The 72,089-nt window shown below is 35.8% G+C and overlaps 1 protein-coding gene, 1 long non-coding RNA gene and 1 pseudogene across 2 annotated transcripts; 2 read left to right on the top strand and 1 right to left on the bottom strand.

Moving 5' to 3' along the window:
• The first annotated feature begins 1,489 nt into the window (after window positions 1-1,489).
• LOC141844415 (uncharacterized) lies at window positions 1,490-33,142 on the top strand (annotated as a pseudogene).
• Window positions 33,143-50,020: 16,878 nt separating this feature from the next.
• LOC141843794 (uncharacterized) lies at window positions 50,021-51,874 on the bottom strand. The gene is made up of 3 exons (XR_012603070.1): window positions 51,823-51,874; window positions 51,428-51,504; window positions 50,021-50,435 (listed from the first exon to the last, which is right to left on the bottom strand). It is a non-coding gene; the product is annotated as an uncharacterized LOC141843794 (long non-coding RNA).
• A 4,468-nt stretch (window positions 51,875-56,342) lies between these two features.
• LOC141844289 (heavy metal-associated isoprenylated plant protein 3-like) lies at window positions 56,343-57,937 on the top strand. Its single transcript, XM_074732328.1, has 5 exons — window positions 56,343-56,413; window positions 56,501-56,648; window positions 56,830-57,056; window positions 57,143-57,230; window positions 57,354-57,937. The coding sequence occupies exons 1-5, from the start codon at window positions 56,405-56,407 to the stop codon at window positions 57,794-57,796; spliced, it is 915 nt and encodes a 304-aa protein (XP_074588429.1). The 5' UTR covers window positions 56,343-56,404; the 3' UTR covers window positions 57,797-57,937.
• The last annotated feature ends 14,152 nt before the right edge of the window (window positions 57,938-72,089 follow it).

Below are 72,089 nucleotides of genomic sequence, written 5' to 3' on the forward strand. Positions count from 1 at the left end.
GTTGATCTAGAAGTCTATCTGGAGCCTTCGAAGAGGAACTAACAACCTACAAAGTTCTAGTTTCCAACATCTCAGTGTAGTTAATTAAGTTATCGAACATACCTTCAATCTGATCAATTACATCTGCATAGATTTGATGTTGTTTCTTAAACTCTTCATTCTGTTAGTTTGAGTTGAGATTAAGTTCTCTAGCAAAGTTTCCAAGTTGAATTTTGATGCATGTTGGAATCCAAATAATGTGCTATAGTTTTTCTCCTCTTGATTGTTCTATGGCCAGGAGATGTTATTCACTTGTTCAATTCACAAAGGTGTAAAAATTATTGGACAAATATCGACTGCATGACCTATTGCACTATAAATCTTATAATAACTGTTAACAAAGTTCACAACATTATATTCATAAAACCTTTGAGTTAGAGCTTTCATTTTTATGCACTAGAGATTTGTTCAGTTGAAAAGGGAAAAAATAATAATAATAAATGAAAAAAAAGAAAGAAAAAGAAAGAGGAAAGAAATGAAAAAAAAAATCAAGAATAAATGTTATTGCAATCAGCCTCTAGAATTTTAATTTTTGACAATATATGTGTCTAGTCAAATTTGACCAATAGTAGATTCAAATAGGACCATATGTTTGAAAATGAGTAAAGTCTAATCAGATCAAGATTGATCAGATAATTAATAAAAAGAAGTCTCATCAGGTCAAGATTAATAGGATTTGTCACATGCTAGACATCCGATCATCATTGACCTGTCTATATTTTTTCTTACTAAACATTCAGTCATCCTTGATATGCTTAGACTTTTGCTATTCATCCTGTTAACCTTGATCCGACTAGACTTGAAGAACTTGATCTTTTAGATTAAATTTGACTAGATTTAGTAGATGGATAAATGTTATTGGTAAACCGATCAAGACTTATATAAAGAATCCTGAAAACGCTTGAAGGTTTGTGATTAGGGAAATGTTAGGAAGAGTATGAGATTCTTAGGACTTCCGGATCGATCGACGAATTTGTTTATTTGTCATTATAAGTTGTTATCATTTATTATATATTATACTGGTAAAATAATTAAATAATAATATTTTATAATTAAATTATATTTTTTAATCTTTTTTAAATATTTTATAATTAATTACATAGATGGTTTCTTATTTTATTTTTTCTTTTCCTTCTTTGAAACAAGGATACCGTAAAAGGTAAGTTATAAATTATAAATATAAATAATAATTAATGAATTAAGTTTTTTTTTAATAATTTAATAATTTAATATTTTTAATCGATTAATTTTGAATGCCCGGCTCAAGTGCCTTCCGACGCTTCACAAGTGCCACGAAACCAGATTTGATTGGTGCGACTGAACGAGAAGAATGATTCACAGCCAGTGGATACCTAATGAGTAGAGATGATAATATCGAAGAAAAACAGGGGATATTTCAGGGCTTGCGCAGTTACCATCGTCATCATCTTCTTTGGCACTTGTGGCGGCAATGGCATCAGCCACGACAATACTTTCTCCTCTTCCCTCTCTCTCGCCTCGCCGCCTCACTTTCACAACAAGACTCGTGGTTGCTGCAACCATGCCTCCCGAACGATGCTGCACGATTCGGGCGCGAGAATGCGCTTCTCGCCACACTATCTTTCTTGCAATCAACGTCGGTCATCCGCCCGTGCAAAGAAGAATCCTGGTTTGTCGCCAGCAGCGACGGAGCAGCCACCCTTCAATGTTCTGGTGGCCATCAAGTCCTTGCACAATGACATCATGATCGTGGACTCCTCAACTACGAGGTTTTTGACCCTCGATTCCACCAGTAGGTGCTTCTGCATGTTACTTTTGCCTCATGATCTATAGTTTGCTTGCAGAAGTACGCGTTTTGATGAAATGCGTCAATGTATTTTCTACTAATTAGGAAAAATCTCTCATTTGGTTTCCTTGTGTGGAAGCTCATCGCAACCCGTAACTCCAAAATTCCCCACTAGAATATGATAACTTGCTGCCTAACAGACACGAGAAAGCTCTGTAGTTACTTCCTTTTGCCAAACGATACGCCATGGTCGCTGTGCACGCACGACTTGCAACGGGAGGTTGCTAAGCGGTGCCTCTCGTTGCTAGAAAGGTAGAAGGATGCTGTGGCCGTGTTGATCACTACTTCAGAGGCGAAGGGCACAGATTGTCCCAGCATGAGAGGGCATTGCTCCAAACAATATATATTGCTGCCGGTCTGAGAATGGAGGAGGAAGATAACCTCTTGCTCGTTTTAAAATCACAAGAAGATCCTGCACCAGCAGAGTAAGAAAAAGATATAGAGGGGGAGGGAGGCTCATCGTGGACACCATCTTCTCTATGACTTCTGAAACACGGCTGATGGTATGTAAAAAGGATTCCAAATTGAATGAAGATTTTCAAGTCAAGAGCTCATTCAAAATCTCCCAATTGAGGAGGAGATCTATCACTTGAGCTTTCTTGAATCCGGGAGATCTCTGAATCAGTAAGCTTGATTCATGCTCCTAAATTCCAAAATTGTGACCATGTGGGAGGAAAATGGTGCTTGTTTGAGCGAGTGAGGGGAGACTACAGTCTTGTGCAAGAAAGGGAAGGTGAGGAATTAGAATAATATAGTCTAATTAATCCCAGTTATAATCTCACTGGTCCTGTTCACCTGAACCAACAATTGATACAAATTTAATTGTGTCAACCCCAACTCAAACTTGTTGAGGCCAAAACACACCAGTCAAATTCTCTCCATGTTACATTCTAAATTATGAAATTTATTGTATATTTTGATCAAAATTTAGATACAATATCAATTGATAATAAAGTGAGAGAAAATAGGCCAAAATTGTATCAACATGTTTAATGATGAGTGATAAATTCTACATTTGAATAATTAAATTTATTAGAATAAAAAAATGTAAGGCGTAAAAGGTGATCAAACAAATGCTAGTCAAGGTAATAAAAATTGTTTTGATAAATTTGAATATTAATAGTGATATTGTCTAGAGCTTCATGGAGGGACACAGAGTAACACAATTTGATGATGTTGATGATTCATTTGAATATTGTTGTTGTTTAGGAATGACAATGAATGTCAAATTCCTACTACACCTTAATGAAATTCTTGTAGTTAATGCTATAAACTAGTCAATTTATTAATCTCCAACACAAAACTTGGATATTTCTTTTTCTCATTATCACTATGACATATGTAATCTATCTATTGTTTTGTAGATAACATTCATAGTATGCTAAACAAGGAGCAACCATGGACTGGATCATACTGGGTATGGAGTGAATCAATTTTGTTATTTCATGACTACTTATTCTTTGAATTCTGATGTATGAGTGACTTTCAGTATGTACATTAAGGCTAGCGAGATTGAATTTTGAATAGTTATAGAATTAAACAATAGTTTGAATAAATAACATTACCATTCCTTGAAGTCATCATTCTACTCTGTTCACAGTTTCATCTATTATTCAAATGATAATATATGACCACCATTGCATTTGTAATGCTCAAGAATTGATTTGTGCTCTTATTTTTTTCTGAAGTTTGACCATTAGAAGTTTTTCAATGTGTTCTTGAATGTTTTGGGGATTGTTTGAGTGAGTGTAGGCTTTTTTTAGAATCTTTATTGTGGAAAGCATGCCCTTTGCTAAATTTATAATCATGGTATGCTCTTTGATAAGTGCTAAACTTTAGGTATGTTATATGGTAAAATGTCATAATTTATTCCTAAATAAATAAGGGAAACTTAGACAATCAACTTATCTATTATCTTAAATCTTTTAATATCCTCCTAAAATTAGGTTATATCACTTCCATCATCATTAAGTTGTGTCCTAATTGTTTTAGATTGATTACATAAATCCCATACCTTTATTAAGCTTTATGAAGGGACATATCAGTAAAACCATTCAAATCATTTATATTACATTAATTTTCTTTGAATTTTCTCAATGCCTTAAACCTTCTTCTCTATTTGATTCAACTCTTTTACCTAGAACCTAATCATTGCCTTTAAATCCGTCATTGCAAATCAACTTTTTTTTTCAATAATAATTGTTTTTATTAATAGACAGCAATACATCTATACTAGCTCCATGTTTTTTTTTGGGGAACATGTCTCCAATTAATCCTCATAAAGTGAAAGGTAGCTCTCTTAAATAGTCGATTAATTTATCGTTGTAACTTCAAGATATTAAAATTCTGATTAATATGATAATTAATGTAAATATATTGTTATAATCTTACTTGAAACTCAATGATGGGACAAGATATGTAGCAACTTTAAAAGTTAGGACAAACACAGCTTGAGGAGGATGATGATAATGATAATGATAATGATAGTGAACTATCATGTAATTATGTCTATTGATATTGCATTATTAATTGATGATGGTAATGACAATGAATTACTAACCATTTATTCCAAAAGCTTGAGGAGGAAAAAAAATCAATTTTATCTAATGGACCATCATACTTGTTCATGCGAGAGCAATGAGTTTGGAGCTTCCATGCTTCGACACACCTCATGCCCATTATGATTTGAGGTATTGACCTATTTTGACATAAGTAGAGTTCCTAGACTTCTAGCTTTGATACCATGTTAAAGTTGATTAGGTAACCATTTATCCAAAAATACTTTGGCTGTTAGGAAAGATATCAATTTTATCTAGTAGACAACCACACTTCCTCATATGGGACCAATAGGCACAGTGCCTTCTAACTTCAACACTTGCAAAGGAAGGATTGTTGAATCTGACTGAGGCTTTTCATGTCTACATCATGTTCATTTGACATTACACATTTTTAAGACTTAGTTGAGACAGAATTAAGTCTGATGAGAAGTTCTGAGATGAGACCTAACTTTCTCCACTGTTCAACTGCAATGAATTTCTATCTATTCATTAGAGTTATCAGCGAAATTTCACTTTCTTGGGTATGTGCATCATGACATGAAAACTGTCATTTTATCTCTTTAGAATTAATATTCTGTTTTAACACTTAAACTTGTTAATACTAGTTTTTTGAGACAAAATGTTTAGTTTCTTGTTTTTTGATTTGTTTTTTAGGATGAGTTTGCCAGTCTTCCTGCTATTGTTCCTGAAGGTCCAATTGCAATCTTAGGTTTGGTAATTCACTTGATCTTGAAGAGCCTCAGTTAGCAAAATGTCTCAGTACTCACAATTCACAGAATGTATTCTCCAGGGTGGTGGAACAGCTGCACATACGATGCTTAAAGCATGGCCAAACCTGCACCTTCAAGGTTGGGAGATTGATGAGATAGTAAGAAAATTTCTCAAGATTATTTTTTTCTTAATAAATATCCTTCCAGTTGAATGGTACCTGTGCCAAATTTATAGGGTGCATCCAGGTCCCAAGGGAATCAGCTTGTTTGGCTGTAATTTTGAGTTGCAGCATTTCAACTTTGTAACTTTGAAGGATCGACCACAAGAGAGGGAGGTGAATTGCTGCCCAACTAAAAAAAATTAAGTCTAGATATTTAAGCAAAAGCTTAAGATTTTGATGAGAACACTCAACCTAATCAAAATATCTATTTGCCAACTAAGATAAATCTAAGCAATTCTAATTCATATATAATGGATCAAAGCATCATTAATTAATTAACAACTGCTCATTATCGAGTGACCATCTTGGCTTAATGTGCCCCCTACACTACTCTTGATGTGTCACAAGCTACGTCAAATGATTTGGAGAGGTCAAGATGTCTAAGAATACGAGTCTTAGTCATCTGTTCCTTAATCTCCCTAAAGGCCATTGAGGCAAATTTAGTCTATTGAAACTCCCTTGTTTAGGCAATTTGTATAGGGAGCCATGATAGTGCTAAAGCTTAATAAAGTGACTTAGAATTCCTCAAAGCCATGAAAGCTTTGAGCCTCTTGAAGGGTTCACGACTTGGGTCAATCCCTAATCTTTTTTGGATCTATTGAAATGTCTTATGCAGAAATAATAAACCCAAAGGAAGAGAACCTGAGGTTGTAGAAAGAGAAGTTATTCATATTGACATTTTTTATCCTAAGGGTCTCTAAGACGAGGCAAATGTGCTCGAGGTGGTCATTGTGTGTTACGCTATAAATCAAAATGTCATTAAAATAGACCACTACGAATTTTCCTAAGAAAGGTTTTGGACGGCATGACACAAAATTTCAAAGCTTACATGAAACACATCAAAGTAGACTAGACTGTCACTTTATTCATGATCCCATAGTGTGTAAGATTAGTACCTTGTTCACTTCTTTACTAGAACAAACAATTGATATTTTTTAGTAAGCCAATTTTCACTAAGCTGTGCTCTAGAACTCGATTTGTTTCTTTGTAACAAGCTGAATATGATAGTCCAGCTTGAGGAGTGTTGGAGGAATAAGCTTTTTCAATATTCATAGTCTAAGACATTCCATGTCTGAATTTACCTATTTGTATATTTTACTGAGTTCTTAGGTAAATTTTTTTGATGGTTATATACAAAATGTCTATTATCTTTGAATAATATAATTAGAATTTCTCCTCTAGCTCATACTTTATTATTCATTCTTATATAATCCCAAATCTTTTCTTGAGCAAGCCAACTAATGCTTAAAACAATCAATACTATTTAAAAGAGTGTTAAAATCATGGTTTGGATATTCATTTTAGGTCAAAAGACAATTGAATCGTATCATTCTATTAAATTATGAAAATTCAATATTGATTAGCATGGGTAATCTTTCTTGTGCTACCTATATCGATTATGTCAATAAATATCATGTTGTGTTGTCACTTGACACATCTTGCCAACTTATAGTAAAAGCCAATATGAATTCAAGTATTTTTTTTATAAAGCTTGCTATTCGAAGAGAGAAATTATGGTGTACAAGATGAACATAAATTTACATTTCAAATTTCAAATTCTAACCCTTCTCAAAATTTGACCTCACAATACTCAAAGTTCATGAAGATACTCGTTATTAAGCTATATTCTAAGTAAACATAAGCCTTTTGTAGAACAACTATAAATTAAATTAAGCTAGCTAATCTTGTCTTTCATTTATAATCTGTCAAATTTTGCGAAGAACATTTGCAAAAATTGAGGATCATGACTTTTTTTATTTGAATCTTGGTGAGATTGACAAATATCATAGTTGTTAGGAGGTTTTGCTAATTTGGTAGGATAAACAAGAAAATGAAACCATAAAGGCTCAATGTTCAAATTTTTTTGAAACAACTTTCATGGGATATGGGGATTAATATTGTAGGCTCAAAGTGGATTAATCACAAGATAATTATGGGAATGTATAAATTGTACACGCAAAACAAAGGTCAGTATGGTCACACTAATGCTTGACCCATCTCCTGTGTTGATATAGTCTACATCAACTGAGAATTGTACCAAGACCAAGACTTTAACCTTGATTACTTGCGTAGGAAATTTTGGATGGTAAAAATCTGTCTAGTTCTTTACCAAAGGCAATGCCAAATAAGAGGAAGTTGACCATCATTAAAGCTTGGCAGTGCCTTCAATCCATCTGGTAAAAAAGACAAGGTTTATTGGCTCTTTCATATCAATTTTAGTAAGACTGGAACTGAGACAGAGCTTTTGTTGACCAAGATACTGTCATTACAATGTGACACCAGCTGTGATTGAGAAGTGGCAGTGACAGAAGTGCATAGTTTGCTATTCTTGCTTGCCAAGATTTTCCTTCGTTATTACCTGCTCTGGAACCTAGTTCTCCACTGAAGATTTCATTTTGCTCACCCTTTTGAATGTCAAGTTCAATATTATATCTTCCTCCACGCTCATTCATCAAATTCCAAGAAGGCCTATGCTCGCTCACTTATGAAAAGGCACAACTGTCACTGGTTGTCCAGCACTTTAGTTGATCATTAATATCATTTTTTATTTTTAAATTTCTTTTGGTTTATTAAATAAAGTTGTATTGTGTTTCAAAATAATGCATAACTTACAAATTTATTGGCAAATTAGTTTGCAATTGTTTTACATGCTGCTGATTATGTTTGACTATTAGCATTTTTAGTAAAATTGTTCTTGCTAAGTTTCCTTCTTTTATCAGTTGTGGTACATTAATACAAGATTGCTTTTTCCTCATTAAATTTCGTGTAAATGTTTTAGCATTTCTCTTGTTCACGTTTATGCCAGCTGATTGATATGGCAAGGGAATATTTTGGTCTATCTGATCTAGAGAAGTGCACATCAGCTGGTGGTTTTCTTTCGGTTCACATTGGTGATGCACTTTCTGAATCTGTGACAACCGGAGGTGGCTTTGCTGGTAATTACTTTTAATTTCCAAGCGCTTAAATTCTGTCCTGCAAAATTACTTTGAATTTCCTTCATGAAGATGCTTTTTCTTTTTATTCTGTTTACATTTTACAAATTTTGAAGTTAGGGAAATTAATATGCTCCAATGTAAAAATCCTAATTCTAAAACATCAATAAAGGGTAGCCTGGTGTATGAAGCCCCCGCTAATGTAGAATCCTGAAGAAGGATCTATTGTACGCAGCCTTACCAAGAGATTGTTTTCGAGACTTGAACCCGTGACCTCCGGGTCATACGGTAACAACTTTATTATTGCGTCAAGACTTTCTTCTAATCCTAAAACATCAATATGGAAATAAATCTATAACCCTTTATTTACTTCAAATGGTGGATGGAGGTAGGATGGATGATTGTTAGGGAAAAAAAAATCCACTATGGAAAGGAAAGGAAAATAAATAGGGAAAGAGAGGAATAGTTGAAAAGGAAAGGAAGAATTAGGGAAGGGGGAAAAAGCTTGGAAGGGGAAGAGGGGTGAATTATCCACGTTTTGTGACTGGCTAGGCCAAGGTTGCGACTCACAGCCAAGTTGAGGTTGCAACCCATGGCTAGGATAAGGCCACGGCTGAACGCTATGAGATTGCCACTCACAACCATGAAGCGGCGTGGTGGCGACTCATAGCCACGTAGCTTGGCCGTGAGTCACATGGCCACTTATAGCTGCAAGGCCACCATTTGTAGTTGTAAGGCAACCACTTGTGGCCATGAGGCCGCCACTCTTGTCTGTGAGGTTACCACGCACAGTCATAAGGTTGCTACACACAACTAGGCTGTGACTCTTGACTGTTAACTCAGTGAGCTTCTTGGTCTGGACTGATGAGGCATGGGGGATTTTTTTTCTTTGCTTAAAGGAAAGAAATATTCGTTTGACGTCCTTCAAGATAAATTTCCTTCAAAGTAAATAGAGTATTAGACTTAGTTTCTTATAGGGAAGGGAAATAACTAGGGAAACAAATGTGGTAGAAAAATTTGGAGGAAAGGAATAGGGAAGGATTTCCCTAGTTTATGATTCAATAAAAGGAAAAGATTTTGATTATTCGAAAGGAAAGAAAGAGGTTAAGAAAGGTTTAAATTTATAAAATTAATTGTTAAAAATATAAAAAAATATTGGTTTGCCCATTATGATGCACACTTCTATTTATTGCCAAGATCTGCCTAACAATAAGTGACAATCATCCATAGCTGTTACATCACACCAAACAACACTTTATATTTCAGATCAATAGAAAATGAAACAAGAGCTGTCTTAGATACTGATGCCTCACCACCCTTCTTAAGCTATGCCAATTTGTAAGGTTTAGGATGAATTTTAGCCTGAATATTTAATATCTACACAACTTTAGCTGACATAATTATTATCGGTAGATATTAGGTAATATATATTCTTTCCTTATATTAGGTATCTTTCCTTATTATAGTTTTCTTTATTGGAATCTTTCCTTAGAAAGATACCTAGTTTGTATATATAAATAGACCTCGTATGTAAGGGGAAGTGGAATAAGAATTATTATTTTGGATATTATGTTTAACATGGTATCAGAGCATTAGGTTTTCATTTTTTTTCTTTTCCTCCTTTTTCTTCTCTCCGGCGCTTCGTCCTTTAGCTCCACATCGCGTCTGTTGGCTTCGCATCGCATCCTTCGGCTTTTCCTCAGTCGCGATTTGGGAGCAGATCAAGCGACGCGATCACGCGTCGATAGGCGCTTCGTCCTCAACGCCCGCGACGCGATCACACGCAACCCCCTCGACCTTCAGCTTCGCCTCGATGAAGTCTTTCATCGGACACGATCACGCGCGTCCTCCCTTCGTTCGTTGGTGCGTTGTTCCTCGGACGCAATCACGCGCATCCACAGCTGCCGACGAAGTCTTTCCTCGGACGCGGTCATGTGTGTCCTCCCTCCGTTCATCGACGCTTCGTTCCTCAAACGCTATCATGGGTGTCGTTCCTCAGACGCGATCATGAGTACCCTCTCTCACGCTCATTGGCGCTTCGTTCCTCAGATGCGATCACGTGGGGCAGTGAAACCAGACCGTGGTTCAATAAGTTGGTCTGCTCCTTCCTATATTTCTTATTTCACTTATTTTAGAATAAAATCTTATGGCTGAAAATAAGGTTTCTATTATGACTGATATTGTGCCTGTGGTATTTAAAATCACGGATTACAAGTTAAATAGTTGAAACTATTTGGATTGGAATAAAACTGTTCTTTACCTACGAAGTATTGACAAAGATGGACATTTGACTGATGATCCTCCTCAAGATGGTTCAAAGTAGACATGGTTGAGAGAGGATGCTTGCTTGTTTCTTCAGATTCGAAATTGTATTAATAGTGAGGTAATTGGTTTGATTAATCACTGTGAATTTGTTAAAGAATTAATGGATTATCTAGAATTTCTATATTCTAGAAAAGAAAATATCTCTCGTATATATGAGGTGTGCAAAGCTTTTTACCATGTGAAAAAGCAAGATCAACCACTGATTAATTATTTTAGGGCATTCAAAAAGACATATGAGGAGCTTAATATGTTGCTGCCCTTTAGTCTTGATGTGAAGGTTCAACAACGCCAACAAGAGCAGATGACTATCATGAGCTTCCTCGCTGGCTTATCTCCAGACTTTGAATCCGCTAAATCACAAATTCTATCTGGCTCTGAGGCATCCTCCTTACAAGATGTATTTAGTCGTATTCTCCGTACAGAAAGTACTACCCCTGTTCCATTTAGTGGTGCTTTGGTAAATCGCAATACTAATTATGTGCCTAAAAAGTCAACTGTTTACAATGAAAACAAAGGAGGAGGCTCACAAGACATTGAAACTCGAATGTTGAATTCTAATGGTATTATCTGTAACTATTGTCGTAAGCCGGACCATACAAAGTTTGAGTGCAGAAAACTTCAGTATAAAAATCAGCAAAAACACTTAGCCTATATTGCATCCACTAATGATATCTCTGATAAATCAGTTCTTATCTCTGCGGATGAATTTGCCAAGTTCTCTCAATATCAAGAATCACTCAAATTTGCATCTTCCTTTATCACTGTTAGTGCTGATTCAGATAACCACAACACATGTCTTGTTTCTTCATCCTCCAAATGGATCATTGATTCTGGGGCCACAGATCATATGACAGGTAATTCTAATTTTTTTTTTACGTTTTCATTCAAATCTAACAATCCTATTGTTACTTTAGTTGATGGGTCTTCCTCTTATATTCGTGGATCTGGTACTATCAATCCTACTCCGTTGCTTTCTTTATCCTCTGTCTTACATTTACCTAATTTATCTTATAATTTGCTCTCTGTTAGTCAATTAACTCGTAATCTTAACTATTGCATTTCATTTTTTCCCGATCATTATTTGTTTCAGGATCTTTTGACGAAGAAAATTATTGGTGAAGGATATGAGTCTGGAGGCCTCTACATTCTTGACCCATTTGTCTCAAGATCCCTTGCTTGCTCGAGTGTAACTTCTCCTTTCGAGGCTCATTGTAGGTTAGGTCATCCATCTTTTCCTTTGCTCAAGAAGCTATGTTCACAGTATAGTAAGGTGTCTTCATTAGATTGTGAGTCATGTCAGTTTGCAAATCATCACCGTCTTAGTTCGAGTCCAAGAATAAAAAAATGTGCTATTATTCCTTTTGAGTTAGTTCATTCTGATATTTGGAGTTCCTGTCCTATTTTGTCTAAACCTGATTTTAGGTATTTTGTCACTTTTGTGGATGATCATTCTCGTGTTACCTGACTATATTTAATGAAAAATTGAATGAAAAATTGTTTTGAGTTATTTTCTCTATTTTGTGCATTTTATGCCGAGATTAAAATACAGTTCAATACATCCATCCGTACTTTACGAAGTGATAATGCCAAGGAATATACGTCTAGTCTATTTCAATTTTACATGAGTCAGAATGGTATGCTTCATGAAACTTCTTGTGTTGATACTCCATTCCAAAATGGTGTGGCTGAGCGGAAGAACAGACATCTTCTTGAGACTACACGGGCCCTTTTATTTCAAATGAATGTTTCCAAATCTTTTTAGGCAGATACAGTTTCTGCAGCATGTTTTCTTATTAATCGCATGCTATCATCTGTTCTTCATGGTGAGATCTCTTACCAAATTTTGTTTCCAAATAAGTCATTATTTCCTGTTAATTCTAGGATATTTGGTAGTACTTGTTTTGTTCGGGATGTTCGTCCACATGTCACTAAACTAGATCCCAAGTTTTGAAGTGTATCTTCCTTGGTTATTCTCGTCTTCAAAAAGGGTATAGGTGTTACTGTACTAGTATTAATAAATATTTTGTTTCGATTGATGTCACCTTCATGGAAGACACTTTATTTCCCATCCTCACTTAGCCCGACTTCTCAAAAGGAAGATGATTTATTGGTATATTCTATCACATCATCCGCACCTATCTTGGAACTGACTCTTGACAAGTCTCCTATTATTTAAGTTACTCCAGGCGTCAACCTCTTGATTTATGTCTTGCACCTACTACTTCGTCATCAGATCCACCTCCGAATGATGATTTTCCTATTGCGTTACATAAAGGTAAATGTCTGTGCATTTATCCTATTTCTTCTTCTGTTTCCTATAACGGCTTGTCGTCTTCTTTTTGCTCTTTTATTGCTTCACTTGATTCTATTTCTATTCCTAAAACTGTCCAAGAGCCCATATCTCATCCTGATTGGAAAGAGGCAATGATAGAGGAAATGAAATCTTTGGATGATAATGACACTTGGGACTTGGTTGATCTACCTTTAGGTAAACGGGCTATTAGATGCAAATGAGTATTCACAGTTAAAGTCAATCCGGATGGATTAGTTGCTAGACTAAAAGCCCGTCTTGTTGTTAAGGGCTATGCTCAGACATATGGTGTGGATTATTCTGATACTTTTTCTCCTGTTGCAAAGTTGACATCAGTTCGATTATTTATTTCACTAGTTGCTACTCATCATTGACCTTTACATCAACTTGATATCAAAAATGCTTTTCTTCATGGTGATCTTAAGGAGGAGGTGTATATGGAGCAACCTCCTAGTTTTGTTGCTCAGGGGGAGATAGGGCGAGTTTGTCGTCTTCGAAAATCTTTGTATGGTTTGAAACAGAACCCTCGTGCTTGGTTTGGAAAGTTTAGTCAAGTTGTTGAAAAATTTGGTATGGTGAAAAGCAAGTCTGATCATTTTGTATTCTACAAGTAGTTAGGAGTTGGTGTCAATTTGTTGGTTGTGTATGTGGATGATATTGTTATCACTGAAAGTGATACTATGGAGAATTTCATCTCTTAAATCTTTCATTTTTACTCAATTTCATACAAAAGACTTAGGAGTACTAAAGTATTTCTTAGGCGTTGAAGTTATAAGAAGCAAGAAAGGTATATTTCTATCTCAGAGAAAATATGTTCTCGACCTATTGAATGAGACGGGAAAATTAGGGGTAAAGCCTTGTAGTACTTCAATAACTCAAAATGCGCACCTCACAGAAGACGGAGAACTATTTGAAAATTCTGAGAGATATTGAAGGTTGGTTGGGAAGTTGAATTGTCTTACTGTGCCTCGTTCAGATATTGCATATTCGGTTAGTATTGTTAGTCAGTTTATGTCATCTCCAATAGTTAATCATTGGGCAGCGTTAGAGCAAATTTTATATTATTTGAAGGGAGCACCCGGACGAGGTATCATATATAAAAATCATCGGCACACTCATATTGAAGGTTTTTCAGATGCAGATTGGGCAGGTTCTAGAGTGGATAGAAGGCCTACTTCAGGTTCTTGTATTTTGTTGGAGGAAATTTGGTCTCATGGAAGAGTAAAAAGCAGAATGTTGTGTTACGATCCAGTGCAGAGTCAGAATATAGGGTTGTAACACAATCTGTATGTGAGATAATGTAGATATATCAGTTGTTGACTGAAGCAGGACTTAAAATTTTAGTACCAGCAAAATTGTGGTGTGATAATCAAGCCGCTATTTACATTGCATCAAATCCCGTGTTTCATGAGCGAACTAAGCATATTGAAATTGATTGTCATTTCATTCGTGAAAAAATTTAACAAGATTTGATCACTACAGGATACGTGAAAACTGTAGAGCAACTAGGAAATATCTTCACAAAAGCATTAAATGGGTTCGGGTTGATTATCTTTGTAACAAGTTGGACTTTATTAATATTTATGTTCAAACTTGAGGGGGAGTATTATCGGTAGATATTAGGTAATATATATTCTTTCCTTATATTAGGTATCTTTCCTTATTATAGTTTCCTTTGTTGGAATCTTTCCTTAGAAAGATACCTAGTTTGTATATATAAATAGACCTCGTATGTAAAGGGAAGTGGAATAAGAATTATTATTTTGGATATTATGTTTAACAATAATATTTTCATAACTTCTAGCATCGATCACAAAACAACATACCTTACCTAGAACGGTACATGTCGATTGAAAAATATTACTCCATAACTAATCATCGTCCTTTATCGATTTCGACATCAAACAGGAACGTTGAACCACCAATGTCGTTCCGACATCTCTTTCCAACAACACTTCTTTTATGGTCTCCTCATTATACACGAGGTCTCTTGTGAACTCTGCTACGCCTTCTTCACAATTACCATTCTCCATAAATAGTGTCTTTTTTCTTGTAGCCTTTTGACGCTCTAATTGCTTATGCCCAATCTCTCCACAACTTAAACACCTTATACGACCGTTGCTTTCTCTATTAAATTGATCAATACCTTTATTCATTCCCACTGGTATTACTACCAACAACCACATCGCTAGGCCCTCCACATAGCGTGTTCATAGGAAAAAATCCATTACTACGATATGTATGTTTTTCCATAATCAACGCTCTCTGATGTGCATCAGACACAAATAGAGTCAAACATATTCACAATATTCTGAATTTGATATTTTAAACCCCCAATATATTGTGTCACCAACTGGTCTTTAGTTTCTTTTATTTCATTCTTGACAATTAATTGAAAAAATTCAGTGGTATATTCATCCACTGATCAAGTACTTTTCTTAAGGTTCTACAATCTTTGATACACTAATCGTTGGAAATTGTACGATAAAAATGTTGCTTGCATATGTTTTTTCATCTTCTCCTAAGAGATAATTTTTGTCTTATCTGACCTGTTTTAGGTCAAATTCAGTTGTTGCCACCAAGCAGTCGCTTTTCTACACAATCTGGTTGCAATCAAAGGCACACGCATGTCTTTAGTCACCCTTTCAAAACCGAGAATTTCTTCAACCGAGGCTAGCCAGTCTAGACACTCCTCAGGTTGTAGGTTGCCATAAAACTCGGAAATATTAGTTCTCATACCTGTCTCCCAATGCCTACGATCCTCCTCTACTACTGCTCTGGACACTTGCAAAGAACCTCGTCATAAACGTCCTCACTGCCATCCGCCTCCACATTCGAGTTTACCTGGTGATGGTTGTTGCATTGGATCGGATTTCTCTATTTTAGTTCCCAACATCACCACCATCCTCTATGTTAGCTGGTTCATAACCCGTTCAAATCGTTCGTCAATCATCTCTCGAACCTGTTGCTCTGTATTACATTCGAAAGCGTTGTTAACGTGTGGCTGCTGTCTTCTTAGCGGCATGATTACACAAGATAAGTTCAACTCTCATAGCAACTGACGCAGTGTAAGCTATTGATCCTATTGATTCGACTACGTGTATCGAAAATAATTTTTTAAAACCTATTGATTCCGTAAAATACCAAGAAATAGGTAACCAAATTTGTCGTTTAGGAAAAGGAATGACGTGGCTGAATTATTATTGATAAAAAATTAAATAACAACTTAAATAGGTTTAAAGAGACTCAAAATCCTAACTTTGCAAAGACGAAAATAACCTCAAAATCCTAACTTGGTAAAAATTAATAAAAAAGTCTAAACTTTTTGAAAGTATCACTAACCTATTTAAATACAAACAGGGCTATACAACATATATAAACTTTAGTCATTTTTAAACTAGTCAAAGATTGAAATATCGAGCAATGTTGGTCGCCACGGGCAAAATTTACCATTTTACTCGTTGGATGACAACAAGGCTTCTTTGGCATGGCCACACATAATGTGAAATAGAGAGGGAGAGAAGAGAGACCTAAGGAGAGAAGAGAAGAGGAGGGACGAGTACTAGGTGAGCGATGACAAATATGGATGTGGAAAGAGAAGGCATAGAGAGACAAGTTAAAAATACGTAAACCTAATTAAGTATTGAATTGGACTTTACAACATATATAAACTTAATTCATTTTTAAACTAGTCAAAATAAATTCAAATTGAATCTTGTTTGAATTTACTTAACTGAATCATCATGCCTACTCAATGAGCTCCTATCACTAAACTGACCTACACTCGACGCTTAAAACTTAAAATATTAATTCAACTTAGGCTAATCAAAATCTAAAATATTTTAAAAATAATGTAAAATGTAAATAATTTAAATAAGATAAAATTAGTATCTACTATTAGTTAAGATTTACTATTTTTTTATTTAGTAACCTCAAGCTTTTTCTCCACTTTTGTATCTTCTCTTAGCTTCAGTTCAAGTAGTAAGGATTTGTTAGAATTCAACATAACACTTTAATTAAATAAAATTGATTTGATTAAGTTAAGAAAATAAGTTATATATTTATTTATTTTTAATTTACTTCATTTGGATATCATTAAAGATTCATAAGATTATAATAGATATTTTTAGAAAACTATATCCAATTCAATTTGAAGGTATAAAATTTTTTCAAGTTTGAATTTAATTTTATCAAAAAAATCTTGAATATGGAAATTTTAAATTTACATGAGTCAAATTTTAATTTTTTAGAAATTTCATACTTATAATATTAAATAAATTTGATTACCGTATTAAAAAATCTAATTTATGTACTATTTTTACATTCCAAAATTTGAAAATCTTATATCTATATTTTTTTATCCGCTCTAATAATTTTAGTTATATGAAAGAAATAAAACCAAATTGTAGAATTTTAAATTATTTTATTTCATTGAAAATTATAATTTTATCAACTTTTTAGTGAAGGTTTAGATGATTGACTTAACTTAGATAATTTGAGTCGGTCAAATGAGTATAGAAATTTAAATTTTTATCATAGAATTCAATTAGAAGTAGAACAAGCTTTAAATGAGAAGCAAAATAAAAAAGTAATTGGACCATAATCATATTATATTCTGATAAAGGTATGGAAGTATCCAGGGAAACAAAGTATTGAATGACTTATAAAGTTATTCAATCAGATATTGAAAACGGAAAAAATGTCTGATTAGTAGAGGATAAGTACTTTAGCTCCCGTATTTAAGAATAAATGAGACGTATAAAATTATGCAAACTATAGGGGTATTAAACTAATTAGTCATATCATGAAATTTTAGGAAAGAGTAATAAAAAAACTCAGAGATCATGGTAATCGAAAATCAATTTGGATCTATGCCGGAAAGGTTGACAATAAAAGCTATATATCTTCTTAGGTAACTAATTGAAAAGTATTGGCAACAGAAGTAAGACTTACACCTGGTATTCGTCGACTTAGAAAAAGTTATGATAGTGTTCCAAGGGAAATTATATAAAGAATTCTAGAAAAGAGAGGTGTTAGCGTACCGTATATTGAACTAATTAAAGATATGTATGAGGATGTAATTAAAAGAGTGAAGATTCCAAGCGGATTAACCTAAACATTTCCTTTAAAGATAGGGTTACATCAATGATCATCTCGATGCCCCTATCTTTTTATACCAATCATTGACGAACTCAATAGACACATCCAAGATACAATAGTAGTACATGCTTGCATATGATATTGTTTTGGTTGATGAAACACTTAAAGGAGTAAATGCTAAATTCGAATCTTAACGGAAAATGCTAGAAGTGAAAGATTTTAGGCTTAGTAGAGTAAAGATAAAATATATAGAATTTAAGTTTAGCGATGTTAGACATAATGAGATAATTGTTAAGTTAGGAGATGACGGGTTGTTTGTAATTGAGAGTTTTAAGTATTTAAGATCATTTTTGCAAAAGGATGGAGGATTATGAAAGAAGTCTTTCATAGAATACAAGCAAGATAATAGGATGATTGAAATGAAAGAGATCATCAGGTGTTTTTAATGATTGTAAAGTACCTCTAAGACTTAAAGAAAAATTTTACAAAATGACGGTTAAACCTGTTATGTTATATGGAGTTGAATGTTGGACTATGACTCGAGCACATGAGCAAAAAATGAGAGTTGCAGAGATGAAATATTAAGATGAATGTGCAAATATATGAGGATGAATAGGATAAGAAATGAGAATATTAAAGAGAAAGTCAAGATTGCATAGGGAAAACTCCGGAAGACACATTTAAGATGGTATGGATATGTACTTAGATTAATAATAAATGTTCTAGTTAGGCGATGTGAAACTATAACAAATGTGCACATCAAACGAGGAAGATAAAAAAGACTTGATTAACAACAATAAAATAAAGTAAAATTTATTTAAATATAAATAATAATATAATAGGGGATAAAATCCAATGACGTAGGAGGATCCATGTAGCTAATCCCATTTAGTGGAAAAGACTTAGTTGTTGTTGTTATTATTATTCAAAAATTGTGTTTAGGCTTTATCAAACAAAATACAAGCATTAAAGGGATATATAATGCTCAAATTTCTTATCAAATAGTCATGAATAAATTTTAAATACAATTGCATAAAACTATAAAAATATATGTTTATTTCAAATAAAATTACATCTTTAACCATAAAAGTCTTTCGTGTTTTTAAATTTAAAATTGCTCTAATGTTGCAAAATTCAAAAGCAAAATGTCATAGTTATAGAGAGGACCGAGAAATGTCTTTGGTTTTTTTGCTCATTTTAGTGTTTTGTTTGTAAAAATTGAGTAGATTACAAGTGTAAATAATTGTAAAATGAAAAAGTGTATAATTGACGAATAACTAAAACTAAAAAACAAAGTTAATTGGTTATAAACTTTTTTTACTCTTAAAAACTGAGTTGAGTTAACCAATCAAATAAACATGTATCAACAATCTAAATAATTACTAAATTAATGATTAATTATATAAAAAATTAATCAAAAGGTACAACTTATACTAACAATTAATCATCTCATTAAATATAATCCAATTAATTAAGAATCAAACCATATGACATGACATGATACAGTAGCTATTATATTGTTTCTTTTAAGACCAAAACTCTAGCAAGGTCTGAGATGCAAAGATAAACAAATATGAACCATCAGTATCATATTCTTAACAATAGGAAATAACCATTTAGGAAATGCTTAGACCATATTTTACGATCTTATATATATATATATAAAGTTTCAACTGTTTTCTAATACATTAATCTCCTAATATATCGTCCATATCTGATATTGTAGTGCATACCTCATTCAAATCTAACTGTAATGTATGCCTCACAAAAATGAGGTCACTCATATGTATTTGGTCCAGAATGCAACGAAGCTAATAATTTCATAAGTATTTCATTTTTATAATAAAAAATAAAAGTTTGACTTAAGTCATTCTGGAATGAATTACATGTTATTTAAATTAGTTGCTAAATCAACGAAAACTTAAATCTTGTGATTAAAACTAAGTCTTTATGTGGAATTTAATGGATTGATTCTGGAACACTCAAATCAATATTGCAACATAATGTGATAGTCATGATCAAACATAAATCTACATTAGTCTTGGTCATATTAAAGTTAGTTAAGTCCAAATGATGATAATTTGCCCAAATACCATATTCAGAACTATAGCAAGTGTACGCTTTTGCAACTTTTTAACTTGCATGTATTGCTTGTTAATAATTGTAATCCTATTGTTTCATGTTGCCATATAGGAATTATTGTGGATTTATTTTCTGGTGGAGAAATCCTTCCTCAGTTGAAGAAGGTTTGTGCTTCTTTTCTATGGAATGTTCCACTTCCATCTTTGCTTATATCTCTATTACTCAATACTTTCCATGTGAGCTTTTCTTTTGTGACTTATTTATGTGTTGCTTGATGGTGCATATCATACACCATAGTTCTACAACTCATCCCGTGCCAATATCAAACCCACATTGATGGGAGTCCATGCACTGGGATAATAAATTCTGGTAGCTTTGTGCATTAGGCCTACTTATTTTTCTTCGCGAGAAAATCTTTAGTTCTTTTTTTGTGCCCTGTATTTTATTACATTACATATTTTCTACATATTCAATGATCTACTTAATTCTATTGAGAAGGTATTTCAATTATATTACCAAGTCAGCATATTCTTGGTTTCTTGAAATGCTACGAAATTTAGTTCAATCATCTTCTACATGATTGTTTATTTGCTAAAATTAGCCTAATAAATCCTTCTAAAGATATGAAATAAAAGAAACACTTCCATAAAGAATCCGAAGAGAAGCAAATAAATGACGTTTGTCATTTATACTTATGCATGTATATAACAACAACAATCAAGCCTTTATCCTTACTAATTGAGATTGACTATATGCATTCTCCTATGTTATTGGGCTTGATCCCCTAGTCTATCCTTATTTATATTTAAATGAACTTATCATGTTTTATCGTTGCTAACTAAGTCTTTTTTGATCTTCTTCAATTAACGTGCATATTTGTCAAGATGTTTTCATTTATTATTTTATCCATCCTCATGTGTCTGCACATCTACCTTGTACATTTACTTTAACATCTTTATCTTTGTGACTCTCATCTTCTGCTCGTGTATGATTATATCTCAATGTTTAACTCACACCCACCTGTACTCATGCATGTACGGTGAAATAAATTTGCATGAAAAATTTTAAGAGAAGCAAATAAATAACCCTTGTCATTTATCCTCATGCATGCATGGTGAAGTAAATTTTGAACTATTATGTTTAGATTCACCAATAATAAATTTTTTTGGATTATTTGAATAAGATGATAGACTAAACACTCTAATATGCTGACATTTGTAGTGATAATGTTGTTTTAGAAGTCCATAAAATTGCAAATAGTAGCTATGACCAAGAAAAATATTGCCAACATGTTGGAATTAAAATTGTTGAAAATTGTTGCATGATAGTAAAAATGTTACATCCTATAACCGCTAAAACCTGTACTTTCACTAGTAATACATTACATCCAATGGTGTTGAAATGGACAATCTTTGATATATAATAGCTAATATTGCTGCAATGCCTTTGTAAATAGGTTACTTAAAGAAAATATTTGAAATAATCTCATATAATCATAGACATCTTAAAATTTTATAACCACTTACCTAATTACATATATATTCATAAACATGTAGTTTGTCATCATGATCAAGTTGCTAGGGTTGTCTATATGAATTGTATCTGACAATGAGCTCTATGCAAGGTTATATCACTAATAACAATCATAGCTTTTGCTCATAAACCCTTTATGCAAGGATTAGAATTGTATCCTCCTAACATCCCCACTTGGTAATTTTCTCATATCACTTTGTTGCTCTCCTCTACCACACCCTTGCTTGATCCCCTTCTTGAGGAGTGATGATGCTATATACTCTTCTTTGTTGAGTAGCTCTTCCCATGCATTATTGTGATGCATGACACCCTTTCCATCACCATCATCTCCAAGGAAACCTAGGAGATTGCACGCCGTAAGAATTCATGACAGGAGGCTTTCATGCAATGATTACGAAGATCTCAAGGGTCAACACCTTTGGAATTCCCTATCGCTCAGCAACTTGATTGATAGGAGGCTCACACCTATGCCTCCTATCACATCTCAACCTAGTCCATCGTTCCTCCACTGCCACTTGATCCTCCATGCATGTGCTATCGAACCTCTAACATCACAACCTAAAGCTAATTTTCTCATGTCACCTTGTTACTTTCCTCTACCACACCCTTATCCTTGCTTGATCCCCTTCCTGAGGAGCGATGAACTCTATACTCAAGTCACCTAAGAAAGTTGGCATGCAAGGTAGCTATAACCTTCCTATAGATCTAAATCACAAGATGTGGTTGAAGGTGAAATGATCATAGATAGAGAAATGTATTAGAAATTACTTGGTTAACTAATCTACCTATTTAGGGCACCTTTTGACATCTCTTATGTTGTAAATGTTGTGAGCTAGTTCATGCATAACTCTAATGCACTTTTTTAGGTAATATATAGGATATTTTTAGGAACTCCAAGGAAAGGAATTTTGTTCAAGAAGCATAGCTTGATTACACTTGAACTGTCTATTGCACCTTGATTGATAGTTACCTAGACGAAGCAAACCCAATAAGAATAATGTCTCATGAACCCACAACAAATTGAAGATAAAAACTAAGAAAAGTTTGAATTTAGCAAAGCATAAATTTAAGGTATAAAAGATAGAAGACACCACAACTTAAAAGATTTAGGTTGGTAAGTTAGATAAACGTTACAAGTATTGCCTCGATAAGTTCTAGTTTAATATAAAACACTATGCTTTTGTATTGAAAACAAACATTCGATATATGTGTGGTTGCCACCCCTCCCCCCTCTATTTATAACTATAAGGTGTCATGAAAATCCTAAAAGACATAAAATAAGCCCATTTAGAAGCCTAGATAGATTACTTAGCTAGTTTAGGTTTAAGCCATCAATAAATTTTTTTCCACTACATACAAATGAGACTTAACTTACTAATTAAGCTCATCTAAGACTTGAACTAGGTTAACTTCGCTACATGACTCTCTTGTCCAAATCTACTTCAAGTGCAACCTTAGTCTTGACATCTTCAATTAACCCATTAAGCGTTTCTTTTTTATGTTTTTAGCTCTAGCATTTGTAACTGGGTCGTCATTAAAGTGTAATGGGTCGTTAAAAAGTTCTAGAATTGGATGCTTCTTTCTTTCGATTGCCTCGTCTTGATACCCATCCTTAGCTTGCTCTCCATCTTTGTCTCTCCCCCTCTTCTCAAAAGGATTTGTCCTTAAATTTTCATCACCTATATTAAAGAGAGAAAGAACATTAAATGTAGTACTCACATTATACTCACTTAGCAAGTAAAGGTTGTAGGCATTATCATTTATTATAGTAATAGTTTGAAATAGTTCATCTCCTCGAGGATGCATCTTAGTATGACATTTATCTAGAAACCTATCCTTATATTCAATCCATGACTTTAAAGATCATTTTCTTTCATTCTTTGTTGGCTTATGTAGCATATTGTTCAATCCTCTTTTCCATTTACAACTATACTTTCTCATGAATTTGCCTCACTAACTCTACCTTTTTTATAGCATCTAAACTAGCATGCTCAGAGATAGGTAAAAGTAATAAATCCAAAAGAGTTAAAGGGTTGAACCTATATACTATTTCAAAAGGTGAAAAGTTAGTAGTAGAATGCACAAACCTATCATAAGCAAATTCGACATATGAAAAACAATCTTCTAAACCTTTCAAATATTTTGAATGAGATAAAGTTTGATTTACTATCTTGGTTTATTCATCAATTTGTCGATGGTAAGTTGTAGAAAATAAATGCTTTGAACTCAACTTACCCTATAATGTGTTCCAAAGGTAGCTCTGAACTTAGAATTATGGTTTGAAACTATGGTCTTCAACACTACATGAACTGCATAATCTCTCTAACGAATAAATCAACAATAAGGAATTTAGCATTGTTCGTTTGCCTTCGAGACAAAGCATCGACAATCTTATTTTTCATACCTCATGTATACTTGATCACATTAGGAAATTATTCAATGAATTCTATCCATTTTTCATGACATATGTTCAACTTACTTTGGTGGCCTTTCAAATGCTTCAAGGACTAATGATCAATGTGAATGACAAACTCATTGATTCCTAAATAATGTTGCCAAGTTTCCAAAGCCCTCACCAAAGTATATATCTTCTTGTCATAAGTTGGATATTTCAAAGCAACTCTGTTGAGCTTCTCACTAAAATAAGCAAGGAGTCGGTCTTCTTATATTAGCACAACTTCAATACCTATTCTTAAAGTAGCACACTCAACTTCAAAAGTTTTAGCAAAGTCTTGTTGACTAACACAAGTAATGGTGTAGAACTTAGCTTCTTTTTAAGTAAGGCAAAAGTTGAATCTAGTTCACTACCTTAATGAAACTTAACATTTTTTTTAATAACTTCAATCAAGGATGCAACTAATGTACTTAAGTTCTTAACAAATCTCTTATAGAAACTAGCCAATCTATGAAAGTTATATACCTTAGTTTTTTGGTATTGGTTATTCACGAATAACCTTATCCTTCTCTTCAATAACCTTGATTCCCTTAGCACAATATTACTAAGAACACAATCTAAGTAGTGTCAAAAAAACATTTCTGAAGGTTAGCATACAATATCTCATTTAACAAAACAAATGATTAAAATGCTCATTTAAGTTTTTGTTATAAATCAAGATATCATTAAAATATTCTACAATAATTTTCTCAATATAGGCATGAAAGATCTAGTTCATTAATCCCATGAAAATACTAGGTGTATTAGTTAAACCAAATGACATAACTAACCATTTATATTTGGTCTTGAAATCAATTTTCCATTCGTCTCTCCCACACATGCGAATTTGATGATAACCAAACTTCAAATCAATTTTAAAAAAATATAAGAACCATGTAATTCATCAAGCATATAAATTTTGTTGTAATCTTATTGACACTTGTGCAATCAACACACATTCTCCATGTTTTATCTTTCTTAGGCATTGCAAAATAGGAACTAACAAGGAATCAAACTTTCTTGAGCATACACTTTTTTTTATTAACTATTCAACCTACCTTTAGACCTCTTTTGTCTCCTTGAGAGTGCTCCTATTGGCTGACTGATTAGGAATTATTGATTTTGGATGAAATCAATCTGGTGCTCTATTTCCCTAAGTGATGACAATCCATTAAGAAACTCATCAAGAAATATATTAGTCAAATTCCTACAAAAAAGACTTAACAACACTAGAAAATTAGGGTTAAGATTCTTAACATTGAAATAAAACTTTTTTAAGATTGTTAACAACACTAAATAAGCTTCCTTTTGCAAAAGTATAAGCATTGGCTATAAAAAAGACTTAACAACACTAGAAAATTAGGGTTAAGATTCTTAACATTGAAATAAACCTTTTTTAAGATTGTTAACAACTCTAAATAAGCCTCCTTTTACAAAAGTATAAGCATTGACTATTGGAAATAAAAAACTTTCTTAATCTCTCTTCTTTTATATAAATGTTCCCTTTTGTCCTCTCTTGCTATTGAACTTTTTTCTTTTTCTTTTTATTGGTCTTCTCATCCTCACTCTTTCTTTTCTCACACTCCTTTTCTTTTCTCATTGTATTTTTACTTTTCTCTGACAATCATTTTTTCTCACTCTTTCCTTTTCAATCTTTTTTCTCTCACAATCATTTATTTTCCCACTCATTTTTAATCCTTAATCTTTATATACTGCCTAAGATTTAATGTTACAAGAGTTACAATCTTTTAATGCATCATTAAAGAATACTTCATTTTTGGATAAAGGTAAATTGTATTATAAATAAAGTGAGGATATACATTTTAGATGCCCAAATAATGAAAAACATGCATCTGAATCTTTCGAAACATCTTTTGTATGTTTGGGACATCAGCCTCATATTGACATTTATTTTACATTTGCCAAAGTAAGAAAATCATGCAAGTAATGGCCAAATGTCGAGGCTTGGTCAATGTGTGTTGCCTCGTATTCGGTGGAAAACTTTCAACATGCTCTTGGAGGTGCTTAACTCTTGATGTATGTGCAGCCAAGATATGACTTTATCCCAATGTATAATCCAAAGTTTAGTCCGTCTGTTGGCTAAGTTTTGCATTCCTCATATGGTATCCGATCTTTGGTGCGTAACCGCCCATGTGCAAGGAGCCATATTGTAAATTGATATTTCAACATGAGGTATGATCCATACAACTATTGACCACACCTTGATCTCGCTCCGCAGCATGAAAAATGCATTGATCGTTGTAGAACTAGGTTGTTGTTCAGAGGCAAACTAGATGGATAGTGTGGTCACCCCTTGTTGTGTTGTCCCTGCTTTGGCCTCGATAATGTCCTTGATTTGTAGTAGGCACTTGATGAGGGGTGAATCTAAGGTTTGCCTCTCTAATCCCATGAGTCGACACTTTTGAGGTATCGATGGTGGACTCATTTCACCCAAAGTGAGTCTTTTTCCATTGGACATTCCATAATGCTTTTCTAAGTAAAGTGGAGTTCCACGCACATGGATCACGAACTCCTTATCCTCCTTCCTCATTAGCTAGACACAGTGGCTCACAAAATTGGCGAATGCTTAGAAGGTCACACAAATGATCATATAACATATAATTTATGAATTGCGGCACATGGGATCGACAAGATTGAGAGCCAAAAGCATCCTACGCCTTGCAAGACAGTCTTCACCAATTCGAGTTCACTGGCATAGAACAATGTGTGCTTTGGCCATGATGTGGGTTTACGTAGTATAGCCTCGGTTAAGGCACCATAGTTACTCGTTTGTAGCTTTTCTATAGCAAGTGAGATGCTAAGGTAGCGAAAAAGGAACATACCCTGCTGAATTCTTATAATCTAAGTAGTTTGCTTGTTGTTCTTCCATTAACTCCTACAAGGAATATACTGGACTTACAAAGGTTCGGTTGCAACTCTACAGTGTCTCCAAACTCCGTGATACAGTCCGCAATCAAGGTAATCATGGACTCATCCACTTGGGCAAAAAGGTGGTCATTGGCGTATGCCAAATCCATGATATCGATGCTAGCACACATTGGGATGGAAGTGAAAAGATGGCCACATGGAAGCTGTTTTTAGGGACCTCGAGAAGACTTCCAAACATAGACAGAGTGAAACGGCGAGAGCAGGTCACCTTTATGGAGACCCTCCCCCCTTTGCGGAGACCCCTCAATGGGCTCGACGTCATTAGCACCTAAGATGATGCATTCTGATGCGGGTTGAATGACACGCAAAGGCGTGCCCCTAGAATACTGCATGTTCGATGAAAAGAGGTTTCGTTCTCTTTTTCCTAAAAATTGTATACTTATTGTATATTGAGCACTATGATGCAAATAAAAACTGAAATTTCTTCTCTCTATGCCTCAAAGGTACAAATAAGTCCTAAGGGAAAAAGAAATAACCAATACAACAACAATAATCATCAATGCTTATTCCACTAGGTGAGATCGACTATATGGATCATTCTACGTCATTGGGTTCTATCTCATATTATATCATCTATATTTAAATAAATTTTATTTTATTTTATTATTGCTAACTAAGTCTTTTTTTAATCTTCCTCGTTTGATGTACATGTTTGTTATAGTTTCACATTACCTAGCTGGAGCATTTATTGGCTATTAAGTACATATTTATACCTGTCTGCATATCCACCTTAACATGACTTATGTATTCGAGTCATAGCCCAACATTGAACTCCATATAACATAGCAAGTCTAACCGTTATTTTATATAATTTTTCTTTAAATTTTAGAGGTATTTTACGATTACATAGAACACTTGATGCACTTTTCTATTTTAACTATCCTACTTGTATTTTATGTAAAATATCTCTTTCAATCCCTTCATTCTTTGCAAAAATGATCCTAAATACTTAAAACTTTCAGTACAACTTGTCATTTTCTATCTTAATAATTATTTTATTACATCTAATATTGATAAACTTAAATTTTTATATATCCTATTTTTACTTTATTAATTTTAAAACCTTTCACTTCTAACGTTTTCTGTATAGATTCAAGTTTAACATTTACTCCTTCACATGTCTTATCTACTAAAATAATATCTGCAAACAACATGCATGCTTAGAGTTCACTCTTCTTATTATATCCTCATATATATCCTTAATTATTTCAGCATACGCTGTGCTAATACCTCTCATTTTTAGAATTCTTTATATAATTTTTCTTGGGACTTTATTATAAGTTTTTTTTTCTAGATCAACGAATACTGTGTAAATCTTGCTCCTGTTATAAATATTTTTCAATTAGTTGTCTAAGATGTATAACTTATATTGTTGATTTTATAGGCTTAAATCTAAATTGCTTTTTGATCATCGTTGTTTTCTTAGTCATTTTTCTATTACTTTTTTTTTCTAAAATTTCATGATATGAGTAATTAGTTTAATGCTTTTATAGTTTGTATAATTTTGTTCGTCTCATTTGTTCTTATATAATACAATGAAGTACTTATCTTCCATTGATTAGATATTTCTTTGTTTTTAATATTAGGTGGAATAATTTTATAAACCATTCAATAGCTTGTTCCCCTAGGCACTTTCATCTCTATCAGAATATCATCTGGTCTAATTACTTTTATATTTTTCATCCCATTTAAATTTTGTTCTAAATCTCAAGTTTGAATACTACGATAAAAATTTAAATTTTTATACTCCTTTGATTTACTTAAATTATCTAAGTTAAGTTAGTTACCTAAATTTTCATTAAAAAGTTAATGAAAATACCTCTTCCATCATTATTTTATTTCCTTATCATTCAATAATACCTTACTCATCTCTTGTGCATCTTATTTGGATAAGATCTCTTATCTTGTCCTCTCGTTTTAGTTATTCTATAAATCTCTTTACTCTTCTTTTATATCCAGTTGTCAATATAAATGTTAAAAAATTTTATTTTTGACTTCATTCACTACTTTCTTATCTTCTTTTTTTTACTACTGTATACTTTTTAAAGTTTTTCTCGTTCTTACAAGTATATAATATTTTATATACTATTCAATTTTCTTCACTTCTTCTCGCACTTTCTCATTTTACCATCAAGATCTTTACTCGATGCACATCCCTTTGACACATCGAATACACTCTTAGCTACATTTTCAATTTTAAGCAATCTTATTTTATATCACGTCCCGAGAGACGGCTGTCCGAAAAATTTCGACAGCATCTCCCTTGTAACAATTCACTTTCCCTAAATACATAGTAAGTCAAAGGCCCACACGACCATTTTACAATACAACATAGGTATAAAAATATTAAACTATAAGATAACGGGCCCACACGGCCATTTTACAATACAATATAGGTACTAAACTATAAGATAACGGGCCCACACGGCCATTTTACAATACCCACACGGCCACAAATCCACATATACATACATGCACCAACTATAGCAACCACCACTACAACCAATCCGCATACAACCACGAAAATGCCAAAACACAACGACAGTACTTACAACAAAATCAACGACAATCTCCACAAGTTTATGATACAGAAATTTTGCAACGGAATTAATCACACAAATATGAACAAAAGTTCAAACCACAGAATCACACACATTCCATAAACCACACATCGATAACAATCCGAACGATACAACCAAATACCAATCGAAAATCACACAAGAAACCAACGACTCCTGCTGCTGTGAGATGGGGGCAGTCCGACAGAACTCCAAGCTTAAAGTTACATCTTTATCTACTACCTGAGGAAACAGAAAACCCCAGAGTCTGGGTGATGAGTATAAAAATACACAGTAGGTACTAGAATGAAAGTGCACAACATAACAAGGTATCAAAGGAATATAAGCATGGATATCAAAAGGTATACAGTTTCAACATGATACTACAGGAGCAAGGTCAACATACAATATGATAATCATGTATGTCATGTCATACAAATGCAGCAATCATATAACAACAAGTGCATAATCATATAACAACAAGTACATCAGCTCTAAATGCAGTAAACAACTAACAACAAATCATCGGGCGGCGGCGTTGCTCCCCTGGTGGACCACCGAGAGGAGGAAGGCAGGGGCGCTGGACGTAGGGGACGGTGGTGGCGGAGACGCGGCAGGGGAAAGGGGACGAGGCGCGGTGACAGGGCAGAGCAGGGCCGAACAGGGAAAGAGGTGTGCGGCACGACTGGAGTGGTGATGTCGTCTAGGGTTCGCTCCCACCTTTATAGCCTTAACTCCGCGAGGTACTCGCTGGCAAACGCGGGCGCTGGTGATGCCGTCACCGAGGAAGTCTGGATTGCGAGATCCCCGCGGAGTCTGCGGGCGGACGTGGTCGCGAGCCGCGCGGAGCGGGGGAAGAAAAGTCGCGATGAGTTTTCTTACCAGGTGGGGCGGGTTAACGGGTTTAAACCATATCCACTAACCTATATTAAATTGGGCTTATGGGCTTCTTTAATTGGGCTAGTAAAATAGGGCTGATCAATTTGGCCGGTTTAATCCTCTTAATTGGGGCTAAGGGTTGATTTAATTTGGGCTGGTTAATTGAGTTTTAAATACAAACCCAACAATAATCCAAACCCAACAATAACCTAGCCCTAATTGGTTAATCTTAACCATACTTAATTAGAGATTATGGTTAGAATTAAACATCATTAATTTTTCTTTAATCCTTGTTAACCAATTAGAGTTAAATTATTTATAATTAACTCTAAAATTTCTCGTATCTAACATTTTATGTCGTATTTGAGTTGCCATATATTTCTCCTAATACTTGTACTCCTAACCTCTTCATAAATATATATTGTTTCCCATTCTTTAACTTATATCACTTATTTTAGGAGTCGTGCATATTTTTCTTTTATTGATATTATTTTTGAGGCGCATATCTAACACTACTAACCTGTGTTGGGTATTTAAATTTTTTCTAAGGATGATCTTACAATCTTTATAAATCTTTCCATCTTTTTTTCTTAATCATAAGAACTCAATTTGTGACTTATTATTCTCATTTTTGTATGTGACCAAATAGTTTTTTTTTTGAAAAATATATTAGCTAGCATAAGTTAATATGCTATCAAAAAATCCAATATAGTTTTCTCTTCATTTCTTCTTTCAAATTCATAAGCCTCATGTATCTTATCATATTCCTTATTATTCACTTTTATATGCACATTTATATCTCTTTATATTAAAATCATTTTGTTTGGGGGAATGTTTTATAATACCTCATCTAGGTCATCCTAAAACCTAGATTTGGTGTCTTCATCTAATTTTACTTGTAGTGTATATATGTTAATTACATTAATTATTTCTTTTACTATTATATTCTTGAGAACTATAATTCTATTCCCTTTCTAACTACCTTATTATTTTATTTTTTAATAAACTATCTACAATAATACATACTTTATTTCTTATTTTATTTTTTCTTGTATATTATAATTTAAAATTCGAGCTACCATTTTTGTGTTCTCTCCTACCCATTTTATTTCTTATGGACATAAAATATTAATTCTTCTCCTAATCATTGTATCTACTATCTTCATTGTTTTATCAGTAAACATTTTTATATTCTAATTTTCAAATCTTAGACAATTAATTTTTTTATAATATTTATATTTATCTAACTTATGATGTGAGAAATCTTACGTATTTAATACTATATCTAAGTTCCCATAGAGATGTAGCGGTCCTTGTCGAGACATTCTAGTCAGATCCTATAACATGTTCCTTCAGGTGTACAACCTAACTTAACACAAGAGTTTGATTGATCAATTCATTGAACATTTGTCTGAATTTAACGCTGCCTGACAACCTAACACAACCGTCATCCTTTTTTATCCGGGCTTGGGACCGACAACTACAGGTTTGAAAAAAAAAATCAATGCTAGTCTACAATCACATTGATTTTCAATAAAGAGACTTAAATGTGAACAGATGCCCTTATTTAAGTTGGAATTTATAAGAGTATCCAAGAATTCTTCAAGTATGAGCTAATAAACAAAGCTGAGAGGGTAGCATCAATGTTTTGAAACTAATTATGCCATTCTTTATCTTATTGCATGCAATCTTAGGTAATCTGGCATGCTTGTGGGTCCTTTTTGCATTGGCATCTGTTTCAACAATCTTTGCATCCAATGGCATGATGAATATAGAACACATTTTCTGCATTTTATTGCTATTTGTAGGCATATAAATTATGTGGCATATTACCTTTGTTAGCTTGGTCCACATCTGAACTGAATTTTTTTTCTTGGTTTTGTTTATTCTGTAAACATGGTTTTGTTGCCTTTTATTTGATGTGACGTATCACTTGCAGAGGCTATTCAGTTCTCATGCCATTTTTCTTGCGTGCAAAACAGGTTTCTACATGGTTAGACATTGAGAAGAAGTTGATGTCAAAGGGTCGCATCATGGTAAATTGTGGTGGAGCTTATGCTGAAGTATATGGAAGCGGAAAACAAACTGCGGATGCTACTGTTTTATCAACTGGTTCCTGGATTAAGAACTCTACTATTAAGGCACTTGGACAGGCATTCCCTGGAAAGGTATTGCTGCTGCTTCTTTGTACTTCATAACAATTTTCACAATCAATGCCACATCTATTTTGTGGATTAGTGATGGCTGATGGTATACAATTGCATTCAAGTTGGTATATTTCAGCCGACATTTCTGATTTGGAAGGTGTATTTCCTGGCAGCTAAGCTGGAAAAGAATGGAAGAGAAAGATAGCGATAACTATCTTGCTCTTACTGGTCCATTGCCAGATTTAGATGCCTGGTCTGCTGCTGTCCCTGCTGAATTGAGCATGAATGTGAAAGAATGGAGAATGTGTGAACTTTCTTCATGAAACTGGTTACCCTGCCGGTCTAATTCTTCAGTTGGAAATTGATTAATTTCACATTTGCATTACCCTACAACAAGAAAATGAATCTTGCACAGCCTGGTGCTGGCTCGAGGGGAGGTAAACCTACAAAGGCCATCTAGGCGCTATTTTTAGATAGTTCGCAAAAGCCAATCATATTAACATTCATGTAACTCTTTGAATTTTGTGAAATGACCAATGCAATCATTTTGCAGCCCTCATTAGAGGTTTGGAGTGGGTTCTGCTCGACAAGGCTCGAAAAGGGTTGAGCTGTGTTGTGTTGGGCCTTGACTGGTCCATTGGTCGAGATGATTGAGTTGGGTAGGATCAAAAAGTGCGTTAGAGAAGGGATGAATAGTATGCACTGCTTTTTCATTTATTTTTAAAAATTTATTTTATTTTATCAAAGATAGTAGCGGAGATAGATAAGAAAATAAAATACAATATGAATATAATTTTATTTTTATTTGGTTCACAGTCTCTAATATGTGATTGCTATTTCAAGATGTATGATTCTTAATTGCTTTGATTGATAATCTACTATTGATTTCCTTCTTAATTAAGAAAGAGATTCATCTTTAGGAATTTGGGGAGGGTAATATTTTACCATTTCTTTTAAAGAAAGCACGAAAGATGAATAATAATTGAAAAAATAAATATACTGTTAATAAGAAATCTAGAGTAGAATGTAGTCGTCAGCATAGTAGTTTGTTGCAGTGACATCGTTTCAAAATAGGACAAAGGTTGGAGCACTGGAAAGTTGATTATGAAGCCTCTGTCGAGACCTTTTATAGGACATGATCGGTTTACTGATTTCCTTGATTGGTATACTGATCATCTTAGAATTCACATCTAGTTTAAACTGATCGGCTCACATCTAGTTTAAACTGATCGGTGTACAAATCCCTTGGATTGATCTATCGATCCGACAATCCTTCAATAATCTGTTGCCACGTTAGCTGCTCGATACTAATTTCTTGCCACATCAGTAGGCCATTAATTATCGAGTGTCATGTCAGTCATCCCATCCATGTTAGATGTCACGTTAGCACACTGAACTACTCGGTTGCCAACTCAATATTCGGTATACCGAACCAGTTGATCGATCTACTGAATCGATCTATCAATCTGGTCGATCGGTCTATCGATCCTATAAAATCAATGTTAGCACAAAACCTTACAAGACAGTGTTAGCACAATAATATGAAGTTAAATGTATAAGTTTGACATTTTTTCGATCATTCGATCTCAACCTCGGAACTCACGTGAATCCCTTAGTTGGATCAACACCTAAGGATGTCCTTTGAGCGACGATGCACCCTTATCTATTCTTCCTTTCGAAAGAACCACTCTAGGAGCTTAGCTTGTCAAACCTTGATCCTCCAGACCCTGTTTGGGTTTCCTACTTAGCTTTTGATCACTCGATCCTCAATCCTTGTCTGACTTGATCTCCGATCTTCTTTGACCCTATCAAGCCCATTCCGCTTGGTGTCCTTGATCTGCTAAGACTTCTTTGTTGGGATCGTCCCGATGCAATGCGCATGTTTACACGTTTTGCAAACGTGCGTAGTGAAAATATACAAATAACACATACAAATATAGGAAATAACAGAGTACAAGGCATGATTGAAAATTAAAATTTTGTAGAATAGTAAATATTCTATGCATACTTTATTGATGACGTTGAGTGAAGTTGGCATCAAGCGAGCGGTCCTTGTCGGAGTTCCGCTTCTACTGATGATCCACACGAAACTCTCGTCTAGATGGCTTCCGAAGTCATGAGTTGCATCATAATCTTTTGTACTAGTCGATAATCAATAATAATCGATTTGAGAGAAAATCTAATTTTGGAAAACACGCGACAACATTTGTTGCGATTGTTTTCGGGATTTCTAACTATCATCGGCAATTGTATTCCTGGTGTAATTTTTGTGGTCAACCTTTGACTGCTAATTTGGAGCAAATGACTGAAACCTTTTCGGCGAAGATGGTATGATGGTCGTCAAACGACTGGGATTGATGGGTCGCATCTAGATAGCTCTTTACAAGAACCATCAACAGTGTTTCTTCTTCGGTATCTGCAACAGCCGGATGACCAACAATCGTCATACGACCAGCAATGATCAACAACAGCTAGACAATAAGATTCGACGGTCGGAAACAGTTTCGGCGTTGGATCTTCATCGGTGGCCAACGACAGCCCTTCACAAGAGTTCTGGCAGAACCGTTCAGTGATAGGTCTTCTTCTCCGGCTTTTGAACAAGGTGAACACTTCACCGATATCTCTTCTCTGGCGGCTACAGCCCATGGGAAGATCAGGCTGTTGGCGTCCAACATCCACTAGTACTTCCTTCTCCTCGACGGTCAGCAACACGAACTCAGCTACAAAAGGCGAGCTCGGGAGAAGCCGATGTGGGAGAGGAAGAACAGAGGTGGCGGATGTGCATGCCCTAGAGAAGTCGCGATCAAGGAAGAAGAGCCGGCGGCTCTCGCGATCACGTCGTCGGCTAGGAGCAGAAAATCGTGAATCTCTCTGTTCTGACCGAAATTGTGATTGGGAAACCTTTCAACTCGCACGGAAGAAACAAAAGTTGGTGGCGGTGATAAGTGACTATTTGATGGGATTAATTAGAGTTATTTTAGATTATTTAGATTATATTTTATATCATAAATTGGGTTTTAAGTTTATTTCTTTATCTTGGATGAAATTTATGTCTTCATTCTATTTCTTATTAATTTGAGGCAATTTATGGTATTAATTTGTTGCATTTAATTTTTTGTAGGAATTAGGACAAAGACAATAATATTAGGAGGCCCAATTTGGAGAAAAATTAACCCTGGTTTGAATCTGATTCAAATCAGATTCAATTTGGCTCAACTCGGTTCAAAATGGTTCAAATTAGGCCGGTTCGGTTCAATTCATCCGGTTCAGTGGAAATGGGTTCAGCTTGAGTTGATTCGGCCTGACTCAGCACAAGGTTTAAAAGGATCGCCGGTTCACATAGAGAAAGGGGGCTCGACAACGATTAGGTCACTGTAGCTTCTCATCGTGATTCCTCCTTCACCGAGCTTCGTTGCGATTCCTAGCCAAGTTCCCACCCATCCACCACCTTCTCCATCGCGCACCTTCTCCTCCTTCATTCTTCCTCTTCGATCAGCCACAGAGCAGCAACGGCTTGAGCCCGATCAACGATCGTTGACATAACCTTAGGAGCTTCGTCGATGTGATTCGAAGGCGAGAGTTTCTTTATCCCTATCATTGCGAGACGGTGGCTGAGTGGTTCTCTAGCTACCGGTGCACGACGGCCTCCAACACAGGGAAGCAGCCGTGAGTGGTTCTTCGACGACACCCTCTGTCGCTCTGCATTCACCGATTTCGAGCAGAAGTCGACCTTCGTCGACGTGGTTTGAATGCGGGGGAGATTTTTGTTTGGCGTCGATCATCCTTCATCCACCAGAAAAGCAAGGTAGGGATTCCATTTTCTTCTGGTTTTGATCTTCTATTCATGGACGGCAGGAGTCGGGGTAGAGAGGTGGAGCTCCAAATCTCAACACTCCGATCACTTCTCGCTGGATTAGTCTAGCTCCGGTGAGGTCTCGTTCTGTTGGCGTGAATTCCACCAAAGTCCAAGTTGCCCTGTGTTATGGGAATAACCAGTGGGACCCCTGATGTGACTTGAGTCCAATCCTGGTCCCTCCCACAAGTCCAATCAGCTACAACTACAGTCTCCTATACTCCAAAAGGAGTCGAATCACCCTTCCTTCTCTTTTATGACCGAATCGCCCATTCGGCCCCCTCGCTGCCGAATCGACCATTCGGCTCCTTCGTCACCGAATCGCCCATTCGGCCTCCTCGCCGCCGAATCGCCCATTCGGCCCCCTCGTCGAATTCATTTAGTCGCTGCCGAATCGCCCATTCAGCCCACCAAATTGCCCATTCAGCCCCCTTCGTCTCTGAATCGCCCATACGGTCCGCTCCATGACCGAATCGCCCTTTCGTCCTCTTGTCCTCCTTATTCCTCGGACTACACCCCCATTCGGCCGTAGCATCGAATGGGGGCATTCGACACCCAGACCATCGCTGAGACTCCCACCCTCGCTGTGCATACCTCTTATCAAGCTAAATCGAACCGAATAGACGAAGTGCCCTACAGTGCCTGGCATATCCCATCATGACTTCTGACAAGCCCACACCCCTATTAATTACCGCCATCTTCTGACATCTGCACAAACCATGACAAGATGGCCCATTTCGATGTGATAAGGAACCATTGTTCCGACACCTCATTAATGTGATGATGACGTGGGCCTTGACGGACGCTACAGTTTATTCATTCATTCATTCTAAACTTTTACCACATACGAAAACCACGAAACTTCGCAGCGGAAAACATAAACATAACCGGGTTGTGGTTGCATATGTGGTAATTAAACATATAACATGCATCTAATGTTTAGCTATTAAGTTGATAAAACCTCTTAACCACATTAAACAACATAAAGCTAGTTCACACATTTAGAACGCAAATATAAAATTCATAATTTATCCGGGACTCAGCCAAGTCACCATCACACACATCTTCATTAGCCTTTTCCTGCTACCTCCCTCGGTTTAGTGACTGCTAAATGGATCTGCAACATAAGAAAGTAAGACTATAAGCACGAATGCTTAGTAAGCTCCTTTCCTACTCACAAAACCAACTGTATCAATAAGCATAGCCTTGACATAAAACATGCATATCCATTAATATTTCTTAAAACATATAAACATATCATTTCATGACATAAGCATAGCATTTTCATGAGCATAACATTCACATGAATGTATAAATATACTTTCATCCTTAGCATTAAAATCATGATATACAAATGCTGGTAATGCCTTTTAAAAACGTATAATCATAATAGATCAATATAATCATCATTATCATTCTTTGGGATCCCTGGCTTGGTACCAATAGCGCGCTCCCTAATAGTCACTGGGGTAGCTAGCCGCCAGCCTAAGAGGGTCTTACCAGGCCCAACACCTTAGAATTGGTCACCTGGATTTCTTTAACGACAACCTTGGAAGTCGGGTACCAGCCATGCATTAAAGTAAAGTAATGATATACATGCTTTCTTTTTCATCTTCATCATGAATGTTCCTTTCATTATCATAACATCATGAACATTCACGCATTCTTCTCATTTCATTTCTATAGCATGTTATATCATATCATAACTTATCATATCATAACTTCGTTTTGTATTCTTACATGAGATACATCATACTAATTCGATCAAACCCTAACCTTTCTTTAAGGTGTTCGAACCTTCGTAAAACCATGGTATCTCATTCCATTTCATTTGATATCATATTTTCCAGGTATATCTTTGACGTGAGATTGACATAAGATAATCCTTGATATCATAACATCATGGTCAACGTTATTCGACTCCTACTTCACTTAACCCTAACCTCTATTAAGGCCTAAGTTCATAGGGTTATAATCTTCTTAGGGTTCTTTGGTTCTTAACCCTAACAATAATCTTCGTTATCATTGGTTTAACATAACATTTAAACCCTAATCTAAGTCTGGTTAACCTTGTAAACTTCCAACATAAGGTGGTTTACTCCTATGAAACCTAAACCAAAGTCTTAATCGATCAGAGGACCCATTAGGCCTTCTTTGAATCGATCAACCGATCGATTATACTCCATTATCGTGTTTTTCCACAGAAGGTTCGGTAATCGATCAAGGGATCGATTACACTCCTTCTTAATCGATCAGAGGATCGATTACGGTTCGTAAAAGAATTCTCAGAAGCTTGGTAATCGATCAGGCGATCGATTACCCTCCCTTAATCGATCCAGTGATCGATCATTTCACGTAACTTTTCTCCTCTTTAAACCTAATAATCGATCGAACGATCGATTAAGCCCCATTGTAATCGATCCAGTGATCGATTACAAGTGTCTCTAATCGATCTGGTGATCGATTAACACCTTATAACCTCTAATTTGCAGAACAGATACAACCTTAGTTTTTAACCGTAAACATGCTGTGAAAAACCTAACTTATTCATAACATAAGACTAATACAAGTTAAACTATGCATCAAACACAGAACATAAACTTCATGCATACAACCGTAGCTATTATGTTGCAGTGAGAGAAGACTTACCGTGCGTGCTAAATAAACAGAAAACCCTACACTTCACCCTTCAGCCTCCACCCTTCAGCAACTTCTCACGCAGCTCCGCCAGAATCAGAAGAAAAACCATCGGAGGAGAAGAGAAGAGAGCTTTACTTATAGCCCTAAGGTAAGTAACGGGTGGTATTTACTAGCATTAAGGTATAGCATTAAGGGTAATAACGCACAGCAGTTAAACCTTAACGTTCACCTCTTCATATCTCTCGGTGCTTTGGTGCTTAATCCTCTCACATGCCTTTAACCTATAACTAACATTTCCTTTATCATTTTCTTAACAATTACTTGCTTGCACTTATGGCTAACATGCTCCATAATTTTTTGAATCCTGTACCAACAGGTATAATTCCACCTAGAACAACATTCTCTTTCAGGCCTTTCAACCAATCAATACGACCTCGTAGAGCAGCTTTTGCTAAAACTCGAGCGGTTTCTTGAAAACTTGCTTCGGATATGAAACTTTGAGTATTCAAAGATGTCCTTGTTATTCCCAATAGGATTGCGCGATAAGAGATCGCTTCGTCCAAAGCGCGCCCCACTCGTTCCGCTCGCAACAATCCAATTAATTCCCCAGGTGAAAAAACATTAGACATTCCATCTTCTGAAACCAACACTTTTGATGTTACTTGACGTACAATAATCTCTATATGTCTATTATGGATCTGTACCCCCTGAGATCGATAAACCCTTTGGATTTTATTAACCAAAGAGATACGACTTTGAGCTATGGTTAGCTCGGCTTGAATCAAGAATCCCCAGGGGATTCCAAAAATTTTTGGTATACCTTTGTTCCAACCTTCAACTCTCCTTTCAAGGTTCATTGATATTGAATCAATCGAACGTACTTCTAAGATTTGTTCCACTTTTGGAAGACCTTGTGTTATGTCACCAGATCTTGATTTTTCATATATAAATGTAACTAATGTATCTCCTTCGTAAAATATTTTACCATAATGGCCATGAATAGTTGCTCCTGGAGTGGCTAAATAGGACTTAGCGGATCTTATAATTAAAGCGTCAACATCAACAATTATAATTTGCCCAGATTTTTTTATGTACGGTTTGTATTTGAATAGACATATATTTTCACAAAAAAATTGTCCAAGGCTAATTATTGTAGATGTCTCTTCCCAATAATCGTGATGGATAAAATGCCAATTCAAATGGAATGGATTCAAAATGATGTTACTGCATGGATCGGGATTATAAACCCTCCTATTTTCATCTATTAAACAGTATTTAAGTACTTGGAAAGTCTGTTGAAAATTACCAAGTAGCAAATATTTCTTTAACAAAATCTGATTATAAGTTATTAAATGGTAAAATGAATATAAATTTACCATTTTAGGAACAATAGTCCCCAAAGGACACAACAAATCCAGGTTATGGAAACTACTTTCCTTGTGCCCGGATAAGGTTTTATATCATTCATCCTTCTGGACACCAGACTAGCTTATGCTTTGGACATGGTCTTGCACACAAAGTTACCCTTTAGGAAAGCTAATGTGTTTATTCATTGTTATTGTTTATGTTGTAGTAAATTCAAGTTTTGGTTTATTGTATTATGTGAAGAACTTGTGTTATCAGCATTCTAATCAAGCTTATTAACCCTTTATATACTTCATACATTTTTTTATTAAGGGGGTTGCCTTGCTGCTTAACAAGCAAAGAACTATTATATTTTCCAGTTTGTGGTAGGCCTATATCATCCATGTGATCCAAAATATCCTCTAGAGAGAAGTGGTTGTCATTCTACATTCCATTCCCATCGACTACAGTCATTGCACTGAGTCATCTGGCCACCTTCCTCTTCATACACTTATTTATCTATTTTCTATTCCTCTGTTTACCTCCAGATCATATCATTTTATTCATTAATAAAAGATTTTGAGCGATCAATCATGTCATTCTATTCATTATGCAAATCATTTTTACAAAGTTCCAACCAGGTCATGTTACAAGATTACATGAATGGATTCAAAAAATAAAAAAATCTGTGATTACTGGTGGGCCATAGTCGGCTCTTAATTTGCATTTGGGATGAAGGTGTCTGCCTTCCTCCCAAATCCTGACTATTTGTGACAAAATTAGAAAAAGATGTTAGTCTTTACATATTTAGTTTATAAGTTTTATTTTTATTTTTAAAAATGATACTTTTTCTTTGTTTGTCTTCTTATGCAGGACGAGAAAAGATATTGATGGAGAAGGAAGCAGAGTCTCCAAAGGGCAAAAAATGATTTAGTTGTATCTTTTTCTCGTCTGCAAACTTCTTTATAGTACTTGTATCATTTGTATGGATTTTTATTATGACTGAATGTTGTGGATTATATTTTAGATCATGTTGATAGATTTGGTATCATGTAGTAGAGTTGATTAGCTTTGTTGAAGATCGGGAGATGGCTAGAGAGGGGGGAGTGAATAGCCTCCCTTCGAAATTTGATTTTCTCCTACAAAAGGTTAGTGCGCAGCGGAAAATAGCTAACAAAATGAAAACAATGCAAACACTATGATATACGAGGTTCGGGGATAACTTGCCCCTACTCCTCGGCGTGTCCGTAAGGTGGACGATCCCTTGATCTTCGGTAGATCAAACCCCGGATGAATCCGGCTAGATGAAGTCTCCTTCTCGGTGGAGTGACCTCTCCACAACCAATCTCAAGGATGTTTGTTAAGTACAGAGATTATAGAAGGAAAACTCAAGATTGAGGCAAACAGATAGAACTTACAGCACAACCTCAATCACACAAACAAACCTCAAGCAGAGCTTCCCGAGAGCAAGGCACCAGACTCCTTGCACCACCTCAGGCAGAGAGCTTCAAGGAAGAGCAATGATCACGAGCAAGCAGAGAACACCCAGCAAGCACAAGCACACACAGCCTTGTTCGTTGTTAGAGTTGTTCTCTCTTCTCCTTCACCTCTTCTTCTAGTCTCCTTGCATCTGCTCGTTCAACGGTCTCTGAGTCCACTGCAACCTTGCTGAGCCATCTGAGCTCTCCAGCACCACACTGGACCACGCTCCTCTCAGCACACTCACTGATCATCCTGATCATCCTCCTGTGCAGCTCAGAGTCCCGTTGTTGTCTTTTACCTGAAAACCAAAGCTCGACAAGCTGCCATGATAAAAAGCCAACCCTTGACTCTTCCTGTTCTTCATTTGAATTCAAACTCCATCTGCAAACCTCAGAGATGGATTAGCACAGCAACATCAGAAATAATCAGAAATCAGAAATGAGCAGAGCAGAAACCTGAACACGATCAGAAATGTCTTAATCGATCAGACAATCGATTAAACGTCGTAATTCTTTCCTCTATAAACCGTGTAATCGATCAAGCCTAACCACTAATCGATTACCCAAGCCCTTAATCGATCAGTTGATCGATTAAGGTATGGTAATCGATCAGGTGATCGATTACCGATCGCTAATAGGATTTCTCATTAAGCTTGTAATCGATCAGCTGATCGATTACTGTCTACCATAATCGATTGCCCAATCGATTATGGTGTATTCTGTGGGTTTTCTGAAATCTTACAGAATGCTCTGTAATCGATCATCAGATCGACTAACCAACTAACCCTTGGTTTACAGAATGCTCTGTAATCGATCACCAGATCGACTAACCAACTAACCCTTGGTTAATCGATTCACCCATCGATTAAACCAAAGTGAAATCAAAACTCATGCAATCTGATCACTTGGTTAACTTGGGTCTCACCCGAGCCAACCGCATTGGATCATGTATTCAGAGAACAGACTCCCAAGCCTCCTCTGACAATGATCCGGTCCGAAGACAGGCTACCATGCCTTCTCCGACCATAGTCCGGTACAGAGAACGAGCTACCGAGCCCTCTCTGACCTAATCTGGAGAACGAGCTACCGAGCCCTCTCCCACTTCATCCGGTCCAGAGAACGAGCTACCGAGCCCTCTCTGACCTAGTCCGGAGAACGAGCTACCGAGCCCTCTCCGACTCCATCCGGTCCAGAGAACGAGCTACCGAGCCCTCTCTGACCTAGTCCGGAGAACGAGCTACCGAGCCCTCTCCGACTCCATCCGGTCCAGAGAACGAGCTACCGAGCCCTCTCTGACCTAGTCCGGAGAACGAGCTACCGAGCCCTCTCCGACTCCATCCGGTCCAGAGAACGAGCTACCGAGCCCTCTCTGACCTAATCCGGAGAACGAGCTACCGAGCCCTCTCCGATCTCATCCGTCATTGGTCAATCTGAATATATTGAACTTAATTCTTATCCAACTAAAATGAACTTAAATCTGTGTCAACATCAAAACAACAATCGGGACAAACTGCATCAACAATCTCCCCCTTTTTGTTGTTTGACAACACGATTTAAGTTTAGATCAGAATTCTTCCCTTTCATGTAAGTAAGGAGATCAAGATCCTCCCCCTACAACAGTTAAGTTCACTATGGGAATAAGAGTTAAGTTCATATATGTAAGGAGATCAAATCCTCCCCCTACATTAATCGAGGTTATTGAGAATAATTCTCGAACATTTAGTAACCATCCTCTCTTTAATTTCTAAACTTAAGTCCATCCTCTCCCCCTTTGTCAAACACCGAAAAGGGTGTAGACCGGTCATCAAGTCTCACCAACTCCCCCTAAATTCAAGCGTGTCTCCTCCCGAAACGTATTAACATAAAATGAATAGGGATAAACATGAGAGACAGATATGCAGTCAAAATAACAAGTCAAACATCAAAAGTCATAAACCAACATGAAACGACACCATGCCAGTAACGGGATCTATGCAAGCATTGATTAGTTAAGCTCTAAACAAGATGCAGAAATAGGAGTTTCGGCAACTATCAGAAACCAACAAAATTCAGAAATGAAGAAATGCTCAAACAGGTAAAACTGAATTCAGAAACTAAATATAAGCTATCAGAACTCCGGATCTTCCCTTCCATCTCAACCTCCTCCTTGCCGTCACACAAGGCCTGATGGACGATCAGAAATACCAGAGAAACAGTTCTAAATCTCGTCTCAGTTCGCTCTGAATCAACTCCAAACAACGCCGTATCAGACACCCTCCGAACCAGCGCCGAACAGAGCAAATCCCGAATCTGGAAATCCAGCCAAACTTCTCCAAATTGCTTGCAATGCGATGCTCGGAAACCTTCAAGGACCCTTGGAGAACCCCTCCTCACGACCTTAATGGCTCCGATTGGTGAAACTTGAAGAATCCAGCTGAAACATCACAGAAAATCCGAGCTCTGGCGAGACCCTCACCAGTGCTCCCGATCGCGATTTACCCCAACCCAAGGTTATGGACTGCCGTCTGGAATCCGGAAGTTGATTTGGAGGGAAGAAATCCGAGTTCTGGCCGCGCAAGAACGAAGAACAGCGAGCAAGAAAACGCGACCCCCGGCGGCGCTACAGTGTTCGCGTCTTTTGTACTGTTCATTCCTCGCTAACGCTAGGTTCTGCGATTTGAATTGAACCGGGTTCTTTCACTGTTTGGCGCCGATTCAGCTTGGTTCAGCCCTAATTAGCTCCTGATTCAGCCCAATTTCGCTCCGATTCAGCTCTAATTCACATGGGTTCAACTCTAGTCGCACTTGAGTCTTGATTCGTGAGGTTGGTTCAATCACTTGGGTCAATTTTGGTTGGATTTGGTCTCAATTTGGTTTGATCTTGGCTTGATCTTGGTTCCACTTGAGCCCTACAAAGAGTTAAATTCAATTAATACCAAGTTAACCATCAAAATCACAGAAATTATAATCAATCATCCAATTATACCATATACTAAAATCCTAGCTTATCAGGTATACCTTTGTCACGTATCCTTCGCTTATCCTGCTCATCCAAAGGTTGTCGGATCTCTAGCACGTTCAAGTGTCTGTGTCTATATGCGTATCCACACTAACACTCACCTTTTGGAGAAAGTTGGTTGTGCAAGCAATCCTTGTAAGTTTCTGTTGGCGGTTTCTGTAACCGCCCACCGGCGGTTTCCGCTTCGTGCACCACTACGCCCACCACACACCCCACTCCGATGCGAACGCAGCCTCTCCCTATTAAAGGGAGAGGAAAGCCCTGAGGCTGAGGGTGTGCGTGAAAGAAGCAAAATAAACAAACCTGCGCTGTGTGTGTGGGCGTCCATCCGAAGCATAAGGGGCTGCGCCTCGGAGAGAAGGAAGAACACTAAATCGAAGGATTTGGTTTGTGGACTTTGAGGAGCCTTCCATTTGTGATCGCTCCTTCGACGCGAGCAATTCCAGCCGGAGTCTTTTTCCCTACAACAGGTACATGATTAACATTGGTATCAGAGCAATTTGAAAGAGTTACCTGTTAGTAATCGTCGTTCTGTTGGAAAAATCGCTGCCAAGAAACAGTGATTTCTGCCCGTTTCTGTTCTGGCCGCCGTCGCAAGCGGCAGCGCACAGGCGCTGTCCGCAATTTTTTCCCGATCAGCGCACAGGCGCTTCCAGCCCGCATGATGCCGTGACGCCGGCGAAGTTCGCGGCCAGCATGGTGCTCCCCTGATTCCGACGAGGCTGGCGTCCGGGGGGAAGGCTTCGTCTTCGGCAGTACGGGGCTGGTGTCGGCGGGGCTGGTGCCGGCGGGGCTGGCACCGGCAAAGGCGACGCCGGAGGGGATGGCAGAGGTCGGCGTAGGCGGCAGGAGAGAAAAAATTTGGGACGGCGGTAACGCGTGCATTTAGGGCACGAGAGAAAAAAAAAGGGGAAATGAAATCAACGTGACATGATTTCATGTTTTTTTATTAAAAAAAACAAATTACTAGTGGGCTGCATCAAATTGGGCTGATGCATCATATTGGGTTTTGTTTTTGTTTTTATTTTTATTTTTTTTGCTGTCAATTTTTTTTTGCACAGCAAAATTCGTAATAAAAAAGGCAAAATTCGTAGTTGGTGAGATTCGATCTTAGAGTCTCCACAGCCACAATGAGAATGCCTAACCACTAAGTCATGATCATTATATATAAATGAATTAGTTTTTTTTATATATATTGAAAAATTTAATTGGGCTTACAAACTGAATAAATACCAAATATCATAGCAGTTCAAGAAGAGTTTGAAATTGGGCCAAGAATTCATTGGAAGGCCAAGTTTTATTTGGACTATTGGATTTTGATTAAGGGCCATTGAGTTTGATTTCGGACCATTTAATATAATTAATTGGATTAGCCCAATTATATTATAAATGAATTAGTTTCATTTATTATATTGATTAATTTAATTGGGTTGTCCATAAGAAATAATTGGGCTTTGGATTTAATTAGGTCAGTTTTCAATTAGCTTTCAAACAAGTGAAATGTCAAGTGCTCAATTGCTCACAAGTGATAAGTGCTCTTGCATGAAGTGACAACACAAGTATAAATTAGACTTGGTTAGTGTTGACATTGGTCAACCATACTCATAATTGAGAAGTTGTTTGAACAACTTATACTCAAGAAACAACTCAATAGGCTTAGTCAACATGGTTGAAGATGATAAGAAACTAAATATCATGCATGGTGCTCAGGTGCCTGGGGTGCTTGGAGCTAGGTGATATTTTAGTTCTCATGGAACACTGTCATGTTGAGTCTTCAAGGTGTCGATCGACTAGTCAAAGGATTAGTTGACAAAGCCCCTATAAATCAAGAAGATTTATTTTTCTTGATTTATTGTGTTAGGTCTATGCCTGTATAAATTGAATTAAGCTGGTATATGTACTGGTTTGTCAGTTTTGTACTGACTTCATTAATTTCAATTTTTTGAGATGGCACAGACGATTACTACTATGACTCGACGCGAAGTGATGCGTAATAAGCTAAGGGAAATTATCTAGTGGATAGATTATGATCCAGCTTATGGAGTAAGTAGACACATGGGGAGGTTGAACAGACTATTTTGGCGCCTAGAGATGTAGGATTTTTTGATTCTGGACAACTATAGGATTTAAGCTTTGATTCGTTCATTGCCTGAAAACCTGCAAGTTGAAGCACTTCAGATATGGGAGCGCCGTAAGGGACGTATTACATATACTGAGTTGTGCACAGAACTGCTTCACTATGCTGATTGTGAAGAGGATCCAGAAGAAGATCCAAGAGAAGACTCTGGAGAGGACACTTCTGAGGGATATTTGAGTTCATCACAGGATTCTGTATCCTGGCATCATCCAAATAATATCCCAGTTGAAGATGTTTCTGTTTAGCCTAAAAGGATAAGCTATGTTTGGATTATCACTGCGCTAGTGTTTGTCCTAGTGGGAGTGATAGTTGCTTATCTAGTTTGTTAGAGTTGTTGTCTAGTTAATTATGAGTAAAAATGTTAAAGATAACATTTAAAGTAGAGTTCTTGTTATTTGTTAACAATGTACAGCACGTTTTAATGATATATTCATTTTATGCTATTTACTCTACATGATGTGTGATATTTATTTATTAATGTATACTCTTTGATTATGTTCATTTTGAGTATAATTAATTAATACATTTTAAATGATAAACACAACAATAAGATATAAAATTCATTTAATAGAAAAACTCCAAGAGACCACAATAAAGTCTACAAGTACGAATCCAAGTCCACAAATCACAAGTCCACATCCAAGTACATAAACCATACCATAAACACTAGACCAACGATAAACCAAAACGGAAAACCTCCTGCTGTGAGATGGGACCAGCCGACTGAACCTCCAAGCTCCAGTAAACCTATCTGCTACCTGGGGAGGAAACAAAGTAACCCCAGGGTCTGGGTAGTAAGCATTAGATGCTCAGTGGATACAAAATAATAGATGTGCATGAACAGATAAACAGAAAGATAGACAATATCAACAGGTATAGGTATCAACAGATAACAGACATCATGGTAATCAAGCATGGTATCTCAACAAGAATAATAAGGAAAGAATAGTGCTACGCAACAGAGATAGGTATCAGTACATGTGAGCATGTATGTAATGTCATACAAGTGCAACAAACATAGCAAATAAGTGCAACAGTTGAAATCAGATGCATAAATTAAACTATGCAATAATCCTACCAACAATGCATGTAAAACACACGGCAACCATCGCAAACAAATGCAAGTCTCTGTCCGCACTCTGCATTCCCCAGTCACCCTCCTAGAGCACAATGAACTGAGGGGCCAGACAAGACATACTGCACAGACTCCAACAACAAACCACCGTAATCTGGTGGGGAGCGGCAGTGTAACAGGAGGGCTATATAGCCAGTCCTGGTTGCACCCAACAATAGTGCAAGTAGGCTCTTTCCACTGATCACACCACTACACGGTGCAGGGCCAGAGCCAACAAGAACAACCAACAATGATGTCCGCAACATCTACAACTATCATGAATGCATGATGATCATTCCAACATGTAATAGCTACAGATAATTAGCATGTTCAACAGATATCAAGGGGAGTCAATTTGAGTCAATGGAACGACAGTTAAAATTGTTCTAACAGCAGAAAGTTCAACAGGAAGTCATTCAACAGGTATCAAGCAACGAAAGGTGTAAGATATCATTTAATTACTAGCATGGATAGCAGGAGTAGAAACAAAATAGCAACAGATCACAATAAAGGTTAACAGTAAGTCTCAAGAAATGAAACAAGTAACGAAGTAGGCAACAATGCAATAAGGATAACAAAAAGGTAATCATGCACTACAGAAAGGAGAGCCTGTGTTGACCAAGTACAGGAGTACCCACCTGATCAGACGATCGTAGACAAATAGAACCCCCAGAAAATATAGGACCACAAGTCAATCAAGGTCCTGCAAAAAGGAATAAACAATATTCCTAAATACAACGATTAAACAAATACAATCCTTTTAAAGTCACACTTAGTTTTTTTTATTCGGATTTAATCCTAATAAATCAACCCTATTAAGTCCCCCCCTTACAACAAAACAACCTCAAAACCACCACTCCATCCATCACTGTAAATGAAGAATTGTAAAACTACCACCTCCCTACTAATAGGACCTTCAATTAGAGGCATTGGCAAATTCCAAACCTTCAACAGATCATTTCAACTTGAGCTCTACAACACAGCAAAAACCAAAATCAAGCCCAAACACTCACCTCAAGACCCAAAGCCTTGAAAGCCCTAGCTCAGCCTTCCTTCCTCCACTTGCTTGCAGCTGAAATCCAACAGAGACAATCAAACAGTATCCCCTTCAACTAACCGAACACATCCATCAACAGAACCATAAAAATTTCCAACTCAAAACCAATTAGATCCAAGTATTCACCATCACAACCAATTGAATTCGAGTGAAGGAACCTCACCTCAAGGACCCAGCCGTGCCCTAGCTTTCCCCCTTTCTTCTTCCTGGCCGAAAGCAAAGGACTCCACACTATGGAGAAGGAAACCAATTAAAATCAGAGTAAACTCGAGGAAAGCCCTCACCCGAGAAACCAGACAAGAAAACCTAGCTCCAATCCCCTTTTCTCCGGTCCGGCGACGCAGGGTGCGACCGCAAGCAGCAGACGGCGTCGGCGTTCTGCGGCGGCGACCAACGGCGTGGCAACGGCCGTGTGGTGGAGGAAACGCGAGGAAGGGAAAAGGAGGCGACAGCGTCGGCGTCGGGCAGAGGTTCGGGTGGCCGATCGCTGCTTGCGGCGTGGGTTGGAGCGGCTGGAACTCGCGCGTGCTCGGGAGAAAGGAGAAGCAGTCACGATTTAGGTTTACTGTAGGTTTATTTAAGGCTTCTTAACAGTTACGGATTTCCAACCCATTAACCCTTTAACCTCATCAATCAATTAACCCTAATAACCCTAAAACCATTGATTTAATCAAATGAGTTAGGGTTTGATCGATTAATCCCATCCACATTAGGTTTATTTAAATTAACCCCTCCTAAATTAAAGTTAAGACTATTTATGAATAAGCCCCACCGAGTGTCACGCCCCGAGAAGGCCGTCCGAAAAATTTCGACAGCATCTTCCCAGTAACTATGACAATTCCCCTAATACAAACATATATACTCAGCCACAGGCGGCTGGAATAAGGACAACACGTCCAACAACATCACGACACACACAACATATGCAATAATAAGGCCTACACGGCCACATAATACTATCACATGCACCATAACCAGAATATGCAAAGTAAATAAAGCCAAATCATCGAAAATCCAAAGTAACGAATACTCACAATGCGAACCATCATAACTACAATCATAACAAATCGGAACCATAACTACAAGTCCATAAAATAGTAAACATAACTAGAGACAACGACAGACCAAATGCAACTAACAGAAATCTCCCGAGGTGAGACAGCAGCAGACGACCCAAATCTCCAAGCTCCAAGTACCTATCTGTTACCTGGGGAGAAATCAAAGCAACCCCAGGGTCTGGGTGGTGAGCATTAAATACTCAGTGGGTACAGAAAGAAGTGCATGTCAAGATACATAGCAGGAATAAAATAAGAAACAACCAGTATAGACTGAGAAGGTAATAACAACAAATAACAGGAACAGCAAGGATCATGGTAATAATCATGATATATCAACGGGATAGAATAGGCATAATCCTACTGTGCAACTGAATAAGAAATCTACATGTATCATGTATGACATGGCACACAATGCAACAATCATAGCATATCAATGTAACAATCGGAAAACATATGAGTAAGTAAACTACATATATCTATCAACCTACCAATGGTGCATGCAAATCCGTAGCAACCATAGCAACCAAAATATCCGTCACTGTCCGCACTCGTCGTCCCAGTCACTCTCCCAGAGCTCAGTGAACTGGGGGCCAGACATGACCTACTGCCAGCTCCAACAACTAACCCCTATAGAGAAGTGGGGAGGGGCAGTGTGGCAGGAGGCGATGTAGCCAGTCCTGGTCGCACCCCACTGTGGTGCAACCTCTTACCTATGTGGCACCACAACATGATGCCGGTAAGATCCACCAACAACAACAACCATAATGATATGAATGGATGGTGATCATCCTAATATGTAATAGCTACATTCATTTAGCATGTTCAACAGGGATCTCTAAAGGATATCGTCAATCAGGATTACAACAGTTAAAGTTATCTAACAATAGGTAGGAACTCCTAAGGTCAACCAGCATATGTCAACAACAAAGTATAAGGTATCAACTAGGTACTAGTATGAATGACAAGTGGCAACAACATAATATCATATCATCATAAAGGTCAACCGGAAATGTCAAGCAAAGAGTATCAACAGATGTCAACGGATAAATAAGCTAAGCAACAACAATTTCAACGTAGAGGAAAACAACAGGAATATCATGCACTGTAAAGCGCCTGTATTGACCAAGTACAGGGTACCCACCTGAATTAGATGATCGTAAGCAACTATAATCCCCAGAAATATGAACTCTGTATAATAGGACCAATAAGATCAATGTCCTGCACCAAATAATATAGCAACACTAAGTACACGTCTATTTAAATTACAAGGAATTAATTAAAATCCAACACTCGGGTTAAACTAACTCATCTAGTATACCATAATCCCACGATTAAACGCAACTTAATCCACAATTCAACCAACCGAATAATTCCGTAGTCACCAACAACCTCAACCTCAATCAACAAGATACATCAAATTTAAGCTACATACTTAACACTCTTGCTAATCACAAATCCAATAAAATAACAACATCCAGCATAATAACCCATTGTTAATCGCAATTAATCAAACTAGAATCACACCCAAGAGCTCACCTCAAACCACTGCCCTAACAATAGCTCCGATCTGCCCAATCTCCTCCAATCTGTGCCATAACAGAATCCATAAATCACCATTTACATACACCACTACCATTAACCGATCAATAAATTTTAATCCAGATTTGCCTTACCTTAATCTTCCCTAAACCAGTTCAATCACACCACAACAGATCGTCAACCAACCAAGGAAATCGGTCCCTCAACATTGCTGCTGAATTCCACCAAAGATCAGCGAGTTACCCAACGAATCGGCTTCGTGTTCCTCCGATTCCTCTTCAATAGTTGAAGCCGACCGATCCCTTCTCAAAATCTGAACTCGGAAAACCTAAAAACATAGATCTAGTCTCACAATCCAAGCACAAACCACAATCTAGCTCAACATCCTTACCGATTTCCTTCCTTGGCCGATCGATCAGCCTTCAAGTGGAGGCGGCGGCTGCTCAGCGACGGGGAAAGCAGCGCTGGACCGTGGTGGGGCGCGGCGGTGGTGGCGTCGGTTGGAGAGGAAGGCGGCGCGACGAAGGAAAGGGAAGAGAAGGTGGCGGCGGCGGGCGAAGGTGTGGGCAACGTGGCTAGGGCTGGCGAAGAAGGCAGCGCGAGGGAGAGGTGCGGCGCGATCGGGAGAAACAGGATCGCGATGAAGAGGAGTAGGGCAGCGCTGTAGCTTATAGGGTAGAGGTTTCTTAAGGCTTTCTTAATGGGTCTAGATCCAATAAGCCAATAACCATTAACCCATTAATCCATTAACCCTTTACCTATAATAACCAGCTTTATTAATTCAAACCTATTAAATTGATTAGGTTATAAATTAATTATAGTTAATTTATTTTCAACTTAACCCCCTTAATTTTTGGTATTTTACACCGAGCCCTCTCCGATTCCATCCGGTTCAAAGAACGAGCTACCGAGCCCTCTCTGACCTAGTCCGGAGAACGAGCTACCGAGCCCTCTCCGATTCAATCCGATCCAGAGAATGAGCTACCGAGCCCTCTCTGACCTAATCCGGAGAACTAGCTACCGAGCCCTCTCTGAACTCATCCGTCATTGGTCAATCTGAATATATTGAACTTAATTCTTATCCAACTAAAATGAACTTAAATCTGTGTCAATATCAAAATAACAATCGGGACAAACTGCATCAACATGAATATTGTGTTGAATGAATGTGGTGGAATGAATATGGTTGTTTATTATGTTTGTATAAATAGGTTGAATGTAAAATTTGAATCGATCAGATCGAATCGTTATGTATCTATGGGATAACCTATAAATGACTAGGATAGGGAAGAAAAAATCCAGATTTTGCGACGAATTTAGATTTTGCGATAAATATTGCGATGAATCCATTGTCATCATAAATCTATTGTAATTTACTATTTATCGATATTTTGGGATGAAATCTATTTTCGTTGTAAAATTTATCGCAGATTGACGACGAAACTCAAATTCATTGCCAATTAGCGACGAATAATATTTCGTCGTCAATTAGCGACGAAACAATTTTCATCGCAAAATTCGTTGTCAATTGGCAACGAAACTCAAATTCGTCGCCAATTGGCGACAAAAAAATATTCATCGTCAATTGGCAATGAAATTGTCTTTCAACGTCGATCGGCGGCGAAATTTGTTCGTCACCGATCGGCGACGAATTTTGCAATGAAAAACAATTTTCATCACTAAAATTTACGACGAAACATAGAAATTTCGTCTCAAAAATTGGCGACGACTTTATAGCAATAAAATTTTTTCGTCGCAAAATTCGTTGCAAAACTATTTGCGATGAAATTTTTTTTAAATTCATCGCAAAATTCGTCGCTAAATCAACTTTTTTTATAGTGTTTGAACTACAAGAATTAACTTGATTAGCGATGAAATATTCCGTTGATAAATCTAATGACTGGATTTTTTTTTATGATGAAATATTCCATTGATAAATTTAAATTTAATGATAAATTTATTGATGGAATATTCCATTGATAAATTTAATGACTTGATTAGCGACCAATTAGCGATGAAAATAAAAGGGTTGTAAGTTTTTTTATCATTGATAAATTTAATGATTGATTTTTTTTCTATCACTAATTTCTTTGAAATTTTGGCAGCATCTCCATTTTATTTCTTAATTTAAATCCTATTTATGATGAATCATGTAGAGCGCTAGAGGGGGGTGAATAGTGTACTTTACTTTATTATTTATTTTTGAAAACTTATTTTGAATCTTTTAAATACGCAAGGGAATGTAAAACCAAGAATTCAAAATAAGGGATAAGCTTATTTTTACTTGGTTCACAACCTCTGGCTGCTATTACAAGATTAGCAATTCTCGATCACTTCCAATGGACAATTCATTAATCGACTCTTGCTCACAACGAAAAAGAGTCTCATCTTTTACAAAAATAAGGAACGATAACAGACTTACCATTCTTAGAGTATAAAAGCATGAAGGCAAAAAAGAACAACACTACAAGTGTATCAATAATGATTCGGAACTTGAGTAAGGTGTCGGTGTAGTGTCTTGACATCGCAACAGCATTTCTGAAGCATGGAGCACTTGAACAGGAGTGGTAGAATGACCATGAAAAAAGTATTTGAAGCTTCTATTCGAGAGTGCTTTTATGGACAAGTTTAGACACTTGGATCCCCTTCCAGGCGCCCTCATCGTGATCTATCTGATCAGATCTCATCGCTGAGTTAGCCATCCTCGAGCCCCTATATCCCTTCTAGGCACCTGGTATGTCGTCGTGGCGATTACTGAATCAGACTTGGCTTCACTGCGTCTTACTCTCCTCCGGGCGCTTGGAGCTGATTGGAATGCTTGAACCATCTGGGCGCTTAGATTCAATAGGGGCGTATGGAGTCTTATTTGCTAGTTTTCCTTGATTTTTTTCTTTAAGTTTGATTTCCTGCATCACAGAGTTAGAAGAATACAAACATAGTGCAGGAAATTAAATTTTAGATAGTTTTACAACTGTATGATCTTGACTTTTGAATTTTCAATGAAATTCTAAGTCAGATCGATATCTACTATTCTCTTCAAGAGAGCACGTCCTCACCCACTCCTCTTAAGAGATTTTACTTATCTTCCAAACATCCGGTCCTCCAAATCTATTTGAACTTTCTGCTCAACATCCGATCCTTTGACTCCCAAGACTTTCCTTTCGATGTCCAATCCTCGTTGACTCATTGACCTATTACAAATGAATGCTTTATTTGAATCCCAAGATCCAAGATGTACAAGAGGATATAGCTAGTGAAGGGGTATAATGAACTACTAGAGAATATTTTAACAAAACTATGTTCTATACCTTCTATGTGTTTAAATACTCGCAAATTACATGGATGTCAATGAGATATTTAATAGAATGATACAAAGATACAAACTAACTCATACTCCCTATCCATACCAACGATCGAGTGGCAAAGGTGGAATTTTAAGGGATAAATAACATTGTGGAAAAATATTATTTTATGCCCCCCAAGTGTCTAAGTGCTTTGAAATCATATGAATGTCAATAAAAGTATTCAAGGAAGGTAACTTTCAAAAGTCATCTATATTATCATCCTAAATATAACATCCTCATATAAGATTGGTCCCTATGTGACAAAATCTTTATATTAGGAAATTGATCTCCCTTATGTAGATCAAATCTAAATATAATGTGCAAAAGTCATTAATTGCTCTCTAATTTAAACATAGAACAAATATATTCTTTGGGTGTCCAAATTTTTAATTACGGATGTAAACAAGGGTTAAACTAAAGTTAATAAGCATGGGAAAATAATAGCATTAGCCTCTCACAAAAGAATATTTTAATGAAACATTATTTTCTATAAATTGATAGCAATCATATTTGGCATATTTGGAAAAATCTGAATAAACTCAATAAGTCTGGCTGGGATCGATGAATTTTGGGGATTGGAAAAGTGTGGTCATCATGGTATAAAATATTGCATGCTCTGTATCTAGTAAATGCAATATTTTGGCAAAATATCATCCCCAAATTAGTCGTTACAAAACCATAAAGGTGTCCATATTCCATGTTTAAGGAAACTTACGTGTGAGAATTTACTAAACTGGATGCATAGATTGTGTGACACAAGATCTAGTTAGGATCTTTTAGACATGATCCATTAGTAATTTTCCTTTTTATTCTTATCGTGAATACTTCGGTATGGTTTCCAGTATGTCACGACCCGAAACACGAGATCATGACGTGGCGCCGTCAATCCTCGTCACGGGTCGACGTTACCGGGGGCGCCGTCGATCTTTAGCTGCCACCCTGCGACCGCATGATCACGCCTCGTACGGCGCACGCTCACATCCCAGTCTCCCACATGCATCCCGCATCATACATGTCCATGCCCCCATCCCATGATGCATGTGATGATGATGTATGAGGAAACCCTCTCTCATGTCTGAAAGATCCGAATCCGCCTCCGCATCTCTCCCCTCGCCGACTCAGGCTCTTTATAACCTCTGCTTCCTGACGTTTAACCCTCCCTTCTCTTTCCAAGAAGAAATTTGTGCTTGAAGAGAACAGGGTAGGTCGATATTGCGGAGGAGGAAGAGGAGGAAATGGGCGAGGTTAGAAGGCAGCTTGATTTCTTTCTTCGGCTTCAAGCTTTCGTCGTCGCCTTCTTACTGATTGGTTTGTTTGTGATGTAATGGCAGAAAGAGGAGAAGGAGAAGAAGGGGAATGGCGAAAAGAAGAGCGACGGGGAGAAGAAGGAAGAAGGACCGACTGTGGTCGAGGTCAAGCTTGATCTGCACTGCGAGGGCTGCGCTCACAAGGTCAAAAAGCTCGTCAGGGGCCTCCCAGGTACAGGCTACCTCCACATCCCCATCTTTTTCCTATTTTGACATCGATCGGGATTCGGTTTCTCTTTTTTATTCCTTGATTCCTCTTAAAATATGAGGTCGAAATCGAGTTTTTTTTTTTTTTTTTTGGAAACGGATCTTGCAATCGCGTCGTAGAGCTTAGGTTTTGAGTCCTGATGCAGGGGTGGAAAGCGTGAACGCGGACCTGGCGACCAACAGGCTGAAGGTCACCGGGAAGGTGGATCCATGGCAGCTTAAGGAACTCCTGGAGGCCAAGACCAAGAAGAAGGTCGAGTTCATCTCTCCCAAAGACCCTCCTAAGAAGTCCAAGGATGAGGACAACAAGAAGAACAAGGCGGAGGACGGCAAGGACAAAGAGCCTAAGAAAGAAGACGCGAAACCTAAACCTGTAAGCCATCCTTCTGCCGCAAAACAACAAAAGAATCTAGAATCATTCATCATTTTGTTCTTACCTGGAATCGTCCTTCTTGCCAGCCGGAAGTTACCACGGTGGTGCTCAAGATCCGCCTCCACTGCGATGGCTGCATCCAGAGGATCAAGAGACGCATATCTAAGATTAAAGGTAAAAATTTGATATTTCCTCTCCTCTTCATTTAGCACCCATCCTCATCGAGGAATCCCTCGAGGGAGAAAAAAAAAAGTTTTCGATTCTCAAATTAGGGATTTAACGAATGTGACCTCTTAGGCGTCGAGGAGGTGACTGTGGACGCGGCGAACGACTTGGTCACCGTGAAGGGCACCATGGACGTCAAGACGCTCCCCGACGTGCTCAAGGAAAAGATCAAGCGCAGCGTCGAGATTGTCCCATCCAAGAAAGAGGAAGGCGGCGGCGAGAAGAAAGAGGAGGAGAAGAAGAGCGGCCCGAAAGACAAAGCGAAGAAAGAGGAGGAGAAAGGCGGCGATAAGAAGGAGAAGGATGAGGGGAAAAAGCAGGAGGCAATGGCAGCTCCTCCACCGGCAGCTCAGGCCGCGGCGGCGGCGACAATGACGACGGCGGTGGCGGAGGCGAATAGGATGGACTACTATCCTCCTTCGTATCCGTACGCCGGGTATGGTTACCGCATCGAGATGGTTCACGCCCCGCAGATGTTCAGCGACGAGAATCCCAACGCTTGCTCGATAATGTGACGGCGGTCGTCGCACCGCTGGTGTGAACGCAGCCTAACGTAACGGGTTAGTACGGATGCAAACGAGACGACATGTAAATAAGCGAAAAACGTTGTAAAAAAAGTATTTTTGTCGCATTTTAATTCAGTCTCTACTTTATTCCATTTAAAATTTTCGAAATAGAAGTTTTCATAACACAAAATCTCCCTCTTTCAACGGTGAAAGAAAGCCAAGTCTAAGACGATACTTAGAAATCAAAGAAAAGCCATCAGTTGCAGTTTTCACAAGTCAAAACAATGTTCATTGTTATTCTACCTCGATAAATATTTATAGATTGTTATAGTCAAAGATCTTTTCAGGTGCATAGGCAAAGTCAGATCTGCTTTTCTTGTGCTTCTGGTTTTCTCGGATGATTCCGCTGATTATGACTCGAGCATCAGTCTCTCGCACCTAATCCCTATTTTAGTTATAAAAATAATTTCCAATTTTTTTATTTTTATTATAAGTGTTTTTTTAAAAAGATTATTTCTTCCATATTCCGAGAAGACTATTGCATTTTTCAGTTAATGCATTTGATAAAGCCAATTCTTTAAAAATAAATTTTTAGTAACTTGTTTTTATCAAGAATTTGAGAATTGGTAGCCTTTTAAAATAAAAAAGAATAGCCTTTAGTTAAAATGTCCATCCAGCTATTTTTATAAAAAAAATAATATTGCTGCCATCCTAGAAGATTACCCAGGAGACTTTCAGAAAAAGAACTAGCTAAATTTTATGTTCAAAAGAATCATATTTCGAAAAAAATCATAAAGTGTTTTTGCCATCACTTGTTGTGTCTTGCCATCACCACAATAAGTGATTTTTGTTTTTTTGAGTTGTGAAGTAGTTGTCATCACCAAACTGATGTGATCTTTTCTAAATTTTTCAGACAAAATGAATTATTTTTGGGTTATAAAGTAGTTGTCAGGATTGATATATAAATTTTTAAAATTTATCAAATGGTGACTCCATTTGTTGTTATATATTCAATATATGCCTTTTGAACCCATTTAGATTAGTTCTTTGTGAACGTCGTAGTCAGGATTTTCAATTAGAATGGACAAATTCAAATTAAATTTTCTAAAAATCTTAAATTTTATATTTACTTAACAATTATATATAATAATTTTTAAAACTTATAATTCACAACTATAACATATCAACACTTCTAAAATTTAATTATCCAACTCTAAAAATTTAAAAATACTTTAAAAATATAAGTTGAAATTTTTAAAAATTTCAAACGTAAAGGTAAGTCAATTTTCACATTTCAAAAGTCTAAATTTGAATTTAAAGAGCTGAAAATAAATTTAAATTTAAAAATTTTGACCTTAACTCTTGGTTCTAATTGAAACAATAATTTGAAGTTATTTTTTTTCAACATCTATTTAAGAATACAGCATAACTCAATTAATCAATTAAAGTTTAAAATTTTCAATTCTAAATGTTAAAAAAATAATCAACAATCAAAAAATGAGCTAAATTTTCACTTTCACTGACCACACCATAGCCACTAAAATCATACTCTAGATATTGAAATTGAGCCTAAGCTTCTTCAAATAATAATTTCCGATGGCAATAACAAACGACAACTACAAGAAATGAGTCATGCAGCCTGGTGAAAGAAGAGGGCCAATAGACTTGTTACAAGTCGTAATATTTTCTCACAAAAATGGTACCAATAGATAGGTTGAAAGCTTTTCAAATATGGGATCAATTTTAGTTTTTTGACGATTGACGGTAGTGAATCAGTTGATCAAAATGGTGGTGAGGGGGTGAGACTATTTTGGAAAAGAAATAAGGAGACATATTTTGATCTTAAAGAATCCACAAGAGCTCTGATCTAAAAGAATTCTTGTTTAATTCAATGAAAATTCAATAATCACTATGATATTGTAAAGTAGATATAGTATAGATTTTGATTAATGATGTGATAATAATTTTCATGATTATGAATTTATATACAAGTAAAGCCCCTTTTTATATTATATTTGATGTAATTTATATGAATTTTTCTTTTTTATGTGTGGATCAGTTACCTTAATTCTCAATACATGTAGCACATACGAATAGGTGTGACGATAAAGATTTCGTTGGTTTAAATTAAAATTGATTTGTAGTTGATTTGATCAAATTATGATCGAACCAATTTTATTGACTTAAATCTGTTCGATTGGTTTTAAAAGAATTAAGAGGATTTTTATAATAATAAAAAATAAACGAACTGAATCATCGAATATGAAGTAAGGGTACTGAATTAAAATTGAATAGGGTTTAAACTAAATCCAACATGTAGGTGTGGAGGTAATGATTTTAATAGTTCAAATCAAAATTGATTTGAAGTTAATTTAATTAAATTATAACATAACTAAATTTATTAATTTAGAGATTTAATCAGTCCATAAATCTCAAAGGGGCCGATCGCCCCCTCCTACCCCCACGTGGCTACTACCCAATGGTTCTTGTCATCCTCCTGTTAAGATTTTCTCCATCTCTCCTATCACAACACCAACCACTCTCTTTCTCTCGCTTTTCCCTACTTCTCCTTATAAGTTGCACCTCTCCAACTTAACATTGATTTTTTTTTTAATAATTCAAGTATTTGGACTTCACCGACTAATTTTAGAGGTAGACAATATTTCTTCAACTACTAGATAAATTCAAAATTCAATTTATACATATTTAAAAATTACCTCTAAAATATTTCTTATTGAAGATTCAATTCAAATTCTGATATCTTATTATTCTTTTGAGTGCTTTACCATAAAAAAAAAACTTTTAAAATTTGATGTTATTAGTCGAAATCATTCATTCCATCTGAATCACAATAGAAATATAGAAATATAAAAAATATTAGAATATATATATATATATTTGAATAAATAAATTTAAAAGTCAACTTGGCTTAATATATTTACTCCTCCCTAAATATGGTTTGGATTGAACCAAAATCAAAATATAGTTTGCAATATTTTTTTTCTTGACTTTTTTATTCATGAAAAAATTAACATGCATTATTATTCTTTAAGTTCTAACTAAAAGGAAATAAAAAATTTTACTTTTTTAAAAAAATTTCTTCAACTGTAGCCATACATCACTCATTATTATGTTTCCAATAATTATGGATTTATTTCTTTAATTGCATTTTTACTATTCATGTCACATAAGCACATTTATAGAAAAGAAAAAAGAATAATATCCAAATTTATTTTAAATTGATAATTTTATTTTAATTTTTTTAGTTTTGGTTAAAATTTTATTCATTGCTTACGTGGAACTGACGCAGGCTCACTTATCTTCGTTAAATTAAATATTTTCTGGTCAAAAGGAATATCCTTCTTAATTAATTAATGACACAATTTTATATTAATTAATCACTCGGCCTTTGTTTTTTTTTTTTAATAAAAAATAAATTAGATAAGAAACAGGAATGATTGTTGAAAATGAGAAGAGTGACAGAACAAAAGGGAAGAATTGACATCGCAACAACGCAAGACAAGTCTAGAACCATCTCACAATCTTACGAAAAGGACAAATTCCACTCACATTCAAACTTTTAATTTCAACTTTCAAATGTTATAATCATTATAAATTTATTTTTTAAAAAAAATTAATTTTTTTGTTAAAAAAAAATAAATTTGTAATTTATTTATTTTAAATTTATAGCGTAATGTAAATAATAAAAAGTAAAAGTTTTTATTGATGATAATGACGCCCCTTTATCATTTATTATCAGAACACTAGTCACATTAATAATTTTTTATTAAAATTATATTTATTTTTGACATTGACCTAATAATAACTATTATATTATTAAAACAAATACTAATGAGATTACAATCAAAATTTTATATTAAAAATATAAAAAAATTTTAAATGCATAATTAAGTAGGAAGATATCTTTAGAGCATGAAATATTTTAGATAAAATTTAAAAATAAAATCAACTTAAATCTAAGTAGATAATATCATACCGATAGAAATATATTAATTTCACCGGGTTTCAACAATTGGTATAAGAATTATAGTTTATGTGAAGTTATATGGTGACTCTTAAAAAAATTGAAAGAGATAAAAAAATCTTAATAAATCAGTTGGACGAATATTAAATAGTCTTGATTAAATAGTCTTGATAAATCAAAAAGATCAAATATTGAGATAAAAATATCAGGTAGGTCAAGAGATAGACTTAGAGGAAGCCTTTAAGACTTTGCCTGAATTTAAATCACTTTTTAATTATCTTTTTAAAAATATTTTTTTAAAAATTAGTAAAAATTAATAAATCTAATTAGTTTTTTTAAGGATATTTATAAAAAGCTTATTTTAGTATTTATAAAAAAAACTCTTATTTTTTTTCTCTTGAGAAAGTAACCGCTAAGGTTTATTTGCCTCCATTTGCTAGAGTATAATTCAAAAACAATTTTGTTAAAAGTTATTAATCGACGTCAAAAGGCATTTCAGAAAAGGAAAACTATAAATAATGAGATAATCGAACGGATCCAAATCTTATTCAACCCGATAACCCACTTTACTTTAACATCACTAATGGAAACAAAAGAGCAAAATGGAATTTCCATTTGAACAAAAAAGCATCAACTCCACTAAAAGAGAGATTGGAGCATTTTACAATGAATAATAATACTTTTCGCCTGTTGCACCGTGAATCGAGCCCTTTGAAAAGTTGAGGAAAGAGGTGCAATTTTTTTTTGTCTCTTGATCATTACCATTTAAACCTTTCCATTTTCCATAAATTTGTTTATTTTTTATTTTATGCTTAAAATCATGTTTTATCTTTTTTAAAATAATTTTTCACTTTTTACATATGTTTTACCTTTTTTTCTTTTTCTTTGCTTCTTTGCTTTTTTTTTTCTTATTTTTTTGTTTCTTTCTTTTTCTTTGCTCCCTTTTCATGTTGCATCCCATTCACCTTTCCAAAAGCCCTCGTGAAGCAATCATAACAAAATTAGCATCTTCAGTATCATCATTACCAGAAAGAGCAGACTATTTTTTTTCTCCCTTCTCTGTCTTTCTTTTTCTCAAAAAAAAGTACTGAAAATTATTAATATTTTTTATGCTAATTTTCTATTTAAGAGAAGTCATATACTTTTAGCACATTGTCAACTGTTAATTCTTTTTTTTTTTATATATTTTAAATTCATATATGGCACTTTAATAATAATTCATTGGAATTTTAATATTGATTAAGCAGACTTAACACAGAATGTGTAATTGCTGAATCTGATTGGAAAACCAAACATCAACTGAACCACCAAATCTAACTGTGTCAAGATTGGATTATATTGATCACTCTAACTCCTCTAAATAATTAACGTAACTTCAGTTCATATCAATATATACCACAAAGGAATACGCATAATCCAAGGACAATTGTGCGATGGTAAGTGATAGGATAATATACTTATGCACGTTGGACGTTTTTGAATGCTCATAGTGTTTGAATCATTCATGATATTTAATCGTCTATCATGATTTATATGTACTTTTTGAATTATTTTGATGATAAATAAAAATTTTCATAGGACTGTATTAATTGTCTTTAGTGTTAATCAATTCAACGAACTGAATAGTTGGGTTAAAAAAAACATAAAGGAATATGCATGCCTTTTTTCCTTTTAGAATATATATAATTCATTGCAGGAAGAAGACACATCAACAAGATTTAGTGGAGGCAAACCTAAAAACCTAATATATACTGCCTCCTTGACTTGTACGTGCTTCGCGTGGAGTAGGTTTTACTGCATGCCCTAATTCACCTGCACCAGCTAGCTAGCTATCTCTGGAGTTTCTACTTGGTGCTAGATTCTCCATATGATTAAAGAAAGTATACCAAATGTTTCATTTTCAAGGATTATGTCACAGTCAATCATACAACAACTGTGGAGTTGGAGGTAGGTTTTAAGTTGGAATGATCAGAATGTGTTATGCTCACAAGAGCTTGAGTCAGCTAGGATAATTAATTAATAATATATATGCTGTTGGATTTTATTTTTTCATTTAGTGGATTTACATGTTAATTTATAGCACATAAATTTATCATTACGACTAATTGATATAGTAATTGAGGATTAATTTGTGTTATTCGATGTAGATTATATGTATAATATTCATTAACCCGTTAACTCATTATTATTGATGGACATTGATAATGGATTCGGACTTGAGGTATATAAGGGGTGTGGTCTTCGTAGAGTTAAGACATCAAACTTTTTTTAAGACCCATCGGAGAGACAGATTACGAAATCGTCACCCTAACTCCAATGGAAGATCAACTCCGTTGTGTTTTCATAATATTTTCCAAGCGATATCGAGATGATGATAATGTCTCTAGATTCAAGTTCGGTTTTGATTTTGCTGTCGTTTCTGGTTTAATTTATTTTCTATGCTATAAACAAGATGATAACAAAATCCTGTGCATGATTTTTTTTTTGGAATTCTTTTTTTTTGAAATTCATACTGTATTTTAGAATTTCGATGATTAGATTCATGATTGTAATCCATCATGTGGTAACTTCTCTTATTCATTATGTTCTATTTATATAGATTGTAACACCCGCAATTTTCCTTCAATAATTCTTTGATATTAATGAATGATAGCTTAGAGGAAAATTTAGTAGAAATACTAAATGAGCCTTAATATTAAATAGACTCCTACCCTTAATGGACCATTAGTAGGATTTATCCTAATGGGCTCTATGAGTTTAATGTTTTTCATAATGGGCTCCTCTCTTATGTGGGCTAGCCAATGACAAAAAGAAATGAAAATGGGCCTTAAGGAATAGATAACTTTAATGGGCTTATCTCATGTGGGCTTTGCCTAAAATAAAAAGAAAAAGAATGGAGGTGCCAAGGATTGAACCCTGGACCTCAAGGAAGTGGCAAGCCTAGAAGAAACATGAGATAACCACAAAGTCTAGCAAATTTTTGTTATGAGAATGATAGGGGAAATGCTACTTAAGGTTAAAAGCATATGAAAGGACACCAAGGAAAGTTGAAGGGACACACTCCTTCATTAGTATAAGAGGTGAATGGAGTTGTCAAAATTTATTTTTCCATAACTTCTCTTTACTTCTTTCTCTCCTCACCGAAACCTTCCCCTCCTCCCTCTCTTGTTCTTCTTTTGGCCGAAAGGTCTTGAAGGCCTTTCTTCCTCCACAAAGCTCACAAGGCAAGGGATCTAGGAAGGCTTGGAGTCTAGGGAGAACAAGGAGAAGAACCAAGGAGATTTCAAGGCTTCATCTCCTCTCTTGTTAAGGGTATAAAATTCTCTAGGGAATCTAGGTAAGTCTCCCTTCACCTTGCAACATAATTGCTCTATGTTGATGTTTCCATGGAATTTCTAATGTTTAGGTGTTGTTGTTGTAAGAGCATGAAGAAACCCCTTCTTGATGTTTCGGCCAAATGAAAAACCTAGGATCTTAAAGTTTTGTTTCAATCTAGTATGACTTAATATATGTTTAATGAACTTTTATGTTGATTTAGAGTTTATGAAGTTAAACCTAACCCATGTTACATGTTTTTAAAGTTTCGGCCATGGCTTGTTTAGGGTTTCAAGGTTATGTTTTTGACCAAGCTATGTTGTAAAAGATACATGATGATGTTTTATGAGGGTTTAGTTTTTCATGTGGATAAACCTAGGGTTTTCATGATGTTAGGGTTTGGCCATACAAGAAACTTAGGGCTTTAAGTTATGCTTTAACATGGAAATGGTTTGCATGAGTTATGTGATGTTTTATCATGTTTTAGGGTTCATATGATTGGATCTAATTCATGTTTTCATGTAAGGAAGTTTCGGCCAAGTCATGAATAAGGGAGTTAGGTTATGTTTTAAATTTAACTATGGTTGCAATTGCTATGTGATGAATTCTTACCATGATTTAGGGTTTCATGTGGTTAGATCTAAAGTTAACCAAGGGTTTCATGGGGATTAGGGTTTTGGCCAACAATGAAACCAAGGCTTAAGTGATGTTTTTGAACTTAAGAAATGACTTAAAATATTAGAGGAACTTTAACATGACATAGGGTGTCATGAGGTTAAGCCCAACCTAGGGTTTCAAGTTCATGGGTTTCGGCCAAGCCTAGTTAGGAGCTCAAGTGGTGTTTTAAATCTAGTTAATGGTTTTAAATATCACTTGATGTTCTCTTATGATGATATAATAGATTAGGGTTTTATGATTTAGATTGAGAATCTAAAGGGACCCTAAGATGATTCGGCCAACCCTAGGAAATTAGGGTTTGGTTGGGACTAGGGTTTCATGTATGTTCAACCATGAATAGCTACGATTAAACTTGTCAAAGTTTCAAGTAGTAAGAATTTGCAAGACCTTAAAGAAAGGTTAGGGTTTGGTTGAATTAAGATTTCAATAAAGATGTTCATGATGTTATGTTTTATCTCGTGCCAAGGTTAGGTAATGGGATCATGTTATGTTGTATCATGCTACAAGAAAATGTAATGAAAATGATGCATGAATGTTCATCATGTTACGCATGATGTATGAATGATGAAATGATAAGGAACATTCATGATGAAAAGAAAATGAAAGCATGTACATTATTTTACTTTAATGCATGGCTTGTACCGGATCCTGAAAGGGATCTAAGGGATGGACACCTTAAGAACGGCCTTACGTCGAAGGACATTTGAGAAGACTTAGTAACCGAGTAGTTGAGATTAGCTACCTCATACTGACTTGGAATGAATGCGCGCAAAGAATGAATGGGTACAAGCTGGGGACCCCAAACAATGATGATGATGATTATGTTAATCTATTATGATATTATATTTTTAAAAAGGCATTTTCATCACTTTGTATGCATATGATTTAAATGTTAAGGTGAAAGAATGTTTATGTGCTTTATGCAATGATAATGTGCTTCCATGTTTATGTGTTTATTATGTGATATAAATGTTATGCATGAAGTGACGATTGGTTTTTGGTGAGTAGGAAAGGAGCTTACTGAGCCTTGTGCTTATAGTTTTCTTTCTTATGTTGCAGAGTCAAATAGAAGTCACTAAGCAATGGGGAACAACAGGAAAGGGCTGATAATGATGTGTGTGGTGGTGACTTGGCGGAGTTCCTGGCAATATGAATTTTATACTTGCATGCTGAATGTTTGGATTGTTTTTATGATGAATGTTTGGTTTAAAAAATGATATGCTAAGATGTTTCTAATTAGAACTTAAATATCTAGACAATACATGCATAATAAGTTTTTATTTATCACATATGAAATCACTGCCATGTTATAGGTTTTAGGTTTTTCCGCTGCGATATTTTTATGGTTTTTCGTATGTGATTAATTGTATGAATGAATGAAAGCAAACTGTAGTGTCCGTCTAGGCCCACGTAAGGGCGGGCGTTACATAGATACTCTTCAGTAAAAGGTAGAATCCACCACCCCAGTGGTCTCACACGGTCGACCCCATGACTATCTGTGAGGAAGCAAATCGAGAAGCTACAGTTGACCATGATGGAGGATTATATAGATACTCAAAACTATGTGGTAGATTGATTTGATAATAGGTATCTAGATAGTCCATCTATAAAGTTAGGAACTCATGTTTGCATAAACTTTTCATTTTTTTTCACATGTAGAACAATAACAAAATGGATTGGATTCAAATAGAAAAATCATTGATTGGGTTTAGTAATATTGTAGAATCCTTATATAATTGATTGACACATCTTAATGACCCCCTTGGTTTATAGCTCATGGTAAGCCTCTGTAAGGTCAAGGACTTGAGCTGATCAATAAACACAACTCGTGTACATTCCATAGTCATCACATCATTACAATCTGGATCTAAAATAAATCAATGATTACAATCACATAATCATAATACAAGATTCATATGTCTTTGAGTCTTTAAGTACTCTCTTGATCCCTTGAGACCTTTACGCTCCTCCGCGATCTAGGTATTTGCAATCAAGTCATTCAAGTATATATATCCTCAATATGGGTTACTTGCTCTTGAGTCTTCTTGATCTAGACCACCTACCCTTGAGTGTTCTCAATTTTGGCTACCTTAACTTGAATTAACTCCTCTCAATCCACGATACTTACTCTCAAATTCACTTGATCTGAGCTGGTTGTCTTCGAGTTCTTTCCACTCTTGACTTTCTTCTCTCAAGTTCGATCACCTCAATCTCCATATTTCAATTTCCATGATAATGACTACACACTTGATGCACCCATATTAAATATACATCAAACTTAAGTCGCATTCCAAAATCATAGAATAACTATATCTTGCTAAACCTAACTACTAGGACAAATGTTGGAAAATGTGGTGTGATGATGATATCAAGGAATGATGTATTATTCTAGTAGCCACACCCTATACCATTTAATCTTAAAGAGTTGTACGAGAATAATATCAATTCAGAATAGTATGAAAGGCGACTCTTTCATGTCTGAGATGTGATCATAGAAAAGCATATAATTGGGATCATAATATATTGATCGATAGAGTACTAGAGATATAGATTGATCTCAAGTTACAATCCTTACTTGTAGCTTTCACTATTTATTATGGACTAAAAAACGAAGAAGATGGATAAAACTCTTGGAGAGTTATTGTCTATATTAAGGGAGGTTGAACTTGAGATTCAAAAAGAGAAAGCCCAAGAAGGGACCATTGATCTCTCTAGTCGATTTAAGAAATCCAAGTCAAAATAATACAAGACAAATAAGGATAGGATTGTATGCTTCAATTGCAAGAAGCCAAATCATGTGGAAACCAAACAATTCAAAACTTGTGATCTAAATAAAATCACCTTTAGCACTATCAACTTGGCCATAAAAATTCATAAGGTCAAATACTTAGACTCATTTGATTGAGCTAGAATCATATTAGGTCAATGAATATTAGTTATTTAGCAATATGACTAATTTGCCTTTTAGGAAAAGGTGAATGCCCTAAAGAAATATTTGATTTAGCACATGGATATATGTGATTCAATGTCCACATGGACACGTGGAGGTTTTGACTAATTCATAACCTTTGTGGATGATATATTATGTTACAGTTATGTGTAGTTGATGGAACACAAATATATATGAAGATTTTAAAATATTCAAAGAATTCAAGTTTGAATAGAGAAATTAATGCGGATAAGGTTGGATTGAAGTTGCGAATACTTATTTAATTACTATATCTCTAGATCAACTAAAAGGGAATAAGAGTACTCTCTCATTGAACTTCTCTTGAAACACACAGATGAATGCTGTGTCTAAAAGTAGAAATTAATCATATAGGATATGGTTTGATCCATAATATGAGTTATAGTTACCCACCCCTCAATATATATATGCAGGATACACACTCAAGGCTATAACATATGTTTATAATAGAGTGCCCTTAATGTATGTGGAACCTACATCATGATATTAAAAGCTAAGAAAGATAAGTTTTCTTACCTTGAAATTTGGAGTTTTGAAGCATATGTCAAACGATATGGATGGCGACATACTTTGACCTAAGTTATGTTGGAGTACGCATGGATCGAAAAGAAGATTAGTAGAGGAGTGAATACCATTCGTGCTTACGAATAGAAAATTGATCTACTCTTGTTGCAATATTAGCAAGGTAACAAATTAAAAATGTTAATAGTGAAAAACAAACATAAAGCACAAACACATATCACATGACTAACAAAAACTTTTAATGTGGTTTATAGCTCCTAAATTTCTCCTCCATGACTTATGACCTTTTGGTGGGTCATTTTCTGAATCCTTTATATTTTCTCTTTCACAATAGCACTAGAGGTTGAGAAATCTTTGACAACTTATCAAAGATAGTATAAAAAGGTTTACAATAAAGGCTTAATAAAAAAGCACAAGAAATGATAAAATTTTGGCAAGAAATATGATTTATTGTCATATTAATTCGTGGTCTCTTGAACTCTTAAAATAACCTCTTCCTCAAATTGCTTTATTTACCTGATCTTGTTGAGCTGACACCCATCAATCGACTGGTTTGCACTATCAGTCGGTTGATCCATTTAAATTGTTATTCAATCCAATTGATACTTGTTAAAATCATCTTCCTATAGCATAAGTTTACTGATCTTTAATATCAATCAATTAGTCTTGATCAACTTAGACTATTTCCTTTGAATCATGATCATTTATTTTAGTGACAACTTCTTTCAAACTCAATAGTTGGTTTCTCATAGACAACAGTCAACTAGTTTACAAAAATCCTCCAATATGCTCATATTTTAGTTGACTACGAAGTCAATTCAACTTATCGCGCAATCCTATTGGGAATAACAAGGACATCTTTGAATACTCAAAGTTTCATATCCGAAGCAAGTTTTCAAGAAACCGCTCGAGTTTTAGCAAAAGCTGCTCTACGAGGTCGTATTGATTGGTTGAAAGGCCTGAAAGAGAATGTTGTTCTAGGTGGAATTATACCTGTTGGTACAGGATTCAAAAAATTAGTGCACCATTCAAGTAAGGAAAAAAACTTTTATTTGGAAATCAAAAGAAAGAATCTATTTGACTTGGAAATAAAAGATCTTTTGTTACACCATAGAGAATTATTTTGTTCTTATGTACCAAACAATTTCCATGAGACATTAGAACAATCATTTACGCGATTTCATGATTCCTAAGAGCGGATTCTTTTACTTTAACTATCTTTAACTATCTTTTAATTATCTGTTTTTAATTATCTGGTCTGGCTTTTCTTTTAACTTAACTATCTTGTTCTTGTTCGAATATTGATAAAAAAATAAGTAATTAAAAGACATTAATGGTTTGTACTGTGTATTAAAGGTCAATTCCCGGCAGAAGGTTCCATCGGAACAATTACTTATTTCAAAGTACCTCGTCTCTTTGTTAAAGTAAAAAAAAAAAAAGGAAGTGTGGGAAAAATGACAAGAAGATATTGGAACATTAATTTAGAAGAGATGATGGAGGCCGGAGTTCATTTTGGTCATGGTACTAAGAAATGGAATCCTAGAATGGCCCCTTACATCTCTGCAAAGCGTAAAGGTATTCATATTACAAATCTCACTGGAACTGCTCGTTTTTTATCAGAAGCCTCTGATTTAGTTTTTGATGCGGCAAGTAGGGGAAGAACCTTCTTAATTGTTGGTACCAAAAATAAAGCAGCAGATTCAGTAGCATCGGCTGCAATAAGAGCCCGGTGTCATTATGTTAATAAAAAATGGCTTGGTGGTATGTTAACGAATTGGTCTACTACGGAAACGAGACTTCAAAAGATCAGGGATTTAAGAGCAGAACAAAAGATGAGTAAACTCAACCGTCTTCCCAAAAGAGATGCGGCAATATTGAAGAGAAAATTATTTACCTTGCAAACATATCTCGGCGGTATCAAATATATGACGAGGTTGCCTGATATTGTGATCATCGTTGATCAGCAAGAAGAATATATGGCAATAAGAAAGTACAAGAAATGACAAAATTTTAGCATGAAATATGATTTATTATCATATTAATTCGTGGTGTCTTGAACTCTTATAATAACCTCTTCCTTAAATTGCTTTATTTACTTGATCTTGTTGAGCTGACATCCATCAATTGACTAATTTGCACCATCAATCAGCTAATCCATTTAAATTGTTATTCAATCCAATCGATACTTGTTAAAATCATCTTCGTATAACATAAGTTTACTGATCTTCAATATCAATCAATTAGTCTTGATCAACTTAGACTATTTCCCTTGAATCATGATCATTTATTTTAGTGACAACTTCTTTCAAACTCCATAGTTGGTTTCTCATAGGCAATAGTCGACTAGTCTACAAAAATCCCCCAATATGCTAATATTTAAGTTGACTATGTAGTCAATTCAACCATCAATTGATGATGAGGAAAGTCCCAGTAGGTCATAGATGACTAGATGTTGGACAGATGAAGTCCCGATAGGTCAAGGTTGATTGAGTGTTGGACAATGAGAAGTCCTAACAGATCACAAATGATTGGATGTTGGGCAGAGAAAGTTTTGGCAGGTTAAGGTTGACCAGATGTTGGACAACGGAAAGTCCCAACATGTCATGGATGATTGGATGTTGGACAGAAGTAGTCCTAGTAGGTTGAAATTAATCAAATACTAGGCAAGATGCGAATTCAGCCTTGAAAAGATTGAAATTAGGATTAGCAATCGATTGACAAATTTTAAATCTAAAATTCTAGATTTTCTACGTGTCTAATCGATTGGTAAATCCTAAACCTAAAATTCAAGATTTAGGGTTGACTATCCATCGATTGGTGTCAAGTTGCAATCG

The sequence above is a fragment of the Curcuma longa genome, chromosome 13, assembly GCF_044706935.1.
Source record: "Curcuma longa cultivar G26 ecotype Majalengka, Jawa Barat chromosome 13, ITB_CL_G26_1.1, whole genome shotgun sequence".
In the NCBI taxonomy this organism is placed as follows: Eukaryota; Viridiplantae; Streptophyta; class Magnoliopsida; order Zingiberales; family Zingiberaceae; genus Curcuma; species Curcuma longa.

Bases quoted from the DNA above. Each gene is read 5' to 3' on its own strand.
- LOC141844289 (XM_074732328.1), top strand. The intron at 56,649-56,829 runs GTACAGGCTACC...GTCCTGATGCAG, and splicing joins GCTCGTCAGGGGCCTCCCAG to GGGTGGAAAGCGTGAACGCG. The intron at 57,057-57,142 runs GTAAGCCATCCT...CCTTCTTGCCAG, and splicing joins AAGACGCGAAACCTAAACCT to CCGGAAGTTACCACGGTGGT.